We start from the raw sequence: 72,089 nt of genomic DNA on the forward strand, positions 1-72,089 counted from the left end.
TAGGAAAAACATGCTAAGGATGACATGTGTAGACGTTCAGGGGACAGTTGTATAATATTAAAGTAAGACATTCTCACATAGCAGGCGAAAGCACTTGAATTGTAGATTTAGTTGCTGAATATTTGTAATCATAAATATATATCACTCTTCGCTACTGGCACTCATGCAGCAACAGTGAAAATCGAAGTGCTGCTCTGAGGATTTTTACCATTCAGTCTAATCTAATAACCTAATGTAACCTAATTTAATAATACCTAATTTAATAATCTAATAACTTCCTCCTATTTGCTCTTCCCTTGCCTTCCTCTTTAAGTTGTTGACATTTCTCGCTGTGTACTTAGTTGCCTGTGACCCTGCTGAGTATGAGAAAAGGGACAGGGCAGGATACAAGAGATGGACAGAGACATAAAAAGAACCAGTGGCGTAACAAAACTTGAGGCCCCCCCCTGCAAAGTACATGGAGGGGGCCCCCATTCTCCGTGCCAGTCAAGAGGTCTCAGGCTAGCGACCCACCATACTGCAGGGGCTCACCCCAGCCATAAAAAAAGGAGTCTGGTTCCTCCATTGGTCAGATCTTCCCTCTCATCGGGCGATTTACATACATCAGTAAATACTGCTGCTGCGCCCTCCAGCAAAGTTACATAACACTGCCTCCAGACAGCCCACCAAACACATCTTCCTACTTGATGACCCACCTCCAAGCGAAGCCCGCTCAGTTAACCACCTCCAAACACACACCACTGCTGTCGTGCCTGCTACTAACGCATTCATTACACTCTACTCTCACCCCTACGAAACCTGCAGTTATGCTTTTCCGCCCGCCTTTAAAACCACCCCTCGGATGTCACTGCGAACCCGTGACCACCTCCCACTGCTCTCCTGTCCACCACCGACAGAAAGACTGATGGCCGGTCCCCATCTAACCACTGCCTACCAGTAAAGACAGAGCCTTTCAGCTGCTGCCCTCCCCAATGCCACTGTGGTAGTTTAACACATGTTCAACAATCTCTTCAACTGACCACCCCAAGACAGATCTTCCTGCTAGCCTCTACGGCAGGGGTACTCATAGTACGGCCCGCGGGCCGGTGGCGGCCCGGCAAGCCTTCCTGGGCGTCCCCCGGACATTGCAGACACCTGTGTTTAAAAAGAAATACATTAAATGGTGTTCGCAAATAGAGCCGCAGCAGGGCGGACTCAGACTCTGCTCTGTGGGGGCCCGGGGGATTCCAGTGATTGTCAGAGGGGAGCTGCAGGGGCCTAAGAGGTGAAATTCAACAAAGCCTAATTAACATGTAAATGGTCTTTTAAAGACCCATGAAGTACTTGGTGGGGCTGTGTGCGCGTGGCCGGGGAAGCTGTCTCAGCCCGGGCTGAGGGCTGACACACACAAACAGGTGATAGGACAGAGAGGGAGGGATGGGGACACAGAGGAAGGGAGGGGGACACAGAGGGAGGGAGATGGGAGACACAGAGAGAGGGCAGGAGGGAGACACAGATGGGAGGGAGGGAGACACAGAGGGCAGAAGGGCGACACAGAGGGAGGGAGGGAGACAGAGGGAGGGAGGGGGACACAGAGGGGGGAGGGAAACAGAGAGTGGGAGACAGGGAGGGAGACACAGAGGGAGGGAGGGACACACAGAGGGAGGGAGGGGGACACAGAGAGAGGGAGGGAAACAGAGAGTAGGAGACAGGGAGGGAGACACAGAGGGACGGAGGGAGACACAGAGGGAGGGAGGGGGACACAGAGGGAGGGAGGGACATGGAATACACAGAGAGAGGGCAGGAGGGAGACACAGAGGGAGGGAGGGGGACACAGAGGGAGGGAGGGAGACACAGAGGGAGGGAGGGAGACACAGAGGGAGGGAGGGAAACAGAGAGTGGGAGACAGGGAGGGAGACACAGAGGGAGGGAGGGAGACACAGAGGGAGGGAGGGAGGGAGACACAGAGAGTGGGAGACAGGGAGGGAGACACAGAGGGAGGGAGAGGGAGGGAGAAAGAGGGAGGGAGACACAGAGGGAGAGGGAGGGAGGGAGAGAGAGAGAGGGAGAGAGGGAGAGAGAGAGAAGGAGGGAGAGAAGGAGGGAGAGAGAGAAAGATATGTGTATGCTGGGTCTGGTGGCTCAGTGGTCGAAGGTGTCTGCTGCAGGGACCTGTGTTTAACCTCATGGTCACAATTTTTGTTTGCTTTAGCCCTGCCCCCTCCCCCTCTGACCCCGCCCCCACCGGTGCAGCCCTCAGCCACAAACCACACTGTAAATTTGGTCCAGAGAGAAAGTTTGTGAGTACCCATGCTCTACGGCATCAAAGCCGTTCCTGCTACTTTTCATCCTCTGCATGATGCACACAATAATATTAAATGTACAGAGGGGCCGATTTTTGTTTCCTCACACCAACATTCATTTACACGGTGTACCCCACTAAACTGTACCTCCTGTCAAAGGCAAACCTGTTCCCATATGTAGCACCAGTCAGCAAGTACCCCAAGGACAAACAACAGAGAGCATGCATGATTCATGTAAATAAACCTACAGTGACAACGCAGCATTTCCCCACCCACTGTCAGCCCAGCAAAGTCTGCAACCACACAGTTGCCTTCAATACCGGCAACGTCTAAAGCACATTTCCACTTCCTTTCATTGGCAGCTCCTGAGTCATATATCTATGCCTTCTGGGCGGCATCTACCACAGCATTCTTTGTCTCGCCCTAAGACTAACCGAATTCTGTCGGTGAACGCTTTTCTTCTCCCTTCCTTACTAATAACTAATAAAGGGTAACGGAAAAAATATATAGTATTTTCTTATGCAAATAGCGGATCACGCACTTGCTGCCCGCAGTCCTCACCAGATCCACACGTATCAATATTCTACAATCACACAATCCTGTCAACCCTATTATTATCTGGACATGTTTTTTATCTCTTCCGTGAACTGGGAAAGGCAATACCTTGCACAAAAACAAGTCCCTTTAAAACCTTTGCCACTTATACATGCTGGGAAAGCACTTGCTTGTCTTACTAACTGTTGTTGTAAAGCAAACAGGTAACTCATTCTAGGATTGGAATTACTGCTTAGAAGTGTGGAAGTTAATACTGAGACCTAGGATGATTTTTTGCATGTCTGCCAGACACTCGTTCTTTCCTGCATGCGCACACAATGCAACAATACAATTTAGCTTAACAAATTGTTCAGAAACACCGAAAGGTAAAGAAACAGCCCATATTATTTTTACAAAGAAAAATAGACAATCGTCAACTTTAAACCCCATGACATAAAAGTCTTAGCGTGCACAGCTTGTTCAAACCCAAGCCACCATATTCCACCTCACACAGCACATTTGAACATCTCATAATTCCATGCCACACAATTCAATGATAAATATTTTAACCCTGCAACATTCCATACCACATAATTACAATCCTAAAAATTTAGAAACACATATTTCCACTTCACTCCATACCACATAATTCCACATCACATAATAACATTCCACACAACTTAATACCACTCAAACCACATATTTACACTCCACAATTCAACTACACATAATTACACTTTAACCTATATAAATATACTTCACACAATATATTTACACTCAACTCCAAAACGCATAATTACCCTCGACAAAATGCAACCAGGCAACACGCTGCATAATTCCACTCCGCACAATTATTCACCACACCATTTCACATAATTCAACACAACACATAATTCCACAATTCATCTTCACACAATTCATCACACAACATAATTACACTCCACATAATTGCGCTATAGAAGTCCCATTTTAACATAACATAACATAACATAACATAATACCACTAAGCACCACATAAGTAGCCTCCACATAATTATGCTCTACTCCATATTGCATAAATACACTCCACATAAATCCAGGCTATGCCACATAGCAACATTCCACATAACTACACTTCACACCATACCTCATACTACTCAACATAATTTTAACTCAACAGCGCACACTTCCACGTCATACAATTCAACTCTACACATTTCCATTCCACACCACATAATTAAACAACAAAGAACATAATTCAAACCAACAACACAATTATACAACAAACCACACACATCCAATCTACACTACAAAATTCCACATCTTGCTACAGTATTTACCAGCACACCATTTATGTAAACGCCACTACATACCACCCCACAACACAAAATACCATTCCAGATAATCTCACTCCAAGACACACAATCCCACTCCACGACACACAATCCCACTCCACATAATTCCAGTACACTCAATACCACATAATTACTATCCAAATAATTACACTGCACACCATGCCGCATTATTTCCCCACACAGATCCAATCCACACAACCAATTACACAACTAATAATTCCAATCCAAACCACATATGTCCACTTGACACCACACACATTCACTCCACTCCAAACAGAAAACGCACAGGTAAAAATACATTGTCCTTTACAACGCCAATACCTCTAACTCTCACAAATGCAAGGCCAATTGCATGGCAAATGCTTATTTACCTTCCAATGTGTCCCAGCAGATCCTGTTCCTGGAGCTGCAAACCTTGTCCTGCCCCTGTCAGCTCTGTGCTGCCTCATTCCTTCTCAAAGGCTGTGTCCTGTAGAGAATGCTCTCTCTGGGGCTCCCACCCCACACCCTTGTCAGGGTCCTGAGCAGTGCCCTGAGGAGAATGTTCTCCCTGGGGCTCCCACCCTTGCCAGGGTCCTGAGCAGTGCCCAGGGGAGAAAGAACATTTTATAGCATAACAAGTGCAACTAGGAGATTATATCATCACCCAGTCTCACACACTCACTTCTTTGAGAGCCTGGCGAGCCGGTGCCGAGGCAACATAGCTGCTAAGGTTCAGATTGCTTTGTGTGACAATTTTTTGGTTCAGTGTGGTAGTGTGTGAACTTTCATAAACAAAATCTTACAAGGAGGAGTAGGGTCAAAGTGAAATTTGTAAGACCAGCCCAGTTCCACTTCCCCAAACACAATATTACAACAACGCAATAGAACCGGGGGTCTACTTGTCAACAAACTATGGGCTAAGTGAGAGTAACGCTCTCTATTAAGTAGAGTGTTATCTGTGAAAACTACCATTAAAAGTTAAGATACTCATAAGGTGACAAAAGACTATTAAACGTGATATGTGGTGGAAAACAGCTTTTCTTGATATCCGAGTAACCATCAACGATTCCAGATGATCAGTTTTCTCATTTGGTTAAACGTTTCTACTGGATAGAGTATCTCTTGATCAATAGAGTACACAGTCCCAACAGGTACTCAGCCGAATACAGCCCACATTTACTTTAATTAGTCTGGCGGGAAACTGCCCTTCGAATAGATAGAAGCAGTGCAAAACACAAAAGTGTGCAAATGGTGAATAAAATAGGGTGGTATGCCTTTCACAATAAACTTTATTAAGCACCGACACACCCCCTAACTAAAAACAGAACAGTGCAAAATCTGGTTGGAACAATAACTGTCAAAAAGAGCTGACATGTTTCAGCCAGGCGGGCTACCAGTCCCTAGGCTTTCTTCAGGGCTTCTGCTTTAATAAGTTGCTACTGCTTATATTTGTGATCTAACTCGTGAAAAATAGTGTGTGCATAAAAAATTATATTAAATATTTTGTTATTCAGCAATGCAATAACTAACATTCGGTTGAAAACCTATATAAATACAGCCAGTAAAAAACAGATCCTCCACGTCAAGGTATGCAGATGGCATCTAAAATAAATCAGAATAACATATAATCAATTTCTCTGGTCACTTCATGGGTACTATTTCAAACAAAACAAATGTTTAAATGTAATCAATAAATCTAATTATGCTCACCCAGCTTGACCGGGGACTAGACCTCACCTCACCTGGACCGTGCTCAGGATCTGGAGGCCCCTCTCTGCAGAAAGCAAGATTAAAAATAAGGAGGCTGCAGGGTATATAAACCAGGAGCTGCAAACATTTACAGTCCCTTCAAGTTACAAAACCCTTGCCCCCCTTGACTCTGATTCCTGCTAACCAGATGGCTTTCTATTCACAACCGCCAACTCTATCTCACATAACCTTATCCCATTCATATCAAGTTTGTAAATAATACTTTCATAAATATGTCTTTCCTTAATGAGGTTCACACTGAGCAGATAGCAATCCTCTAATCACTGCCTGAACTCAACCAAATGATAGGCTATCACGCACATCTTTCGAACTACAGAATGACGTCACAGAACATGGCGTCTTTAGAGTTCTATAGAATCGAAAACCATTACTCATTTGTCCTTCTCAAAAACAAGCCACATATTGGAGTTGAAAATTGAACCATGCAACTAGGCTTGTTGTTATTCTTGGTGTATCTCCGCCGAGCAATCCCGGCCGGGCGCATCTTTGAAACTACAGAATGACGTCGCTAGACATGGCGTCTGTAGTTTTCTTAAGGATCGAAAACCATTACTCATTTCCCCTCTGAAAACAAACCAAGTATCAGAAATGAACCACGTAATTAAGCTTAGGCTGGGGGCATTAACGTGCAAAGCATTCCCGCGATGATAATAACACATCGATCTCCACGGTAAAGAACTACAAAGTGACATCACGATTCAGGCGTCAGTAGGTCTTGTGCTTACGATGTAGCGCCTCATGGATCCTTAGCTGAACGCATTGGTACCAACAAAATGACTTCCCAATAGTCACGTCTGTAGTTGAAACTATCTTGGAAGCCTAAGTTAGCACTATCTTGGAGACTATCGCCCTGTTCTGCTTATTCCTAATAGGAATTAATGAGGCAAATGTTATTATCATATAAAACCATCACTGCAGTGGTAATTGCACACCGCTTATAGTAGTATAGGACCACTAAAAGATGTGAATGTTCAGGCATCTGTGGTTCATACAAAAATGCTCCCCTGCCAATTACGTCCCAAGCTAAGCACTAAAGAACTACGGAATGACATCCAGAGTGTCGCAACTGTAGTTCGCGCAGTCAAACAAACTACCACCTCTGTAATCAGGTTGAGAGGTGATTACAGGTGATACCTTGGTCGAGTATGTAGCCACATGGGGACATATTTATTCACCAACAAGTCCTTGTCTGTTAGTCCTTAGGGTTGTCTCTGTTATTATGCCTGATTGAATTTTTTGGGCATATTGGTAATACATACCATCTGTTAACGGTGACTTGTTACTGGTATCCATCATTTATCGCTACCCCAGAGTTACTAACAGCAGGTAGATACAAGTATAGGTATTACGGGGGAAGAACCACAGCATCGGTGAGGTAAGTCTGTGGCTCCTCCAGACAGAATATTCTGTAAATTAGCCTCTCTTTAACTCCGACATCTGAAAGTGTACTGAGGTGTATTTGAAAAGATATCACTTGATAATCACCTCTCAACCTGATTACAGAGGTGGTAGTTTGTTTGACTGCGTGAACTACAGTTGTGACACTCTGGACGTCATTCCGTAGTTCTTTAGTGCTTAGCTAGGGACGTAATTGACAGAGGAGCATTTTTGTATGAACCACAGATGCCTGAACAGTCACATCTTTTAATGGTGCTCTACTACTATAAGCGGTGTGCAATTACCACCACAGTGATGGTTTTTTATGATAATAACATTTGCCTCATTAATTTCTATTAGGAATAAGCAGAACAGGGTGATAGTCTCCTAGATAGTGCTAACTTAGGCTTCCAAGATAGTTTCAACTACAGACGTGACTATTGGGAGGTCATTTTATAGGTACCAATGCGCTCAGCTAAGGATCCATGAGGCGCTACATCGTAAGCACAAGAACTACTGACGCCTGAATCGTGATGTCACTTTGTAGTTCTTTACCGCGGAGATCGATGTGTTATTATAATTGCGGGAATGCTTTGCACGTTAATGCTCCCAGCCCTAAGCTTAATTACGTGGTTCATTTCTGATACTTGGCTTGTTTTTAGAGGGGAAATGAGTAATAGTTTTCAATCCTTAAGAAAACTACAGACACCATGTCTAGCGAAGTCATTCTGTAGTTTCAAAGACGCGCCCGGCCGGGATTGCTCAGCGGAGATACACCATGAATAACAACAAGCCTAGTTGTGTGGTTCATTTTTCAACTCCAATATGTGGCTTGTTTTTGAGAAGGACAAATGATTAATGGTTTTCAATTCTATAGAAAACTACAGACGCCATGTTCTGTGACATCATTCTGTAGTTTGAAAGAAGCCCCTTGCCGAGATTGTTTGGCGAAGAAACACGAAGAATAACAACAGTAGTTCTTCGTAACTACAACAGGGTAAGCGCCGCTTGTCTGTGTTCATATTTACAATCATTGGGCAGCTTGGTTCGAGCATACTGAACCATAACTAGCACCGCTTACTGATGTATTTAAGGCCGCCTCCTGTTCATGTCGGTGCCTCCCCCAAGACTCAGCAAAGTCCCGAGGCACCGACGGACAGGTAGGCAGAATCTGGCTACTGTTATGGGCTGCTTTTACTGTGCGATGATAGGCTATCATTTGGTTGAGTTCAGGCAGTGATCAGAGGATTGCTATCTGCTCAGTGTGAACCTCATTAACCCTTTCGATGCTCATGACGAGCTCAGCTCGTCATGATGCACAGTTGAGCTGTGCTGATGACGAGCTGAGCTCGTCATGAAACAACCAAAATAATCAAAAGTCAGCACAGGAGGGGAAAACGCCTAGCAGCCAAGGTGTTAAGGAAAGACACATTTACGAAAGTATTATTCACAAACTTGATATGAATGGGATAAGGTTATGTGAGATAGTTATACATATATACACATATACAGGACTCACAAGTGTTATATTACCCAAGAGGGGGAATAAACAGTCAATCCCTGCTCTATACACAGACTGAAGATCACTGTTGTGGACATGTGGAGAGTTCGCTCAGTGGATTTCTTAAGAGACTGAGAGGTGTTGAGGGGTTCCTAATGGATGGATAAGGCACCGGTGGCGGTTGTGAATAGAAAGCCATCTGGTTAGCAGGAATCAGAGTCAAGGGGGCAAGGGTTTTGTAACTTGAAGGCACTGTAAATGTTTGCAGCTCCTGGTTTATATACCCTGCAGCCTCCTTGTTTTTAATCTTGCTTTCTGCAGAGCGGGGCCTCCAGATCCTGAGCACAGTCCAGGTGAGGTGAGGTCTAGTCCCCGGTCAAGCTGGGTGAGCATAATTAGATTTATTGATTACATTTAAACATTTGTTTTGTTTGAAATAGTACCCATGAAGTGACCAGAGAAATTGATTATATGGTATTCTGATTTATTTTAGATGCCATCTGCATACCTTGACGTGGAGGATCTGTTTTTTACTGGTTGTATTTATATAGTTTTTCAACCGTATGTTAGTTATTACATTGCTGAATAACAAAATATTTAATATAATTTTATGCACACACTATTTTTCACGAGTTAGATCACAAATATAAGCAGTAGCAACTTATTAGAGCAAAAGCCCTGAAGAAAGCCTAGGGACTGGTAGCCCGCCTGGCTGAAACATGTCGGCTCTTTTTGGCAGTTATTGTTTCAAACTGCATTTTGCACTGTTCTGTTTTTCGTTAGGGGGTGTGTCGGTGCTTAATAAAGTTTATTGTGAAAGGTATACCACCCTATTTTATTCACCATTTGCACACTTTTGTGTTTTGCACTGCTTCTATCTATTCGAAGGGGAGTTTCCCGCCAGACTAATTAAAGTAAATGTGGGCAGTATTCGGCTGAGTACCTGTTGGGACTGTGTACTCTATTGATCAAGAGATACACCATCCCATTGAACCGTTTAACCAAATGAGAAAACTGATCATCTGGAATATTTGATGGTTACTCGGATATCAAGAAAAGCTGTTTTCCACCACATATCACGTTTAATAGTCTTTCTTTTGTCACCTTATGAGTATCTTAACTTTTAATGGTAGTTTTCACAGATAACACTCTACTTAATAGAGAGCGTTACTCTCATTTACCCCGTATTTTGTAGACAAGTAGAGCCCCGGTATAATTGCGTTGTTGTGAACTTTCATTGCCTTTGAGTGACACTATAGAAATCAGCAGTAATCATCACACATAATGAGTATAAACTCAGGGACATTTTAAGGATTTTGCGGGCCCTGTACCAAATGTATTTTTTGGGGGCCCTGTTCGAAACAGCTTTCATTTTATGATACAGTTTCAGCTCCTGCATGCCCCCCTTAGTCATATCCTAAATGTGTCTATGTCTGATATTTAGGGATAGTGAAGTGTGTTTTCAGTATTGTAACACAGCAGGAGCTCACTAATGTTACTGCGAATAATCTCAGTCACACCCTCCTATCTCTCATATGTGAGGTCCTGTATTGATCTAAAAGAAACATTTTATTTGGATATTGCATGAAACATAAACACATTTTTTCAGCAAAATGTCTGTGATAGACTCTCGCACAATAAAAATAAATGATAAGAAAACAAACACAGTTTGCAGCATTCTGTTTAAAAATGATTCAAGATCATCAGGTCAAGAACATAGCTGGCTTTATGAGGGGGGCCTGAAAGGCTGGGGCCTTGGGCCAGAGCCCACTTTGCCAATGCTTTAAAATGCCTCTGTATAAACTATGTAGAAATGGCAGTGCTAGAATTTGTTTGCTTGGCAATTAGGAGTTACATCACGCTGCTTAAGAAACATTTACCTTCGTTGGCAATAATAAATAACATTATCTCATGAACGTGCTGCTGAAGTACATCACTGTGTGCTTTGACTTTAGGCATTTAATACAGAAGTCCCGACTAGTACTGGCCTGGTATGATTAACAGCCAGTCTGTCAGTGAGAAAAGTACAAATACAGGCCCCAGAATGTACAGTGCTGTTGGCTGTAAAGCTAGGACTAAAGGACGTTTTTCATCTCACTGCCACAGGGCAGCTATCTGGTGGGTACATTCACACTGCGTTAAAATAAGGATTTCCATTGAATGACTTTTATTCTCAATTTACTTAAATTAACTTTTGGAGAAAAAAATATATGGACCTCCAAATATCAAATCCATTGTGCTGCCTCTGTGAAGTTTGCTTTTACTTTCATTGATATGGTTGCACCAGTCATGCCACACTTCTACCACAGTACGGAGTTGAAACATGTGACTGGTGCCTTTGCTTCAGCACCATGCCATGATATGTCAGAAAGGTGATAACCCATGTGTCATCATTATGAATTAGAACTTTTGTAATCCATGGCTTTTATAGCCAACCCCTTACTGCATTCTGGGATTTGTCGTTTGAATTTAATTTTATTTGGTATGGCCTTTTGCTTAAAAATTCATAACTTGCTGAAAGCGCATTATGTTAATCTCAGCCTACATAATAGTTACTTCAGGGTCAACAAATAGTTGAATAAATGTGTGAGGGGACTGCAGCACAACCAATAGACCTTTCAAAAACAGCCCTATAGTTACATTAGTCCATTCCTGATTTTCTATTTGATTTAATGCGCTTAAACACGCATATTTGCAACTGCATGGTTTATATTTGATGGTTTGAAAAGGGAAAACTAAAGACATGCATGGTTTTGTAAACAATACTTTCAGCCTGATTCATGAAGCGAAATAGCGCCCGCAATGGCTGCGATAACGCAATTGCGGGCGCAAAAGACGGAATCGGCATTCAAGTACGAAATAGCGAAATCGCAAAAAAATATTTGCGACTGGAATAGCGATTACGCAGTAATAGTCGCAGACTCCGGGAAGCCGAGCATTAGCGATACGGAAATAGCGACCAACCACGGAATCTGCGAAATGATTAGCGAAACGCAATATTGTCGCAATCGGCATTCATGCAAGAAATACATTAGCGAAAAAGCGCAAAATCGCACGTTTGCGCGGCGCAATTTAAGGACAGCTCAAAGCAGGTGGTAACCATACAAGCCATGATGAAGGCAAATTTGAAAAACTGTTAGCCAATCACCAACAGTTCCAGGCCTGACCAATCACACATAAGGACATTCAGCAGCAGCATTAGGCGTTCCACAATGCCTGGGATGTACATGGTGGTGAGGCGGCGAAGGCTACAGCGAGCAGCACGGAGGAGACGCATGAGGCAGGCAAGGATTTACCGGCAGCGGGTCACCTTGCTGGGCCAAACCAGAGAACAGATATATGCAAAATACAGGCTGAATGGGGAAATGATCACCTGGCTGATACAAGAACTCGACCCCATCATGCAGCACCCAACAAGGCGAAACAATTCTGTGCCCACACATGTGCAGGTATTGTGCAGCCTGCACCTCCTGGCCTCCGGCAGTTTCCAGGGCATAGTAGCCGCTGCTGGGGGGATATCCCAGCCCACCATGTCACGCTGCCTCCACACTTTTGTTGACGCCATGCTCAGCCAGCTCCACCGGCACATCACATTTCCCACGAGCCAACAGGAATTGGACCTCACTAAACTACAATTTTATAATGTTGCCCATTTTCCCCATGTCCTCGGCTGCATAGACTGTACCCACGTCGCCATCTGCCCACCAGCTGGCACGGAGTATATGTACCGCAACAGAAAGTCCTACCACTCCCTCAACATACAGATGGTCTGCAATGCCAAGAGCATCATCACTGACATTGTGGCCCAGTACCCAGGGAGTACCCATGACTCCTTCATCTTCAGGCACAGCGGACTCCACACACGACTGATGAGGGGAGAGTTTGGGGAAGGACACCTACTTGGTAAGTACACTTTGTCGACAATGTCACATTGCTATGAAGTAACTGCGCTGCACAGGCAATCAACATCTGCTCCTCTCATTCAGGTGACAGTGGCTACGCCCTACGGGAATACCTCCTGACCCCTTACCTCAACCCTGCCACACCTCAGCAACGGCGCTACAATGTTGCGCACATCCGGACAAGGAACTGTATTGAAAGGACATTTGGCCTGCTCAAGAGCAGGTTCCGTATACTGCACAAGACAGGTGGGGCCATGTATTACAGTCCTGCAGCGTGCTGCCGCATTGTGGCTGTCTGTGCAATGCTTCATAACATTGCAACCAAGCGCCGGATACCAGTTGACATCTCAGGCAGTGAATCTGAGGGGGACGACCGGCCACCAGCAAATGCGCACCATGCACGCGGGGAGAACCCAGCTGAAGGCCACAGACGTCGCAACCACATCACAGCTAACAATTTCTAGCCCACCCCCTTCCCCCACCCCACATATCACAATTGCATGCAAAATGTAATGATAACACAAGGCGAATGTATGCTTCAAAATAAATGTATTTGTTTGATTCACAACAGAAAAGGCTCATGGTGAGAACTATTTACAAAAAAATACAGTATTCCAGCATACTGCATGAAAATGTTCATGGCAGGCTTATCTTCAGCCTGCGCCTGTGTCCCTGACACAATGTCATTGGTGCTTCCTGCGCACATTTCCCAGGCGCCTTTGAGGCTCATCCTCATCCTGGGCAGATGGACCAGGCGTAGCCCTGGTGCTGCGCCTAGGTGGGGGGGCCTGCGTGGCAGAGTTGCTGCTCACGCTGGAGGCAGCCTCACTCCCATCATCTCCCCCTACGATGGCCGGTAGCACAGGTGCGAGCAGTGGGACCACGGCGGTGGTCAAGTGCTCCAGCACCCGGGTAATCTCCTCGCAGCACTGGACCAGCTGGTGCTGCTGGGTCATAGAGCGCCGCGACAGCTGGGTGGTGGCATTTGCTGCCACATAATTGGAGCGACTGTAGGTCGCCATCTGGCTCAGCAGCTGGTGGTGGCGCCTGCGTGCAACACTGCGCTGCTTCCCCAGCGCAGCAGTATTGGCCTCCATTGCCGCCGTCATGCGCTCAATGGCCGCCGTCATGCGGTCCACCCGCTGGCCGACTCCCGCCACATTGCGGCCGATCTTCTGCAGCTGGAGCTGGATGGCTCCTTGCTGCTGCGACTGCCTCTGGTGTAGACGGAGCATTCGCCGCTCCACGCTCATGCAGGCATGGAGATGCCCTTTGCCCCTCCTGCTGTTCTGCCGCTGTGTAGCGGATGTGGCTGGCCCAGAAAGGGGAGGACGAGCTGCAGGTGTTGTAGCAGCTGGTGTCGCAGGTGCGGCAGGCACTGGAGGCACATTGGTGGGGGGCCTGGCCTTGGCAGCCGGTGGGCCTGCAGATGGTGCAGCAGGTACGGTGGGGGGCCTGGCCTTGGTGACCGGTGGGCCTGCAGATGGTGCAGCAGGTAAGGTGGGGGGCCTGGCTGCTGGTGTTGGCGCAGCGGCAGGGGATGGTGGCTGGGTAGCGGGTAGGGATTCCTCCTCCTGGGCCTCCTCGACGATCACCAGCCTCTCACTGTCACTGCTATCATCTGCACCTGTGAGGGTAAGTGGATACTCATTAGGTGCATGTGACTGTCAGACGTGCAGATGTTACATGCATGCTGGGTGACATTCCCTGGATGGCTGTGGATTTGTGCGCTTAGGAACCTTTCAGGCCGCATTGTGGTACTACTACATTGTGGACATACTACGTCTCCCACAATGCCTCAGGGCATTTCCTGATGCACAACATAGGCATGATTAAGGGCCAATGAGTGAGCCTATTCGGGCAGGGACGGTCATAGGGGACAGGGGCGCAGTCGCATGCCACTTACCTTGGGTGTTGTGGGTTGGGCGGGAGGAGTCCAGAGTGGTCACGCCAACACACGCCTCCCTCTCCAAGGTGTCCTCTACCTGGTCCTCCAGGGGGGTGTTGGGTGGGACAGTCGGTCCACCACCTCCGGTGCCTGATGACTCACCGAGACGCGCCACCACCTTCTCCTTGGCACGCCCTCGGAGGTCGTACCAGCGCTTCTTAAGCTCTTCCACCGACCTGTCCGCAACGCCAACAGAGTTCACGCTGGAGGCAATCCCCACCCAGATCCTCCGCTTCTCCTGTTCTGGGACCCTCCTGGAGTTGGCACCAAAGAGCTGGGCGTGTTGGGCCACCACCCCTTCTATGAGGTTCTCCAGCTCCGACTCGGAGAACTTCAGTTTGCGCTTGCGGCTAGCGCTGTTGCTGGGGCCAGGCAGAGGTTCTTCAGACATGGCGGTCGCTATTTCTGCCGGGTCGGGAGTCGCTATCGGCGGTTTAGCGGCAGCTTTCCGTCGTGTAGAGTCGGATGATTGCGTCACTGTGGTGTTTGGGGGTGGGATTTGGCTGCTTCCTGGTTGTGATGTCATCACGGTGCTCGGAATGCGTCATCCCGTATTTCCGGATCCCGCGATAATGCGACTCGCAATCCCGATCGCACGGGATTGCGAGTCGCAATCCCGTGCGATCGGGATTGCGAGTCGCAATCCCGATCGCTGGTGCCCGGAAATTGCGATTTTTCTGCGTTTTTTGTAGGTCGCTAACGGCTTTAGCGCCCGCGTGCGAGTCGCTATTTTTTCCCCGAAAAATACATGAATGCCGTTTTGCGTTTTCTCAATAGCGAGTCGCTATTATTCGCTATTAGGGACACGCAAAACGGCATGTACATGAATCAGGCTGTTTGTCCTTTACTTTGCCTTTTGCTATTCCTGCAAACTCATCCTTAGGCTGGAGGCTTGCTATCCAGCTTCCAACAGCAACTTCTCAGGGTGATATTCTCAATTTAAGGTAGTGGTTGCAGAAATACAGTCCGTGCAGTGCCAGCCATCAAGCAGCTGAAGTACGCAGAACAGCCTATAGTAATAAGAACCTGCCTTACCTTATAATGTGCATGCCAAACTATGGCGTCTGCACAGGTCGCGCCCCAGCCTACTCAACAAATATGTGTAGGCCTCTGAAGCAGCCATCGGCCCTCCCATTGTGGAGGGGTGGGGAGGCATGGAGAGGCCCGAGCAGGTCCTATGTCGAAGTCAACAGTTTATCATGACCCCATCAAGTGCAGGCTCCCTAATCATGGTCACTGGAGCACTACCTTTGTGATTAGGATTCTAAAACGGGCCGATAATGTGGCCTGCAAACTCGTGTTCTGCTCTGCTTCCAAAATAAGCCACGAATTTGATAACCTGGCATGCAATGACTAAAATACACATCATAAGTGACAAAAAAAGATCGGAGATGTTGCCTAATAATCCTCATGCTTACGGTTTATCTGCTCCTTTCCCTTGAGCTGGGACGTCACCAGTTTTGGAAGTTTTGTGACCATCCTGGGCAGGACTGCAGAAGAAGAGCATTTCAATGTTTTTTTCGAGTGGGTGCAGAGCCGCATTCAGTTCTCCTCCAGGTGGGTATAACGCTGGAAGGGCAGGCGGCAGCGCCACTAACTGTATTTGAATATTTTAAGTGTGAACAGCAGGCAGTGCCAGGCACACTTAACATCGTCATTCCTTTTTTCGCGCTGAATGGCTTTCTGCACCAGGTAAATAAGAGACCAGAGCAGGAAGCACAGCCTCTTTCAATGCCTTTCTTAATTGAGCAGCCCCGCCCGCGCCGAAGATTCACAACTATGTCTGTTCCAGGCAGGCTGGCAGAGGGAGCAGCAGGAAAATACACAATAGATCCGTGGCTGGTTTAATTTTTCAAAGGGGGCCCCCTTCAAGTACTGAAGACTGCCCCCCCCCTCCCCTCCCCTCCCCGCGCCGCGGGGGCTGCAGGGGTGTTTGTTACGCCCCTGAAACAGCATCTTTGGAGTTACCAGGGGATCGGTATTTCCACGTCTGCTTTTTAACCACTACATGGCCCAGTTGGCATCCTTTATTCAATTCTCTGCTTTTTCTTTATTGATAGCTGCAGATGAGACACAAATTATGTCTAAGATTTCTGCCTAAACTTTGATGTTCAGTAGACTTCTCTGGGGGTGGGGGGGATTCGGGGGGGGGAGGGGGACTGGAGGTGGGAGGGGGGGGGGGAGACATAGATTATTCTCTCTTTTCAGATCGACACCTGTTTGGGAACTCCCATTCTGGCCATCGTGTTTAGGTGAGAAACTTGCTCCTGTTTCATGTGTTAAAAAAGAGGGAGCGAAATTAGATGTAAATTTGATGTGAAATTAGATCCCCTTTATTGTGATCTCTTGTTTTTTCAACTCTACTCTCTTCAGCAAATCAGAGGCTAAATTCAGATTTCAACAGCAGCGTACGGTGCAGGTAAGCGCGGTGGGGCGGTGCATTGTGGGGGAAGGATGTCGATAGACAACGGAATATGATGTATTTATTAATTTTATTTTCTCTATTCCATCGTCTGTCGAGTACTCGACCCACCACTGTGACTGGTGGCTCTCGGCAGCTCGTTGTTAGCCTGGGCGGCCACAGGGGGACCCAACGCCAGGCAGTGCCGGTAGCTGAGAGCTCAGGGCTGAGCCAGAATTGCAGTGGGGAAACATCCTTTACATCGCAGTGATTACACCGCGATGCCGTTGCAACACAGCCATTACAACGCAAGCGTTACATCAACTTGCGCTGGATGGCGTTATAACCTAAGGAATAGTAAGATTTACTATTCCAACACCTTCCCTACTGTACGTAGACTGGTGTTGGAATAGTAAATCTTACAAGTCCAGCACCCTCCAGCGCAAGTCGTTGTAACAAATTGCGTTGTAAAGACTTCTATGTAACATACTGCGATCCTTTTGATCGAGTTGTTACATCACATATTCATTGCAGTGGGAGTCAGTTGGTCCATGGAGTAAATGTGGCCACGGGACCTGCAAATAACTGTGGCTCTGGGTCGTTGCTGGCCACCAAAAGAAGTAAGTGTGCCTGACTCAGAGTCCACTATATACTAATTGCTAACTTGGTATGGCTGCAAAAATGTGCTTCATTCTGAGCTGCCTACAGTGCTCCTATATGTTTCGCATGTCTTCATTGCTTGATTTTGCTCGTAAGAAAGCATCACTGCTGGCTGTTAAAATGTCACTAATACATTTGCGGAGGCTGCATGGTATCCTTGGGGGCTCCTCAAAAATACATGAGCCAATGGTCTTGGTGTCCTTGGAAGCCTCGATGGTGTTTGACAGGGTCGAATGGAATTATCTGTTCGCAGTATTAGCAAAGCTGGGAATCCCCTGGCCAGGGTGGTCGTCAATAACTGTAGGTCGAATGATTTTACGTTGGAGAGGGGCACAAGACAGGGATGCCCGCTGTCCCTGTTGCTCTTTGCCCTTGCTATGGAGCCATTGGCGGCCTGGGTCAGATGGGATAGATCGATACAAGGCTTGCGGTAGACAACAGAATGGGAAGATAAGATCTCGCTATATGCGGATGACGTCTTGCATTATCTTACTGAACCTAGAGAGTCCTTCAGGAATTTTTTAGACGTGCTCACCATTTTTGGTAGATATTCAGGATCGCTTCAGAGGCAGCTTCTGTGGGAGGGCAGACCCTGAATAGCATTCGTTAAATTGACACTACCGTGGTACAAGGGTGGAATCGGACTCCCAGATTTGAGGAAGTACTACTGGGCTTCACAGGTGTTTGTTACGCCCCTGAAAAGAACACAATAGTAAGAGACATGAAGTAGCATAAGAAGGGGGTAGAGAAAGAGATGATGTAGAAAGATATGTGAGGTGGGTAGGAAAATAAATAAATAAAGCTGAAAAAGGCACAAGAGGAAAGATAAGGAGAGTAAGTAAGAAGATGATGTAGGTAAAGAAGGAGAGCAAGAGAAATAGGTAAGGTTTCATCATACGGTACAGAAATAGAGAAAGGGAGGTGAAAATGTAGGAGGAGGCAGGGGAGTAAGGTACTCAAAGTGATTTGACACAGCAGCAATGTATAGAAAGATGAAATAGAGAGAGGCAAAGGCAGCGAGAAGTAGACATAGACAAAAAGACTTGAGGAAAAAACTAAGAGATGCAAGGCAGATAGAGAACCAAATGAAAAGAAGTATAGAAAAAGAGATAATGTAAAGAAGGAGGTAGGAAGAACGAAGGGTTGAGAGGGATGAAGGATAGAAAGAAATGTGGTGTAGGGGAAGTTGGAAGAAATACATGAAATAGAGAAAAAAGATGAGGGTATATAGAGGTAGAGAATTATGAGCTAGAAAAGGAGGTAGAAATGGTGAGTTAGAGAGACCTATAAAGAAAGCGACTGAGTGAGACAGTTGAGGTAAAGGGGTAAGATGAAATGGAGAAGGAGGTCCAGAGAGAGATAATTGTGTGTGTGTTTGAGCACCTGTGTGTGCACATGTGTGTCAGTGAGACAGACAAACAGACAGTGATGTTCATCATAGAGAAAAGGGGGTAGAAAAATAGAGGTAGACAGAAAGTAGTAGGATATTTAGAGAGATGAAGGAAATGTAACAGATATAGAATTATAGAAAGGAGAGGTGAGGTAGTGAACTAATGGTGAGGTAAATTGAGACTTTAGGTAGTGTGAGAGAGAGATGGGGAATAACAAGGTAAGGTAGTGAAGGAGATGAGAGATAGAGAGAGAGAGTTGAGCAGTGGTGAGATAAAAGCGATGAGAAAGATAAAAAGAGGTAAGGTAGTAGACATTTATAAAGCGAGATAGAGAGGTGAGGTAAAGAAAGAGATGAGGTTGTGTGAGAAGTGAACTAGATGGAAGAGAGATACAGAGAGGTCAGATGGAAAAAGTGCAGTGAGGTACAGGAAGAGGGATGAGGTAGAAAGAGCGTTGTAGCAGAGAGAGTCGATTGAGAGTGATAGATAGAAATGTAGGCACAAGGAGTGATAAGAGTGGCCAGGTCCTGAGAAAGGTAAAAAGAGATGAAGAGGAGTGAGGAATATTGAGTATATTGAAAGAGGTGAGGTAGACAAACGTGAGAAGGAGAGATCCTAGAGTGAAAAGATGAAGGTGCATAGAGAAGTAGTGATAAAGAAGGAGGTTAAGAGAGAGAGTTAAATTGCCAATAACTGCCAAATATGACTCGTTACTACGCGAGTCATTACATCGCGTGGCATTACAACGCGGTTGTTACATCGACCGCGTTGTTACCACGCAATGCCATTACTACGCAAGCCATTACATCGACTTGCAGTAGACGGCGCGCTGACATTAGAAATGTATAATTTACTATTCCAACTCCAGCCTACGCAACAGTAGGGAAGGTGTTGGAATAGTAAACTATACTATTCCTAATGTTAGCATGCCATCTACTGCACGTCGATGTAATGACTTGCGTAGTAATGGTATTGTGTGGTAACAACGCTGTCGTTATAACGACCTCATTGAAATGGCATCGCGGTGTAAGTGTGAGGGTTACAGCTGGGCAGGCCAGGCATGCGCACTAAGGGACAGATTTATTTTCAGAGCAACAGAGCGCTTGCACAAGGGTAAGCATGTTTTTAAAATGGCCTGTTGCTGCTCACTACCTTTGCTCTGAGGCAAGACTGCCTAGAACTATAGACAACGTTTGCAGAGGTGTGTATATGCTGTCTAGCAGAGGCTTTGTACTAGAAGCATGTCATTCCAATACAAAATCCTACGCCTAGGCAAAAGAAATGTCCACATACAATTTGAAGAAGGTTTGCAGAAATTGAATAATTTCTTAATGCTCGAGCCTACTTCAGAGAGGGGCTATATTTTTTATGCAAAGCCCACTCTGAATCAAAACACTGGGTATGTGCGATAATACAACCAAGTTACCCCAAAGTACCATGACCTTAATGCAAAGTGGCGTAAAGCAGAGGAAAGCAGTGCAAAACAGCATAAAGTGCTATTTTCACTGAGAAAAGGACACCTTTCTAGCTCATAATAACTTTTTCGCAGGAACGTAAATTCCCTTGCAAGAGTTTGCATCACTTTGGGCCACTGTGCGTCACTTAGCCATGGTGCGAACAATTAATAAATGTAGTACTACATTTCTGTTAAGCATGCTCAGCTGTTAAATTAGAAAAACCTTTTCGATGAGCAACATTATTATGACAGGCATTTTGACTATCTCACTTTATCAGGGGCCCTTTGCAAATGGGGTCCAGGGCTGCTGCCTATTTTGACCATGCCTTAAAATGTCAGTGCCTAGGCTCAGCGACAACTTGTGGAAGTATTGTAGCCAGTAAGCTAGACCGCGGGGGTGGTAGGTTAGATCCTCAATCACCGTGAGGAAGATGAACAACAACACAATGTAATGCACAACACATTCAAAGGTGATTACAACTTTTTCAACTATTTTAAATGCACTGTGTTAACTACCAATGGTACTAAGATTACACTTACATACATCACACCATATTTAACATCAGCTTACCCTGTCTGGATACATTCCTCACAGTACATACCCATATTAAAGGCTACTATTACTTCCATGTTTAAGCAGGAGGGGCAGTACAAATGCAACCACCCAACAGTACATTTATACAACGGGAAGCTGGCTAAAATGTTAGCATTGGACCTCTTGCCTTTTTCTTCTGTGGAAGGAGTGGGTTTTCTAGAATTTGTAGCAGCCATCTACCCAAAATGGTGTGTTCCCAGCCGGACTTATTTTGCCAGAGTTGCTGTTCCAGCTTTCCGTTACAATGTCTTGGAATTGGTTGAACAAGCTTTGCAGCAGAGTGCTGTTCACACTATCCACCTGAGGAGAGACATGTGGACCAGTTGCCAAGCCACTGATTGCATCTGTATCACTGCACACTAGATCTCTTTGTGGGGTTTAGAAAAATTATATCTTCAGGTTTAGATGCTGACATTTTTAATGGTGTCCAGAAGCATGCAACGGTAGCCATCATCAGCATCACTGTACAGGACCTTCTTAAAAAAGAAGATCGAGTAAGCAACTTACTGTCTACCTGCAGAAGAATCTGCACTCATTTCAGCCATTCTTTTAAAGCCCGTAATCAGTCGAGGATCATTCAGCAGATAATATAATGCCAGTTAAAGCCATCATACAGGAGGTGCCGACACACTGAAACACGACCTATTACATGCTGCAATGTCTGTTTGAGAAGTACAGACCAATCAATGATTATATTGTGCAAATAGGGTATGCAACTGGGAAAGGCATGGTCATTGAAATGGACAAATGCCTGACAGAGATGCTGCTTCCATTTGAGGTTTTCACATGAGAAGTCAGCAAGGAGGGCAGTACGATAGGCCAATCTGTCTCGTTGCTGCATATGCTACAGGAACTGCTAAAGAATGTGTCTGAAAATGTACGCAGGAGTGGACGAAAAAAAAGATGTGCATGATTTGGAGGAGACCTTAATCCTTCGCTTGACTGATAATACAAGGCTGCAAAGAGACATTGTTTTGTCCAACCAGTACATCTGTTCCACAATTCTTGATCCACAGTACAAAAATGTACTGGCCACTTTAATTCCTTTTTCCGAATGGAATGTCTCACAATACAAGACGTGGATTGCTGAGCAAGCCAGCAACCCGGAATAAGAAAGTGTGGATATTAGAGGCCCACCCTCGGCCAGAAGTTCCTGAGTGCTGTTATCAACTTACAGAGAAGGCAGTCCTGTTGTTCTCACAGCAGCGACCACCAGTAACAGGAACACCTGCAACAATCACAGGAGCATAATCCCTAACCTCAGCCTTTGCCTGGTTTCAAGTGGCATGTCTTAAGTCCCATGCAGATGCAACGGAAAACGAGATTGAGCAATCTGCAGCACCAATGACCATACAGAAGATGGTCCAGGACTATCTGGATGAACCAACAGAGGTCAATATAGATCAAAACCCATTGGTATATTGGTATGGGAAGAGGCTCAATAGCCAGTCAGCAGCAGGCCAGTGTGTTTGCCAAATGTGTGTGTTAAGTGCTGGTACAGTGTTAACAGTAAGAAGGGACAGCTTCTTGCCTCAAAACGTTTAGGATGTCTGTTCAATAGGCAGCTCAGTGTAAGCTGGTGTGTTCCAGGTTGAAGTACCAGCGTGTTCTTGGTCCTGAAAAGTGTGTTCCGTAGAGTATCGCAGGCAGAAATCTTGTTCTGCAGAGGGATTGTAAAATATACGCGGCTTGCCATTCACATCGACTCAGCTGTTCTGGATAGATCATGCCGTAACGGAGGACCAGGTTCTGAAAAGTGGTACTTCCGTCCAGCCTCCTGAACCATTGCTGTTAGTCAGGGAAGATATTCAGTGTATCACCCTGCTAGCGGATTAGTCCCTTATCGCGTGCCAGGTGCAGGACTATGTCACAGTCTCTAAAGTTCAGAAGTCGGACAATTAGCGGACTCGGCGAGCAGCCAGGATTAGGCCGTACCCTCAAGGATCGGTGGGCTCTCTTCACTAAAAAGGTAGATGTGAAGGGGTCTCTACCAAAGAGGTCAACTAGTATGCTCTCTGCAAGGCCAAAATACATATATTGTTTCTTCTGCCCCTTGATTCCGGGTCTTAATTTTTTATAGCCATGGTCTTCATAACTTTCTCTAGGTATTCTAATTTTTGGGTGGTCTGCGATACTCCGTCTTCTAAATCCGAAATCCTAACCTCCCCAGCATATATCCTGTGCTCATTTCGATCTATTTGCTCACCCTTTGCATCTAGTCTCCTTTCTAGGACATCAAAGCAGCCCTCCATCACCCGAAAAGCGGATCGAAGCTCAAGCATGTGTCTAGTCCCGTGGGTTGTGATGCAGCAGTGTCTAGTTTTCCTCCCTCTTCCGCCATTGTGAGCACTTACGTAGTAGTCGAGGTTTCCGCTTTAGCAAAAGTGAGGCGGTGTTGCTTTAGGTCACAACGCACCATAGTCCAGGCTCAAACAGGCTATGTGGGGGGCATGCTTCTGAAGGTTTGCAGTGCTGCAGAGTGGTTCTTGAGTCCCTCGCCCTCCCAATCATCTGGGTGCCTCCCTGGATCTGTCTCAGTGGGGACCATGCTGTTCTTAGAGGCAGCCGGAATTGCCTTGTCTACGGCCTGATCAGAGTGGGGGGAACCGTGTTCACTTCACCAGCTGGTCAAAGCAGCAAGCAGGTTGAAGCAAGTCAGTGGGGTTGTGCCCTTATGGCCAACCTGCCAGGACATGATCTTCCATTTCCAATATGGTGAGTAGAAAGCCCATATACATGTCTATTTACTCACCCTGTGGCTAGTGGGGAGGGGGTTGGGGTGGGGGGGTCGAGGGGGGGGGCTGGGGGTCAGTGCCAGTTTGCCAGGCCCGGGCGGGAACCCCCTACCCAAGCAGAAACATGTGGTGATGTGGAGCGGCTCAGCGCAGTGCCAAAGGGAGGAAGTCGCCCAGCGGCGGCATTCCTAGCCGGCTCCCCAGGCTCGCCTGTGGCCCCTGTCACAGTGGGGCTTTTAGGGAGAGGGCGGTCTGAGCTTACCTTGCTCCTCGGCAAGGCTCCTCGAATTCCCAATCCATCTGCTCTGTCGGATGGGTCCTCACTGCTCCAGTCGCGATATATGGCCTTAGTTCAGGACAGCCACAATCTCGCCCCACTCCACAGCGCTGGTTGGGCAGGCACCACGGTTCATCCTGCACAGCTTCCTCCTCCACGTTGATCTTCAGTGGAGGTCAGACACAGCAGTCTTTGCCCTTGTCTCTCGCGGCTCAAGGCCACTTTGCGCCACCGATCTTGTGGGTCATGCCGCGCCTCCGCAGCTGGCCGCAGGCTTGCCTCTCAGACCTTGCGGGTATGTAGTAGGGCACGGGCAGGTCAATGTCACCCCTCCTGCGACCCATGAGCATAGGGTACAACTAGATAGTGGAATCTAGCCCACTGCCACTCCTGTGAGCATTCCGGGACACAGGATCGGTCAGGATTGCTGGGTATGCCGGCAAGGTGCTGCAAGCCTGCGTGGCCATCTTGGTCGGCAGCTTGACCACGCCCCATCCTCATGTTAAAATTCATCCCCTTCCTCACTCTGGGTATAAAACCGTTAAACCACACTAGAAAAGATTAAATAAAGTGGTGGGGATGACAGGAGTAGAGGTTCAGAATCCGTGAAAACCATTGGATTCGAGTACGACATCAGTGATGTCATTGAACCTCTAGCTCATGGTGTCAGTCTAGGTGCCAGGGATGGGGCTGAAACCAGCAGCGCCATGCTCAAGGGTGGTCTGACCTCTGGTGGAGATGGATCTGTAGGCCTCCAACAGCCTGCCACTGGTGGATGTTGCAAATTAATCGGTTGATGGGCCTCCAACAGGTTGCCACCATGAATCTTTGGGGCTCAAATGTGCTCCAGAGGGATCCAGAGTGGTACTAAAGGCAACTCTTGTGGCCTCCTTCAGACGACGCAGTTCATCAGCCCTGGCTGTCTACTGAGGAAAAATTAGGTCGAGCAGAAGCACTTGTTGAGTTTGCTCCATAGTGCGGCTCTGAGGTCTGTTGGTACAAAGGGTATTGTGCGACTCCAAGTGTTGGAGAGTGATGGGTGTGGCAGGACAAAGGGGAACCGTTCTTCTCTTTCTTGTGCTTTTTATTTCTTTGAGTCACCTGAAATCCTGGATCCCAATGAGGAGCGGTCTTGGGCCGGGAGTGGTGGTGCAACTGCGCCCACATCTGGGTCCAAGACTGCTGCCACAACTTCTTCTGCAGTGTGGAGACCTTGGTGACGTGGTCTAAAATGGTCTTACGGTTAATTTTAGCACAACACTAGTATGCCTTTGTGTCATGTGAGGAGCTGAGGCACCACTTGCAGACTTTATGTGCGTCTGCCATCGACATATGTCATTAGCAATTACAACACAGTTTAAACCTTGTAGTTGTGCGGTCCATATCTGCACAATGCCAGAATTTAGCTGAAGAAAAAAAACTTTTATCCTGTGAAAAATGGTTAAGAGGCAGTACTGTTAGCTCTGGGCCTTCGTCGAAAAATGGGAAAGAAAGGAACTGACATTAACACATGAAGGTGGAGGTTTTATAGTGGCCCTGATGTCACATCTGGAACCAAAGAACTGGCTGTGGAGCTGCATTATGTCACCTGTCGACGTACAAGGGCATTGATATTAAAGTTTTCAGATCCAGGTTGGCATTTGGGAAGATTTACAAGGGGAGAAATCTGAAGTTAGAAGTCTCTATCAAAAATACTTGGCTTTTAATAACTCTGGGAAACCTCACAATACTAGGGGGAATCTGCATAAATGAGGCCCATGTGCGATGGGTCCTGAGGAGCCAGCATTTGGGCTCCTGAAGGCCTGGTTCAGGTGCCTAGACAAGACAGGAGGGGCCTTCCATTTATCCCTGATGACAATAACCAGTGGGAACCCCAGGGTGATGTCTGTGACATGCGTCAGTCAGCAAGTTGACTGTGATGAGGATGAAGGCACTGACCTCAGGTGTGAACTCACTGAACACATTTATGACTGCTGGTAAGTTACCATAAAGAAGATGCCATTCATTTGCATGCCCTATGGTAATATCCTCTAATAGGATGCTAATGATAATCAAAGTTAATTTCAGATTGTGGATTGTTGAGTTTTTTCATTGTGTTTTTGAGTTTAGTATTTTGTCTGACTGTAGACTAGTATATTTTCAATATCACAAACAATGTAGATCAGACTATATGATAAGTTGTGTTTATGATTTATACTCCAAATTTTTTTAAAAATATTGAAGTAATTCCTGAGACTACACCTTTTATTCTCATGTCCATCGTACATATTCCCGACTTGATTATATTTTCATTAGCTAATCCTTAATGGGCGTCCTTCAAGAGGCGAAAATATTCCCTCTTTCAGTGTCAGATCACAGCCTACTCAGTCTGTTTGTGCTGGAGTGGTAATGCCTCGACTACACCCAGGTGGTAGTTCCCGACCTCGCTTATGCGGGACAAGGAATCCAGCACTAAGCTAAGCGAAGCCATTACTGAATTTTTTGACATTAGTAAGCCGGAGGATACTTCGGAGTATATCACCTGGGACACGTTTAAGGCAGTCTTTCGAGGGAAATGCATTGCAATTCACTCTGCGCTAAATGGGCAACGCACCAGGGAGGGGGAACTCCTGGAGAAGGAAGTGGCTTCTGTTGAACATGCCCACAAACTGAATCCCACAAGGCAGACTCTTATAAATCTGACGGCGCTTAGGGGTAAACTTCGAGCCATTTATAACAATAGGGCAGAATTCACTCTCCTCAAACTGCAACCTTTATCTTATTCTCAAGGCAACAAGATTGGTAAACACCTTGCTAGGCAGCTTAAAGATAAACGAGAGAGAGAGTACATTGGTGGCAGACAGGGACCCGATGGAGAGCTCACACATAGAAATGAGGAAAAGGCTGAGATCTTTAGCACATTTTATAAAACCCTTTATACTAGAGACCGCTTCGACTCAGACGCCCAACGGGATTATCTTCGGACACTGCCCTTCCCCCAGGTTTCCACTGAATGGAATGATTTACTCACCGCCCCCATCACCTCCGAAGACGTCACCGCTGCTATTAAAGCCCTTAAGCCCCACAAAGCTCCGGGACCGGATGGCTTCACCGCCCGGTTCTATAAAACCTTTGCCCTGACATCAGCCCACATCTCACTAGGTTCTTTAACAAGATGGTTGAAGAGGGAGAGAGCACCGGCTCCATGTCTGAAGCCATGATCTCTGTTATACCCAAACCAGGGAAGGATCCCCATGTATGCGCCTCATGGGGCGTGGCTTGGACGCCGATCGGGATGGCGGCGTGAGCTCGCAGCTCCGCGCGGAATCCCGCTAATTCTCCTGATTCCTGCACCCTGGGCGACCCGTGATCGATACTACTGCCCTACGAAGTGTAGGGGAACCACAGGGTATCGGTGGAAAGTTGCTGGGGGACCGCTGGCCCCGAGGAGACCTCGATGAACGACGGCCGAGGTGTCGCCGAGAGTGTGAAGAAAATGGTGGCGGAGCGGACCGGCGGCTCCGGACATCGACATTGAGCAGCCTTGGCACCGACTGGTGGGGGGTCCCACTGCTGTGAGATCGATGCTGTGGGGGCTGTGGCGACAGTCCTGAAGATCGGGGGACCGGGAACCCGGCACTGCTCGGGCATCGGGGACGATTGCTGGCCGCTATACCTCCTCCTTCCCTTCCTCCCCCCGACCCTGGAGGGGGCGAGTCAGACGGTGCTAGCCCATTTGGCCCTTGGAGCTGCGGGCATCGGCGATGGCACTTGATCCTGTACATTATTGGGAAGTTTGCCCCATCCCACGAGTGCCGGGACCAGGCGAGTTTCCTAGCCTGTGACGCAGTACCCTAAGATAGCGGCTACGGGGGGACCGGCGGCCATGGGGCACGGACAAGAGGACCTAGCTGCACTGTCCCAGGTGGGCGAGACCCCCCCGCCGATGTTGGACCAGGAGCAGCGGCTGAATCGGCGCTTGGATGCCATACTGAACGCTATCACCTCGACCAAGGAGGCGTTGCAGCAGGACATTGCGCAAGTCGCCACGGGGCTGGGGCTATTGCGAGCGGACCATGCGAAGCTGGCAGATAAGGTCAAGGACCATGATCAACTGCTATTGGACCTGAAACCGTCGGTGGTGACCGCGGAACATAAGATCACAGATATCCTGGCCCGGTTGGATTCGCTGGAACGGCGAGCGGAGGATGCCGAAAGCCGCAATAGGAGGAACAACGTGTGGGTCGTAGGCCTGCCGGAACGGATTGAGGGGGAGGATGCGGTGGCCTACATGGAGGACTGGTTTCGAACTGTGGTGGCACCAGAGGGGCTTACTCCTTTCTTTACCCTGGAACGAGCCCACAGGGTGCCGGCTCGCCCGCCTGGGCTTGGCCGCCCCCCCCGACCGATGGTGGTGCGGCTCCTCCATTATAAGGACCGGGACCTCCTCATCCAGAGGGCTCGGGCATCGGGCCCGTATGAGGTGGAGAACAGCAGGGTCACGATTTTCCCGGACTACACCCAGGCGGTCCAGAAGAATAGGGCATCGTTTTTGGCGGTGAAGAAGGAACTGCGAGAGGAGGGCATCCAATACTCCTTGCTCTTCCCGGCCAAGCTGCGGGTCATTCTGGATGAGACCACGCACTTCTTTCAGACCCTGGACGAAGCATGGCAGGGGCTGGAGTCTTACAGAGCGGGGATGGATAGGTCTCACAAAAATAGGCGAGATCGGCCTAAACCACCTCAGGTCAGACAATCACAACGAATCCGGTCCCGCAACAGGCGCCAGCGGGAGAAACGGGAGGCCCAAATGGCTGCGGACAAGAGAGAGGCGCTTGCGGCGACAGCGGCCATTACGAGGTCGCAGCAGGAAAGTGAACTGGCGGAGACGGACTCTGGCGGCGAAGGCAGCAGGACGGGAGAGGACCTTTCGGAGGCAGAGAGTTCGAAGGGGCCGGTGGTGACCCCTCAGACATCCGATGGGATTTTTCACGGTTGAGGCTGCATTGGGACTCGGACACGATCTTTTGGTAGGGTGGTATCCTGTTGGTGATGGGTGGGTTGCCGAGTAGGGTGCCGCGTTGGCAGGATGGGATGGGGAGCGCGGGGCGTGGGCTCCGCTAGCTGGGGTCGGCGATAACTCACCCCCCAGGGCCCTTAAGGCCTTCTGTGGTGGCGACCACAGGTTAGAAGGATGTGTGTTTGGTTTGAGGTTAGGATCGGGGCTGACACTGGGTTTGTAGGCTCTGTCCTGGGGAGTGGGGTTTGGGGTGTTTTCCTTTTCAGAGTTTGTTTCGGGGGGGGCAACTGCTATGGTGGGGATACGACCTGGCAATGTTTGACTTGGATTGTCCACTGCTGGTATGGGGACGTTACCTAACTTAAAATGCCTAACGTGGAATGTCCGGGGGCTGCGAACCATGGTCAAGCGCCACAAGGTACATGCGTATTTGGTGCGAAGGGGGGTCCAGGTTGCCATGATACAGGAGACCCATTTGACGAAAAAGGAATGTGCTGCATTGCAAAAAAGATGGCGGGGTCAGGTGTTTGGCACCACTTATTCGGCGTATGCTAGGGGGGTATTGATATGGGTGAGAGCGGGGATACCGTTCCAGGTGCTGAACCAAGCGGTGGATCCTGAGGGCAGGTTTGTGGCGGTGGAGGGACGGTTGTATGGTCGGGATGTGGTTCTCTGTTGTGTATATGCGCCAAATGCTGATCAGGCCCGATTCTTCGATGGCCTTTCCGGGTCCTTGGCCTCTTTCCTAGCGGGCCCGGTGATACTGGGGGGGGATTTTAACTCGATTACGGATGTGGTCTTGGACAGGTCTCACCCTCCCCTTGTTGATTCCCCGGTACGCAAGTTAGCCATGCACAGGAAGGATTGGCAGGACAGGTAGGGGTTGCTCGATATGTGGCGGGAACAGCACAGGGATACCAGGGATTATTCCTTTTACTCAGCCCTCCATGCACTACACGTGAGAATTGATTCGGTGCTCTGTGGCGGGTCCCTGGCCCCATTGATCTCTCACACGGAATACTTGGCCAGAACCATATCGGATCATAATCCCCTATTGGTACATGTCCAGTGGCAACGGGAGCACTCGGCGATTCCAACATGGCGGCTCCGGCCAGACACGTTGGAGGACTCAGTGTTCAGTGAAGCGGTCCAGCAGGGCATAGATCATTATTTCAGTGAGAACGAGGGTACTGCTACGTGTAGGTCCACTGAGTGGGATGCGATGAAAGTGGTGGTGAGAGGGGTATGCCTGGGTCGGTTTTCGAATGCTCGTACGACTGTGTTGAATGCACTTGCGGATGCGGAAGAGACACTGAGAGATCTGGAGCGGCGCAGGCCGGATAGACCGGACTTGCAGGCCCGGTTGCTGGAAGCGAAGGAGGTGGTCGCTACTGAAACGGAGCGGTTGAGGAGCTACGACTATAGGCAATACGCCATCAGAGCGCATGCTGAACGGGATAAGGTGGGCACGCTCCTGGCCAGACTTGCTAATCCTGAAGTTAGGGGCTGCCCGGTCCTTAGCATCAATAACGCACTGGGGGAAACGGTGTATTCTCAGGCAGCGGTGTTGGAGTGCTTCCGTATGTATTATGAGGAATTGTACCGGAGTCAGTTGGGTGTGGAGGCCCAGGAAATTGCAGAGTACCTAGAGGCGAGGCAGCTTCCGGTCCTTGACGATGAGGACGCGAAAGAGCTGGGCGGGCCGATCACGCTAGCTGAAATAAGGGCGGCCATTAAAAATATGGCGCGGAATAAAACACCCGGTGTGGATGGGTTGCCAATAGAGTTCTACCAGCAGTTTGTAGATAGCTTGGCACCCAGACTGCTGGTGGTGTACACGGAGGCTTATGAGTCAGGGGGTTTGCCCGGATCCATGAGGGAGGCATTGATAGTGCCGCTGCTGAAGCCCGGCAGGGATGCGACGGATGTGAGGTCCTATCGCCCGTTGTCCATGTTAACGGTGGACTATAAGATACTGAGCCGGATCCTGGCCACCAGGCTGGCTCCACATATGACTGGCCTGGTGCACAGGGATCAGGCGGGGTTTATCCCCACGAGGAGTACGGCGCTGAATATCCGTCGACTGGTTGGGATAATGGACGCTGTATTGGATGGGAACGGGACCCAGGCGGTCCTGTCAGTGGACATTGAGAAGGCTTTTGATAGTTTGGAGTGGGTTTTTCTAGATGGAGTGCTGGAGAGGTTTGGTATTGGTGAGGGGTTCCGCCGATGGACGAAGGTGCTGTATTCCTCGGCGACGGCGCGAGTACGTTTGGGTGGCTTGGTGTCTGCGGCTTATCCGGTAGGTAGAGGCACACGGCAGGGGTGCTCCCTTTCCCTCCTCCTGTTCGCCCTGGCGATGGAACCCTTGGCGGTCCATGCTAGGTCGGGAGACAGATATGCGGGGATAGACAGCGGTGGGCGGCTACATCACATTTCGCTGTATGCGGATGATCTGTTGCTGTATTTAGACGACACGGAGCGGGCTTTGGAAGGGGCGATGGACCTGTTGTCGGAGTTTGGCCAGTTGTCGGGCCTTAAGGTCAATTGGGCAAAGACCTGTGTGTTTCCGCTGAGAGCGGAGTCGCCCTGCCCTGCTCGTGACTTGGGGGTGGTATGGGAGCCATCTTGCTTCACTTATTTGGGAGTCCGTATCTACCACGTGACCGCGGACCTATTAGAGGGCAATATTGGACGGTGCGTTCGGGCGCTGAGAGGTAGTCTGTCTTTTTGGTCAACCCTTCCGCTGACGGTACTGGGTAGGATTGCTCTCTTGAAAATGGTGGCGCTCCCCCGGCTCCTGTACTATTTTCGGACACTGCCCATTTGGATTCCTCAGAAGATCTTTAGGGACCTGAGGACGATGGTCATCGGTTTCCTGTGGGAACATGGCCGCCGTAGAGTGGCGTTGAGCACGTTGCTACGCCCCAAGATTGAGGGGGGGATGGCCGTCCCCGACTTTGAACTGTATTACTTGGCGGCGCAACTCCAGGTTCTTACGCAGCATGTGGCTCGGGTGTTTTGGGGACCGGAGTGTGATCGAGAGTTGGGGATACAGCGTCATGTGCTGGCCTATATCGTTATGCAGCAGAAACTTGAGTTGCGGGGCCTCACTATGGAGGAACGGACGCTCAGGTTATGCTGGCAGAGGAGTCTCAGGAGGGCGAAGGCGACTCGACCATATGCGCCGGAGATACCGATTGGCATGCTGACAGCCCTACCACATGGAGGCGATTGGTCCCCATTGCTGGAATGGGAAGAGGCGGGCCTTCAAGTGGTGGGGGACCTGTATGTCGATGGGACTTTAGTGCCCTTCGGAGTACTTCAAGAACAGTTCGGGCTACCTGACGGGGGTTTCCTCTTACATGCGGCGGTGGTAGCGGCTACACAGAAGCATTGGAAGGGAGGGCTCATTGAACCGGACACGACTATGGCATGCCAGTATGTGGTAATGGCAGCGGGCACCTTTAAGGCGGTGACCTGCCTCCATAACAGGATGTTGAACGAGGGACTGGAACCGCTCCTGGGGCTCAAGGCGAAATGGGAGGAGAGTGTGGGCAGGCCCATTCCGGACACGGCATGGAGCCATATTTTACGGCGTACGTGGAAAGGCACGAGGAATGCTCGGTTCCAGCAGGTGCACTTCTTTGTGCTACATAGGGCCTATCTGACTCCGGAGAAAATAAGGCGGTACTTCCAGGTGCAGGACGCACGGTGCCCGAGGTGCTTGTCACCGGAGGCGGACATGGATCACTTGTTTTGGGGTTGCCCGCATTTGGAGGCCTATTGGGCAGAGGTGGGGGACCTTCTAAACGAAGTGACTGACAGGGAGGTGGAATTTGACATGGCGGCGTGTCTGTTGCTCTGGTTCCCGCACACCAAACACACTAAGGTGACGAGCAAATTCATTGACCTGGGATTGATCCTGGCACAAAGAGAGATTTCGTGGCATTGGAAGTCCAGGGGAGGGCCGTCAGTAAGGAGGTGGAAGAATGACTTGTTGCGGTGGTCTGAATGTGAGAGTGTGCTCCGAATGAGGCAGGCTGTCAAGCCTGGTAATGAGAAAGCCTTGGATACAGCGCGTGCGTGGGAATTGGTGGTGCAGGCCTTACGTGATTCATTAGTAGAGGATGAGGACTGAGTGGATGGGACCTGAGGACACCGCGAGGCATACTAGTTCAGAGTTATCATTGACACTGTGGCGGGACCCATACTACAATTAGGAACATGACACACACCATTAGCGGTTGCCGGGGCGGGGGTACTGGGGGTTGTTCAGAGGGCGTTCGGGGTGGGTTGGGAGCCAGGGGGTTGATGGACCGCGGTGGCGATTTTGGGACTGAGGAGGGCCTGTGGGGCGTAGGTGGCTAGTGGGAGGTAGCAGAGGGGTGCGGGACAGGTATGGTGGGCCCCACAGAGCACGGGGGGGGGGGTACGGTAGCGGCTTGTAGCACTGACCTGCATATGTAGGATGGCTGATTTTGTTATTTGTTGTGGGTGGGGGGGTAAAATGCAGATACGTAAAACGTTCTTTTCGACCATTGTCCCATAGGGACGCTCACCATGATGTCTTCCTGTTATTTAGGACACTGTGCTGCCCGGCCCCCGGGATGCGGGCTGAATGGCTGTGTATGGTACCCGCTTTTACGATTGATGCGGGGGGACACCATGAGTGGACTGGTTGAGCAATTGTAAGCTGTGGTTTCTAATTCTGCAATAAAAACAAATTTAAAAAAAAAAATGTATGCGCCTCATACCGGCCTATAGCTTTGCTTAATCTCGATGTGAAACTTTACTTCTCCATAATAGCCAAGCGACTGAACAATCTCATGCCTGATCTTATACACCCAGACAAATGGGGGTTTATTAAGGGTCGACAAACACATGATCATGCCCGCCGAATTGTGCATCTAATAAAGAAGGCCAATAGACGACAAGTCCCCGCTGTATTGGTAAGGCTTGATGCGGAGAAAGCCTTTGATAGGGTGGATTGGGCTTCCTTATTTAATACACTTACGGCCTTTGGATTTGCACCTAAATTCCTTACTATGATCAGACCTAATTATTTTCAACCCCGATCTAAAATTGTGGTTAATGGAGTGCACTCACCCTCCTTCTTCCACTCCGGAGGCACCAGATAGGGGTGTCCCCTTCCACCCCTACTCTTCGCTCTTATCAATGAGCCATTGGCGATGGGGGTTAGAACCAATCCTGCTATCCAAGGGATACCATTCAGTGGGGACTCACACAAAATATCTTTGTTTGCAGACGACGTCCTCTTGTCACTCTCCGATCCTGCTGCGTCTCTCCCACCTTTACACTCGGAACTTCAGCGGTTTGAAGCTGTAGCGGGCTTTAAAATAAACCTTGGCAAATCGTATATCCTTAATCTTACACTTCCACCCACAGAACTCTGCAGGCTCCAGTCTCTCACTTCCCTCCAATGGACTACCTCCTCTATACAATACCTGGGAGTCCAACTAACGCCTAGGGTAGAGGGGCTCTGCACTGCTAACTTCCCCCCCATTCTTACTCGTATCCAAACTGAACTCACGAAGTGGAAGCCTCTTTTTCTGTCTTGGCTGGGTCGTATACACGCTGTAAAAATGACTCTCCTTCCTAAGCTCCTTTACTTATTTCAGGCCCTACCCATTGAATTGGAAAGGGACTTCTTTCGGTGAGTTAAAACCATGATTCTGCACTTCATTTGGCAAGGGGGACATGCCTGCTTCTCTTTCTCCATACTGCGTCGCTCTCAGGCGGAGGGTGGAGTGGGACTCCCAGATATCACCCTTTATTATAAAGCTGCACAGTTGTGAGTACTGGTTGAGTGGTCACAGCGGGAATCCGCTAAACATTGGTTACATATGGATCATAGTCTGTCGGGGAGGACTATCTGGAATTTGGTATGGCACCCCAAAAAAGACAGACCCAAGAATGCATACATTAGCACCCCCACACGCACCACCTTGAAAGTTTGGGATTCAGTTGCGGGAGATGACAGATGGACCTCTTTTCCCTCCCCATTTACAGCCCATCATTTTAACCCCACATTCCTGCCAGGCTTACATGAGGGACCCTTTGAGGCTTGGAGGGAGGGAGGGTGCCTAGCTCTGATACACATTTTTTCATAATTTTGATCCCCTCACCGTTGACAACTGCAAGTGGAACTATGGTCTAGAGAATGCAGAACGATACCACTACAATCTGTTAATGCACTGGGCCCTTACACCTCGGGTACGAGAGGCGGCTAACAGTCCTCCTACAAGATTTGAGTCCTTCCTTGTCAAGACCACTTCTACGAAAGGGGTGATTTCGTTTATATATAACTTCCTGCTCCCTACCACACTCTCTCCACGGTCAAGTTATATGTATATGTGGGAGGTAATACTACAGCCGGGTAATACTCGCTCACATCAAAGATTTGTTGGGATACCCCATCCTACACACCATGGCAGGCGTCCTTTTGGGACTTCGTGACCCCATTCTGGAGCACCAGACCCGAGCAGATAAGGCAATTATGTGGCTCTGTCTGGGTGCGGCAAAGGTCCCCCTGGCAGCTGCTTGGAAGAGAAGGGAAGCTCCAGCACTTTCCCTTTGGCATTCTCAGCTATAGAAATTACTCAGCCTAGAACGAATGTCGGATATTTTTAGAGATAATTACAAGAATTTTGAATTTAGAAGGGCCCATTAGTTATCTTCCTCTCTCGTGGATTACCATTGGCTGTCTGTCCTTCTTCCGTTAGAGCCCTTCACCTCTTTCAATTCTGAGTTTCCTTCTACTACCACAAGTTGACTAAGCTGGTTTAATTTTGCCGCCACCATGATAGGGGAGGGGGGGGGGAGGGTTTTTTCTTTGTTACTCCTTGGTTGGGAGTTGTTTTTTATATTATCAGAAACTGTACCCTTCATTTAAGCAGTTCCATGAGATTGGGACAGGGTCACTATTTACCACTGTGTAACTTTGTGCAATTTTTGTCCTGTCGAAACCTGTAATATTTCCTGAGAGATGTGAAGTGATGGTGATAGCCTATGATGTACTTTGAAATATTTTCAATAAAAATATGTTTGAAAAAAAAAGATATTGAAGTAAAAAAAATGGTATAGTAGTTACAAACGTATTTATATTTCTGCTTAATCCTACCAAGGCGGTGCCATACTGTCATATACTCAGGCATTAGCAAGGTATTGGTGTAAACTTAGGAGTGTTGCACAGATAGTGGTTATCAAGAAATCTTCAGTGTAGTTACCTGACCATTGATGGGATGGTTCTGAAACAAATAGTGACACATTTTTGCTCAGTCACGGGGTGATGCCAAGATATACGAGTTTCATCAAAGGGACCTGACGTGGTGTGTGTGTGTGTCTCAAAGTCTTGAACTCGGACACGATGTAATCAGCTGTAGCCAATCCGTGGATATTTAGTATAGATTATGACTGCGTCTGTTAGGCCTGTCATCCTTGGTGTGGTCTTCCCCCAAACCTTTTGCCTTCACCCCTCCTGTTTTCTGAGTTTCATTTTTAATGGCATTAGGACTCTTCACATTTTACCAAGGTAACCCGTTCTAAAGTGCTTGAGCTCTCTCCCCTTGTAGGAAGGTGGATACCTGACTATGGTTACCCCAGATTTTTTGCCTTGTGTTTAGCTGGTTTTCGACTTAGTTGGCCTGGTTCCCTGCTAATCATGGCCCCAGGCTATCTGCTCTCTCTGTAAAATGGATTCCATGTACCCTAGGTGCATAACTAGATTGGCTTGGGTCACCTTATCAGCCCCTGTACAGAGCACTATAGGTGCCCAGGGCATAGTTGCATCCAAGGCCCACCAGGGGCTGCAGCATATCTTTTGCCACCCCTGGCTGGCTATCTAAAATTGACACAATTGGCTGATCACTCTGCTGGGGCAAGGTGGTGTAATCACCCCTTGCTTAGATATAGTATGCCTATATCTAAACCTATCTGAACACATATATACCTATAAGCCACTCCTATGGCAGGCCTTAACAATCCTGGAGGCAGAGTGCTTGGTTTTATGTGAGATGGTGCTCTAGCATGAGCTGAGCCTGTCTGCAGCTGTCGGGACCAATTCCCTAAGCTGTTCCGGGATAATGCCATACCATATACTATTAAGTGCATTATAATCCATTGCGGTTATATGTTAACTTTGGTTAGGCTTTATCAAAACATGTCGTGTGAGGTGTCATACGATTTGGAATACTATCCCCTCGTCAGTCCTGTCAACAGGGATAGCATTCCACCCCTCTAGAGGGAGAAGACATGTTACTTTGCTAAAACGCGGTTGATTTTAAAAGAGCCTCAGCATCACAAAATGGACGCTTCTGCCACAGACAGGGGTCTGACCTCCTGCTGATGACCGAAACTCAGCAGAGGAGGCCTGGACAAAGGGTTTCCTGTCGCAGGGAGGTGTCACACCACCCCAGAGAGGAGATAGTGAATTGTAGCAGGGAGGTTTGAAAGAAACCAGACACTGCCTGGGGAGCACCAGGCTTCCCCTTGCATAATCCGGTCAAACCGGTTCTGGGGCTCACCAGCCCCAGTCACAGCGCGACCCTGGACAAAGGGAAAGGGGTGTATCCACCCCCTTCCTGGGTCTCACACATAGGAGGGACCTAGCAGGTAATCGAGCCCACCAGATTGGTATAAGAGTGGGAGCAATGCCCAAGCATTCAGATTATCCTGACTGAAACTTATGAAACGAAACTCTGGACACTTCGACATCCTACTCGACGTAGAAGACTGAAGAATCTCCCTTGTGGTCAAGGAGTGACCACCCTGTGCAAACAGGCACCATCCAGCACCTCGACGTTTGCTTTGTTGCAGTTCCCGCCGGAACTCGAGCGACAGAGTTCGACAAGACCAAGCGTGCCTGCCTTCTAACAGCCCGATCCACAGTCCCTGCAGAGCTGAGACCCTTGGAGGCGACCTTAAGCGTGGGACCCGCCATCTTGGAAAGACCACAAGATGCTGACCGTGCAGCCCACGAGTGACCCTCGAAGCTGTGCATTGGGGGTTGAGAAGCCCCAGCCCTGAGCCTCTCTTGCACCGAAGCTCACCCCTCCATACTCAGCGAGTGCTGCGTGGGGCCCTTCTGCATCTTTTGGCTCAACGTGTTGGCCCGGTCACTTGCCCGTTGGCTTGTGGCCCCTGTGCCGACAAACTTTGAAAACTAACTTGTGAATCTGGTTGCTCCAGACTTGCACTCGCTCCTCTGAAAAGGAGCACACGCTCTGACCCTCCTGGTCCGAGTATTAAGCCATCTTCGAATCCTGCGTGGGTTGCGCTTGCCAAGGGTTGTTTGCTCCGATCCGGAAGCCGACACCACCAACAGCGAGAGCCTGCGTGGGACAGCTCGTGATCCACTCCTGGACATCCTCGGTGCCCCAGAGTCCACGTGGCAGCGGAGAGAAGCTTCACGACAGCGACCGGAAAGCGCCCGACATTGCCTGGTTCCTTCTGGTTTCACCGTGGTCACTGCTGAGTGACCCAGACTCTGTCCCCTCTGCTTTCAGATCATCTTTATCTTCGATCCACCCTTGGATCACACCGGACACTTCTCCTTTCGACGCCTGCAGCATCTTCAGCTCCAAGCACCATCAACCTGCGTGACGAAACCCGACACTACTTCGCACCTGTGCACCCGCCTCCTGTGGGTGAGGTAACTCAGCAACGCCGGTGTTCCCACACTGGTACACACCTCTAGTGTATGTGTCTACAGTTTCATCCTTCTAGGTTAAGTGGAAGTCTCCTTAAACAGTAACTTTATAACTTTTACGCACCATTGACCTTACATTGGTGCATGCCTGCGCTTTAAGCGCTGCACCCGATTCTCGCGGGCTTTTCCCGACTTCAGCATTGCTAGTGCCAACTGGTCCCAGCGATTCCCTAGGCCCTAGGCCTAACCACTGTTCGATTGGTATCTCTTATACCACTTTCTTAATATGTGGTTTGAGTGGCCACCCGCCCTCATCCATAATTGTGCAACTTTCATATGTTTAACTCTGCTTTTGTTTAAACGCTTGTGCCTCTGCACTCAAAAAGAGTACAGAGGATTATTCTAGTAATAAATACATATATTTTTATAATATATACTTGTGTGATGTCCTTTCATTTGATATTACAGGATTGTGATTGGTAAAACAGCTTGCTTAACACGACCTCTAGAGTGAAGCCTTTAAGGCTGCTTAGTCCATGCTACCCTTAGGATAGATTGTCTATAAGGTTGACTTACAACCAGACACCATAAGAGATTGTTTGAGCTGATACAAGGTGGTTCCAGAATTGGAAACATCATATATCAGGCCAACTTCTCACACCCCTTAACATGGTAATATTGGTTAAACCTCAATTGCCATATTTAATTGACCTATAAGCCCCTAGTAAAGTGTAATACCCAGGCATGCAGCTGAATCGTCACACTGGTACTAACTTCTCCACCCAGTCAGTCAGCAGTGTCCAGCCCTAATCTGATTACGTATTTCACTGCATCATGACAAGCCTGTATATTCTGTTGAAGGGTGGCTCTATGGTCAGCCTGGACCACTAGCAAAATGTCTTCTACCATGTCTTACAATAAATCCGAATAATTCCCCAGGAGGCAACTGGAGTTGACAGAGGGCAAGACTAGCAGACTAGAACATTTGTTTGCCACATGCTTCCAAGAGTTTCAACTCCCTATCTGGCGGGATGGTTGGGAGCACATTCGGATTTAGCTATCTGGTGGAGGCCTGAACCAACAGGCTTTCAGGTTTTGGATGCTGAAGGACAGATGCCCAAAAGTGTGTCCATTAGTGCCTCACTGACGGATTGCAGGGCTTAAAGAGAGGTCTGCCCAGGCTGTAGTACCTCAGTGAGCACATTAATTTTTAATTCCACCAAAGGAAGTTGAAGGTTGAGTACTACAGTTGTTCATCGGGGAACCATGATAAATGAGGCAGATTCTGCTGCAGAGGGGCCAGGTGTAGAATTTAGGGCATGTCTGGTGTCAAGGCCTCTAGCATCCTAAAGATCAGAAAAAGATTCTCATTGTTGTATAATTGTGAGGTATCATCATCTCCGGAATCCCGCACAGGGCTGCAGTAGGTATTTCTGCAGGCGGAAGACTTTGATGAAAGTGCAACTGTAGGCACAGCCTCATGCCGGGATCCATGTTGCATGAATTGTTTGCAACACTAATATACAAGTCCGGGTGCAAATCGTAAATTACAAGTTCACCCCCACACACCCACCTTAGTGAGTGTGCAACCACATTTTTTAAAAGGGTCATTACTGGCCTTAATAATAACACAGAAGGAGTGCCCCCTGAATGGGAGGAAAACAGCAATTTGCTCTTTCCTATTGGGTATATCTAGGTAAGCACAAAGTGCCCCAACACCGTTAGCTGGACAATAGTAGTCCTTTAAGAAGACCCCTCACTCACCAACCTGGTTGGTGACATGCTTCATCATTGGGGTCCCACCCCATAGGCCGAGTGCCTATAGGGTGTGCTACGACACCTGTCTACAGTGGAGCGGGATATTGTTTCTTTTTTATATGTGCTAATTATAAATGTGTGAAGGTATATTAAAAAGGGCCAGTACTACTCCGTTCAAGATTTTATTCTTGAGCGTCTGAACCCTAATAAAACCAATGTGACACCTTTGCCCAACTAGGAAGGCTTTGGTGTCTCGAGAAGTGTGATATATTAAAATATTTTTTAAAAATAGCCAAGTGTGCTATGTGAAAGAAATTATAAAGTAAACATAAAGTAAACATATATATATATATATATGTGGCCGGGTGAGGAACGAGTAGGTAGTACCGAGCGGTTTCGCCGATAAGGAACAATGCTTCCACGAGGTGATCCCGCCCTCGCCTGAGACCATGAAGTGCAATTAGGCACTGATACATATACAACAGTAAGATACAAATCGTATGTATAATACGCATGTTTTAAATTAACAGCGCATAGTGACACAATCCTATATATTTAAATATAGGAGTAGTATATACAGGGCTGGACCCTGTATGGTCCTGATGAAAAGCTTGGGGAGCTTGAAACATGTCGACCAGAAAACACTGATTTAGCCCAATTCAAGGTTAAATAGCAGTGTTACCCCATTTTAATATACCAAACTAGGAGCAGAATACATTGTTGAGGCCCACTAGCACGGTATTTTTAATCACACATCCACTCCACCACCACAACACTTCACACCACACATAGTCTTTCACAAATACAGTGCTCCTGCGTAGTTCCCTAGTCGCAGCACGCCCCTTTTCGTAGAGAACTGGGATGGCCCCAATGATGAAGCATGTCACCGTGGGGAAACCCCGGTGAGTGAGGGGACTCTAGAAAGAAATTTTTCTTTCTTTGGTAAACACTGACATAAATTATGCAGTAACCATACATACAAACTAGGTCTCTGGACCCATTACTGTGGGTTCTTGATTTCTCGATATATGTAACTGGAGGCCGACCTAGCTTTGTTTATCCTCCTTCTCCCCCTGTTTCTTACTTATTGTAGATGGTAGTTGGCCACTTATGTGTTCAGGGACTTAGGCTAGTGTCTCTTTAAGGATTTTGGTTGTGGGTTCCAGAATACTAGTGCTTGCCTCTCTTATGGCTTGTCTAACATTTCTCTCACTTCTATTTCTGTAACATTTCTGGGGTGGTTGTGCTCTTTTACATTAATTACAACATTTTCTTTTGTAGTGGCCCTTCCTTTGCTTGCATTCGAATAATATTTAATACATTTCCAGTTTAAAGTTTCTGTTGAGCATCCTACTTGGTGGCTGTAGGTGTAGCCCATATTACTTAATGATAGTGCTTTTCTAGAGTCTCATATTTGGGTTTCTGACCCTCTGGCACTAAGGACTCAGTCACTATGCCAACCCAAATTAGGGATCCAGTGTACTGCAACCCATATAGAAGCCACTGAGCAATGCTTGTGTGAGGTGTTTTTCAGGCAACATGCAGTCCTATGGGATATGAGCCAGGAACAAGTAGTGGCACACTTTAAAAAATGACCAACGCAGTCATGGATACAATTTTTAAAACATTTATTAATAACTAAAACCCTTTTACAATGCACACAAGATAAACTGTTACCACGATGAATACAAACATTAAGGCACAAAAGAGGTTTATTAGTCATGTAAACAAGCAACAACAACAAAAATACTCCAAACATTCTTGCTAAAGAAGCTACAGTATTTACACCCTCATTAAACTACTTATAAACACTATCCTAGTTCTAAAACTTTTGTAGCCCAATAATATACAAAATCAAGCCTTTCATTGGCTTTTAAAGATAGTTTGCACCTGCATCCCTTATTTCCAGAACAATCAGTTCTATTTGCAGTTTACAAAAGCAGCTGTGTGTACTTGTGATAGGGCACATTCTGAGTTCAAAAGCAATGATTAAGTACAACAACTATATCCATGTAAGCTTGATTATCATGCACAAGAAGAAGAACCTTATGAAAAAGGTTGTGCATTTGATTTGATCACACACATTCACTTTTAAATAATTAATTTGCACGCCCAAGTATTTTTTTGAAGGGGAATTCAAAAAAGGGGAATTCAGACCCTGAAAGAGGAAGACTAAGCATATTTACACACCATCTTCTGCTGTCTTGGTTCCAGAAATATCTGCAGGTGCCAGCTCCATGGAAAGCAAAACAATGTTGCACACAGCACCACCTGTCACCATCCCACCTTGACACTCAGACCCACTCAGGATACTTTATGAAGGATTGTCCATCTGGCCCAGTTAGGGACCACACCAAAGAACCTACAACCAAGAGACCAAAAATATGATGTCTATTGTGAACTTCTGCACCATTATCCACCCGGGGCAAAATTCCCTAAGGGTTTGCATTGCCTTTAGTGGGATTTACTAGGCAACACAAAGCCACCTTGTGTGGCTGTCTGTGGTTTTGTAAATCCAACATAATGGAAGGCAGTACTTTTTAAGTGCCTCAACGGATGCCTCTGGAGCACCTTTGGGCTCCTTGGATCCAAGGAGGCCTCCAGTTGGAGTACCACAGGAATATCCATCTCTTATGCATACTGTGCCTTTAGATCCCTCTGTGGCGTCTGCCCTGATTCTGGGCCAACAGCGGACTTTCTGTACTATGTCGAGACCTGCACCGAGGCCCCACACGTCTATTCTGGCAGCGACACTCATGACGCTGGAGGAAAAGCCCATGGTCCTATCAGACTTGCAAACTAATCTGACAGGACCTTGGACAAAGGTGCTTTCACCTCTGCCTATTTATTCCACAGGCCAATCTGATTCAGAAATGCTTACTCTACATTATTGCTTTTCTGACCAGAAGCTACAAGAGGATGAAGGTGATGACACACTGAGAAGCCGAGCTGCTCACCCTTCTCCGCTAAAGACGTGTAACAAACAAGAACAAGCTGGATACCATGTCATACAGCCTAAATCAGGTGTTCATTCAATAGTCTTGCGGAAAGAAACATTAGGTTTTTAAAAGAACCCTCGCCCATCAACCTATTTGGTGGCATGCTTCATCATCTGGGTCCCACCTAGGGTGCCAAATGCATCCTAGGTTGGCTACAACGCCTGATTCTAGCGGAGCGTTTTTGTTGTTGTTGTGAAAATGTGAATTATTGAGTGTGATTTTAAAACTGCCTCCAGGATCCCCTTCCTAGTCAGGATGAGTTTAATAGTGGGTTCCTGGGTAGGATTAAAAACAATAGTGGCCGTGAGAAGAGAGATAAGTAGTCTCGCAAATCCAAACGAGGCCTACATGTTTAAGCCAATCAATATATGCTGGGTGGCTTTCTTCAGAACAAGTCGTGTGAAGGCCAGTAATGAGTATTTAACAGGAGAGAGAGTAAGGGAATTTACATATAAAAATGTGTGGTGGGAACTCCTGGTCCCCGGAGCTAATAGTAATAACACAGAAGGAGTGCCCCCTGAATGGGAGGAAAACAGCAATTTGCTCTTTCCTATTGGGTATATCTAGGTAAGCACAAAGTGCCCCAACACCGTTAGCTGGACAGTAGTAGTCCTTTAAGAAGACCCCTCACTCACCAACCTGGTTGGTGACATGCTTCATCATTGGGGTCCCACCCCATAGGCCGAGTGCCTATAGGGTGTGCTACGACACCTGACTACAGTGGAGCGGGATATTGTTTCTTTTTTATATGTGCTAATTATAAAAGTACCGAGCGGTTTCGCCGATAAGGAACAATGCTTCCACGAGGTGATCCCGCCCTCGCCTGAGACCATGAAGTGCAATTAGGCACGATACATATACAACAGTAAGATACAAATTGTATGTATAATACGCATGTTTTAAATTAACAGCGCATAGTGAAAGAATCCTATTTATTTAAATATAGGAGTGGTATATACAGGGCTGGACCCTGTATGGTCCTGATGAAAAGCTTGGGGAGCTTGAAACATGTCTACCAGAAAACACTGATTTAGCCCAATTCAAGGTTAAATAGCAGTGTTACCCCATTTTAATATACCAAACTAGGAGCAGAATAAATTGTTGAGGCCCACTAGCACGGTATTTTTAATCACACATCCACTCCACCACCACAACACTTCACACCACACTTTGGGCCCGATGTAGGTGGCCAATACCGGTAGGAAACGGCCGAATTCGGCCGTTTCCGACCGGTATTTGGCCCTTTGAGATGTAGGGGACCTTTTTTCGTCCGAATCGGTATTTTACCAATTCGGTAAAATTACCGAATTTGAAAAATACCAAATCGGTAAGTTTACCGAGTTTTAAAATTCGGGATGTAGGTGGGACTACTTTCAGTCCCACAGGCCCTTCAGATTCGGTATTTTAACACCCAATCCAATTGGGTGTTAAAATACCGAATCCAGGTGTGCATGCACATGTGTGCATGCACACCTATGTCATGTGACAGACAGACATGCCCTTAGGGCATGTCTGTGTGCCACATGGCACACAAGTCAGCATTGGGGGTGCTAGAGGGTGTCAAAGTGACACCCCCTGCACCCTTGCAGAAATCGGTAATTACCGAATCGGTAAATACCGATTCGGTAATGCACATTGATTCCTATGGGCTTCAAGGCCCATAGGAATCAATGGGGGATACCGATTCGGTATTTACAGAATCGGTAAATACCGAATCTTACAGATTCGGTATTTACCGATTCTGAAATACCCACATCTCCCCCCCTCCAATTTACCACTTCTTAAATACCGATTCGGCATGATTCGGTATTTAAGAAGTGGTAAATTGCAGTTTACCTACATAGGGCCCATAGTCTTTCACAAATACAGTGCTCCTGCGTAGTTCGCTAGTCGCAGCACGCCCCTTTTCGTAGAGAACTGGGATGGCCCCAATGATGAAGCATGTCACCGTGGGGAAACCCCAGTGAGTGAGGGGACTCTAGAAAGAAATGTTTCTTTCTTTGGTAAACACTGACATAAATTATGCAGTAACCATACATACAAACTAGGACTCTGGACCCATTACTGTGGGTTCTTGATTTCTCAACTACCATCTACACCACTTCAAAACAACTAATTACACACACTAAAAAAAGACACCTTCAACACCCCGCCTGCTCCAAGATGATGCCAGGAACTAGACATACCAGACCATTTAACAATTACAAATAAAGAGGAACCTTTCCTTTTGCATGACAATAAAAATAATGCAAAACAAGTATAGAATATGCCACTACCAGCCAATTCGCCTTGGAAGTCAAAAAAAGTATCACACTAGCCTACGTCCTCGAGGTAGTCAACCACTATAAATGACTAATAGAAAGCGCTTTCTACCAACAAAATGAAGACAAAGGGCTGATTATGATATTCGACGGTCAGACCACTGACTGCAGTCGGCAGTCCGACCACCAAATCACAAGCCACAGTGGAAAAAAGCACTTTGTGCACATGCATGCATCGTGTGCCAGGCACCACACATTGCATGGATGTGGGGGGGGGGCACTACGGGCCAGATTCACAGAACTAACAAGACAAAATCCTAAACTTACTACTTTTGGTATTCACAGAAGTTAGGATTTTGTCTTAAGTTTGTCTTCAGACAGACTTAAGACAGACTTAAGTTAGGATTTTGTCTTAAGTCTGTCTTAAGTTTGTCTTAAGACAAACTTAAGGCAAAATCCTAACTTCTGTGAATACCAAAAGTAGTAAGTTTAGGATTTTGTCTTAAGTTAGTTCTGTGAATCGGGCCCTACATGTGCCCCAAGGGCTACTTACTAGTGGCCCACGGAGGGCAGGGGCCCTGTAGTGGGTGCACCCAAAGTTCGTTTCCCTCTGCCTTTTCATGGCAAATCGGACCGCCATGAAAATGCAGTGTGAAAGGGACATCGAAATCCCTGTGGTGTTGCCTGCGTAGGCACCACCGCAATGGTAGGCAAACGATCCGACCGCCACCCAACGGGATCTCAGCCAGATTCATGAAGCTAATTTGCGATCGCAATTGCTGCGAATTAGCAATTGCGATCGCAAATTGATTAAAAGCTATTCATGACATTGAAAATCGCAAAAGTGCGTAATCGCTAAGTAAAAATAGCGATTTCGCAAATAAAAGCGCAGAATCCTGAAACCTGTACATTTGCGAATCGGAAATAGCGAGAAACCAAGGATTCTGCGAATTCATTTGCGAAGTCGCTAAATAATCGCTATTGCCATTCATGAAAAATCGCAGATTGCGAAAAACACGAAAATCGCTATTAGCGACATCCAATTTAAGGAAAACTCAAACCAGGTGGTAACCAGCAAAAAAAAAAAATACATTGAATAAAGTTAACTGCATACAGGTGCTGGCCTAACCAAACACACTACAGGACATGGAGCTGGAGACTGAGGACTCTCACAATGCCAGGACTCTACATGGTGGTCAGGCGGCGTAGGCTGCAGCGAGCAGCACAGAACAGGCATAGGATCCAGGAGCGGATATTTCGGCAGTGGGTCACCCTCCTGGGCCAAACCAGGGAATAAATCTATGCCAAGTACCGCCTAAGTGGTCCAATGATTATTAAGCTTATCCAGGACCTAGACCCCCTGCTGCAGCATCCAACAAGGAGAACCAATGCCGTCCCCACCCATGTACAGGGATTGTGCAGACTGCACCTACTGGCCTCCGGAAGCTTCCAGGGGATAGTTGCTGTCGCTGGGGGCATATCCCAGCCCACCATGTCCCGCTGCCTTAGTAGTTTTCTGGATGCAATGCTGACCCGGCTACACCACTACATTTCATTCCCAACCACCCAACAGGACTTTAATGACACCAAGCTGAAATTCTACAACATTGCACATTTTCCGCATGTTATTGGATGCATTGACTGTACCCATATCCACATCTGCCCACCAGCACAAACGGAATACATGTACCGCAACCGCATGTCCTACCACTACCTCAATATCCAGATGGTATGCAACGCAAAGAATTAGATCACGGACATAGTGGAAACCTACTGGGTAAGTACACATGTCCCCAAATACTACACTTTGATCATGTATCTGCGCAGAATAGGGACTCACCCTGTGCTCATTACCCGCAGGTGACCTCGCCTACAGTCTACGTGAGTACCTCCTCACCCCATACCTCAACCCAGCCACACCACAGCAACGGCGTTACAATGCTGCACACATACGGACAAGAAATTGCATAGAGAGGACATTTGGCCTATTGAAGAGCCGTTTCCGCATACTGCACAAGACTGGTGGGGCCATCAAATACACACCGGAGGTCTGCTGCCGCATTGTGGCCGTGTGTGCAATACTCCACAACATTGCTACCAAGCGCAGGATACCAGTTGAGATATCTGGCAGTGAGTCTGAAGGTGACAACCGGCCACCTCCACATGTACGTCATGCACGCGGAGAAGATCCTGCTGAAGGACACAGGCGCCGCAACCACATCACTACAAACTGTTTCTAGTGCACACATTCCCCTATCACAACACTGCACCCATGCATGACAAATGTAATAATGACATGAGTGTGTATCAAGTTTGACCATTAATCTTTATTGTTAATTCACAATAAATTGGCCTTTAAGTATTCAATTGTCGGATCGAGAGAGTATTGCTCCATACCTCCCCATGCTGGGGTAGGGGGTTTGCAGGGGTTGACTTCATGGCCTCCCTCTGAGTGTCAGAGTCCTCACGGACGGTGACGACGAGACGCCCCAAGTCGTCTCTCCGCATCCTGAGGGACGGTGTTGGCCCTACTTGCTGATGTTGGCCTGCTGCTGCGGCGACGTGCAGGCATCGGTGGCAAGGATGCGCTGCTGTTGGTTGACGCAGCCTCACTTGCGTCGTCAGCCCCCTCTGCTTCTTCATGGGCAGTGGCCTGTCTGCCGAGCAATGCTGCGGTGAGTAGGTCTAGTGACCTGGCCACATCCTGGCAACACTGCACCATCTGGGCCTGCATGGCGAGTGACCTTCGTGCCAGCTGAGATGTAGCATTACCAACTACATGATTGACCTAGTGTAGGCCGATAGGCGGGCCAGTAGTTGGCGGTGGCATCGACGGGTCATGTCCTGCTGGGCTACAAGCAGCTGGTTGTTTTCACAGACTGCAATGGTCATCTGGGCTATGTGTTGGCCGCTTGCCTGCATCTCTGTCAGCATTGCTGCCATGTGACGCGCCTGTGTGCGATGCACCGCCAGCATGTGGCGTTTGATGGCCAGGCCTGGATCGGGTGTTTCAAGTGCCCTGGAGGTGCCTGCTGGGCCCTGGCGCTGCTGGCGCCTCAGTGCGCTGGTGTGTGACCTGGCACCAGCTGTGCGCCTCGTCTGCCTCCGAGGCGCTGGTGGTGGAGCCTGTACCACTGCTGTGGCTGTTTGCTGGGGGGTTGGCTGCACGGCTGTGGCTGCAGGGGTGGCCCTGTCCGCACGGGTGGTGGTGGTGTTGGGTGCACTGCTGGTGGCTTTGATGGGCCGGGTCGTTGAGAGGACTGGCCCTCACCCTCAGTGTCCTCCTGGCTCTCGGCGATGTGCAGCGCCTCGCTGTCTGTGCTGGCTTGCTCACCTGCACCTGTAATGTGAAAGGGTGCATGATTAAAGTTATGTATCTTGCGCAGGCAATGTTGATACATGCATGCAGCCTTGCTTTCCCTGACTGGCTTTTGGATTTACTTTGCATTGAGTGCTCTGGCAGTGTTGGGCTAACTGCGGGTACATGATTACACTACAACTTCCACAATGCAATGGGGCTTTTTTGGTGAGCATGGACTGCATTGTTGGGGATGTCATGTTGCTAGCTCAGGACTTAAGGGCATTGTTAGGGGATTGGGTCGAAGTCGCATGGCACTTACCTTCAGGTTGTTGGCTGGGTCGAGATGAGTCCAGCTGAATGACCCCCACGCAGGCTTCTGGCGCAATGGTGTCCTCAATCAGGTCCTCCAATGGGGTGTTCGGTGTGGCTACAGGTTCCCCTCCACCGGTGGCCAGTCGCTCCTCAAGCCTCTCAGCAATCCGCTCCTTAGAACGACCTCTCAGGTCGTACCAGCGCTTTTTTATGTTGTCAATGGAGCGCTGGGTCACACCAACAGAATTGACCTTTGCGCGGATGCGCTGCCAGATCCTGCGCTTCTCTGCCTCTGGCACCCTCCAGGAGTCTTTTCCAAAGAGCCTGGCATGATCCTTGCAGACCCCCTCAATTAGGTGCTCCAATTCGGATTCTGAAAACTTTATTTTCCTCTTTCTCTCCTGCCCACTGCTCCCTGCTGCATCCTGGGACATCTTTGAATACTTTTTTTCTGACTGGGGTGCTGCACAGTGTTGGTTTTGGTGCTCCTCAGTTTCCTGCTGCCACTCCCTGGCTCTGTGTTCTGTTTGTGGGTGTGGTGAGCCTACTTCCTGGTTGTGATGTCATCAGTGGGCTCGAAATGCAACTTCCCGTTTTTGCGATCTCGCAGTTAGCGAGATCGCAATTAGCGATATCGCAATTTGCAATATCACAACTTCTGCTTAGGAAATTGCCGATTCTGCGATAATTTTGCGATTGCGGCAAGATTGCAATCGCCGATTGCGATCTATTGCGAATCACATTTTTTTCTCGCATTTGTACATGAATTCCATTCTGCCATTCTCAAATTGCGATTCGCAAATTTTCGCAATTTGCTAATCGCAGAATGGTAGCTTCATGAATCTGGTGCTAGATCCTGTCGGAGGTGGCAGTCTTTCCCCCCGACCTCTGCGGTCTGACAGCCTACATCATAATGCAGTCAGACCAATGACCTGTATGTTGGTGGAACTGCCACGACGGCCTGTCGGTGGCGGTCCCACCATCATCGTAATCAGGCCCAAATGTAGGGCCACATGCATCAACCTATTTTACACTCACAAACAGCAACTACAAATAAGGAACTAACATTAGCGATTCTCTAAGCACATGTACCAAGCGTTTTCTAAATGAAAACTGTGCATTTAGGAAATGCTATTACCATTGATTCCAGAGTTGATGATAACTATGTGCAATTTTTGAAAAGGCACCAAAATGCAATTTTCAAAGTGCCATGTAGCGCACACATGCCCTAACATGTGCACACTGTTTTGGGGAGCTTTAGGGTAGCCTTAGGTACACGGATTCCCTTGGTTTTGCATTACCTACTTTGCAATTACGAATTAGGTAAATGCCATTTAGGTAAAGCAAAACTATTCGCATCTGGCCCATAGAAATGAATGGAGTACTATTACCTAATAGCGATTACCTAGTTGCGATTGTGACTCTGTAGGATTCGCTATTAGGTATATCGCTATTTTCCTATATACGATTTTGCATTTCTTAAATGGCGATTACCTAAAATTCGCTACTTGGTGAATCCGAAAAGGAGTTTTGATACATGTGGCCCTTAGTCCCCTAATGGACTACTTTGAAGATACATGAGTTGACAGACTGCATCGGTCAGGACATAAACATCAAGCTAAATTCCAGATACCATGGTGGAATGTCTATGACAGCACCCTGGCACAGGAAGCCAAAACAAACCACACTAGGCAGAACTCAACCTACGTTATATATAAATTCATCAGAGCATTATAAAAAGAACAAAGCTACCAAGAACTGACTATAAAACAATCTTTTACCAAAATTGGCCCTAAACCTAACAAAAAATGTTACAACATGCTACAAAGTAAAGTCAACATTTTCATAAATAACAAAGGACTAGACAACTTAGAATAGCCAAATCTAGCCTCTAAAATAAATATTAACCTACAAAAAAACTCAAAAACTACAATATACTCTAACATGACAAACCAAATATATATTATTTAGTATAATAATAATATAAATATTTTATTATATAATTGAAAACACTAAATAAAACAGAACGTTTATAAGCCACTGATATAAATAAATATTAATAATAAAAAACTAATGCAAACAATAACACATATAAAAACATGAACATAACATAAACAATGCATAATAACATTTCCCAATCACAACAAATAATGAATATAAAACAAACTGTTCTGTAGCTACAGATCTCTCACCAAATCCACATAGCAAAAAATAGCAATCCACCATAAAATGAAGAAAACAAATACAAAAAGCCCTCGAAAAAATGCAAAAATATTAACAATCTAATTGAAATCCCTCAAAGTAATCCAAAGACTGTGGGTTCCATAAAAACAAAAAATGTTTTTTTTTTTTAAATGGACGAATAAGTAAATCTAAGTAAAAACTATTGGTTTAGAATAAACCAAAACAGATTTCTCTCGTAAACATGAACCTGTAAAAGAAATGTTTAACACCCACCCATAAAATACATTACAGTCCTAAAAAATACATACGTATCACTTGGGGCCCGATTTTGATCTTGGCAGTTTTAACGCCGAGCTGAAGGCCTTCCAGAGCGCCGTTTTTAGGTGTTGCGGGTGGAGACAGAATCCCTCTGCCGGGCAGTCTTTTGAACTGGCTGACAGCACTCCGCTGCTGTTGAGCTGGCAGCATAATACTGAGTAGATTAAGATGTTCCCGATAGGCTGGTGGTCTCGTAGCAGCGGAGTGCTGATGGAGTGGCATTTCACTGCTGTAAAGACAGGTAAGTACCACATGTTATTACCAGAAAATACATATAAATGTTGTGTATATGTCATAATGTATATGTAGGTCATTTGTACAGTCTGTTTTGTTGGCATGTTAAATAACACAAGCCAAAAGTAACTGTTACCATACACTACATAGGAGAAGTGAAAGTGCAGCCTTTCCAAAAACTGAAAAATGGTGCCACACATTACCACCTTGCCCATGTGATGGTAAAACCTTACAATGAACTTTGCACTTCATACTTTTTTGTCCTTTTTATATGTGTATCCGGAAATCAGTTTTATAACCCATTTTTTCAAGAAACAGACTTTTTAATTATAAAAATGCTTTTAATGTTGTTTGGATAATGGTGAAAATTATAAGCTCTTTCATTCGTTTTGTGCAACTCTCTATTAGGAAGAAAAAAGAATACGCACATTTGGATGTACTGTTATACGAAAGACAAGACGAACAACTGTAATTCCTTCACATATGTTTCCATATAATTTTATGCATTTATAAACACTAGCACTTTATTGTATATACAGCGGCAATTGTATTTCTGTTCCATGATATATTCATGTTTTGAGGGGCGTGGCTTGGATGCCGAGGAGGTAGGCAGCGTGAGCCCGGAGCTCCGCGCCCGATCCCGAATATCATCCTGACTATCCGCGCGAATTCCAGTAAAAATTGGATAATCTGTAATCTGAAGACGTCACGGAGGCTGCGGCGTTCAGAGTGGACGACCTGGAGCTGTTCCTCGTCCTGAAAATCGACTTTGAAGGCCAGCACCGGGTGTGATGCCGTCGATCTAAGATGGCGCCCTGAGGCCTGGACAGAGCAGCGACGGGGGTACGAGGCCTGACTCTCCTGCTGATCCATCACTGGCAGTGATTACTAGACTGGAGGGCCACTCCTGACCTTCTCGGCAGGCACAGGTGAACTTTCCTCGTTCTGGTGCGAGCTATTGGGACACGCGACTACAATTACGTTCGCAGACGAAGTCCTAAAATGGCGGCGGCTTTGTGACGACGGTCCCGATTATCCGAGCACAATCTGGCACCTTGAGACACCGCAGCAGCAGAGGACTCCCGGGAACTGAACAAACTAGTGCGATCAGAACAGAGCCCAGGGCCCTACGGGTATCCTAGATCTCTGATCCAATTGCCCGAGGGGTTATCCAGTGGCGGGGCTCTGCAGTGCGGAGACAGCGAGGGGGACAAAGGGGCCCTAGGGGCCGGTGCCGGCCGCAGCCAAGATGGTGAAACCGAAAGGGAAGGGGGACGGAGCGGCTGAAACAGAGGTGGTGGATGGAGCGGATTGCGACCAATCTGCTCTCCAGCGCATGCAGGACCGTATACCTGAGGCCATCGCGACCACAAAAGATGCCCTGCAGCAGGACATAGCCCAGGTGGCGACGGGCTTGGGTCTCCTGAAAGCGGATCATGACAAACTTAAAGACAGAGTCAAGTCTATGGAGATCACTGTTCAGGAATTGGCCCCGGACCACGCAGCAGTGAAAGCTCAGATGGCGGATGCTCTAGACAGGCTGAAGGTGTTGGAGAGGAGGGCCGAGGATGCGGAAAATAGGAGTAGGTGCAATAATGTTCGCCTCGTGGGCCTACCGGAAAAGATTGAGGGCGATGACATGGTGGGCTACCTCGATTATTGGCTACACACTGAGGTGGCGCCAGAGGGCCTATCTCCTTTCTTTTCCCTGGAACGGGCCCACAGGGTTTCGGCTCGACCTCCGGCCCCGGGCCTGCCGCCTCGCCCGGTGGTGATCAAGCTGCTCCACTACAGGGATCGGGACTGGCTACTACAGAGGGCCAGGGAAGCGGGACCCTTTCAAGTTGACAACAACAGAGTCACCATGTTCCCGGACTACACTTTTGAGACCCAAAGACTCAGGGCCAACTTCTTGTCCCTCAAGCGTGAGCTCCGTGGAGAGGGCATAAAATACTCCCTTCTCTTCCCAGCGAAGCTGAGAGTTGTGGTGGACGATAAGTCGCTTTTTTTCACTACCTCGGCGGACGCTTGGGCCTGGTGGGACACATACAAAGCTGGAACGGACGGAGCTAAGGCCAGGGCGGAGGAGGCTAGAGAGACACAGCCGATCAGGAAGTCGCAACGGATTCGTAAAAATCGCCGGAGAACTGGAAAACCATCCGTGTCACAGACGGAGACAGGCGGTTGTGGACCTCTCTGGCACGACCAGAAGCCAGTCCGGGAAGGGCACGGACTCGGAAGAGCAGGGCACGGGGTCGGAGACGGGACTCTCGGAATATGGTGGAGCCAAGGGCCCTATAGTAACGCCTCAGACGTCTGGGGAGATAGTCGAAGCATGAACCACTGGACTTGAGGAGCGGCCTGCTGGTCAGACACTGGGGCGCTGTGCCCGTGTGCGCAGTTTACGACTGTGTGGGACTTCGTGAGTCTGTTATGGGGGGATCATGGGGCGGGATATGCGGGATTGATTTGTTTTAACGTACTCTCTCGGCATCGGTCCGCGCCCTACTGGCCCTTACGGTCATCGCAGTGGAGACTGCGAATAATAGTGCCTTTCTTTGAGGGGATAGTTGGTTGTGATAGTTTGGATGGGTTCACTTCCAATTGCGGGGGGGCCTATCCTGGGGGGGTGGGAACCGAGAGTAGTTGGGGACGCTCAGGTTGTTTTTGGGGGGTTTACTTGTTTGGAGTGGGAGGGGGGGCAGCGCGTTGTTGGCAACAGCGCATGGTCGGTGGCTCTTATTGTTCTATCTGTGTGTGCAAGAGGATATGGCTAGTACGGGGGCTTTGAAATGTGTGACCTGGAATGTGCGGGGTCTCCATACTATGGTGCGTAGACACAAGGTTCACGCGTATCTAAAGCGTAGGGGTGTGCATATAGCTTTTCTGCAAGAGACGCACCTCACCAAGCAGGAGGGAATAGCGCTACAAAGGAGGTGGAGGGGGCAGCTCTTTAACACAACATATTCGGCCTTCGCGAGGGGGGCATTGATTTGGATACGGGCAGGGGTTCCTTTCCAGGTCACTAAAACGGTGGTGGACCCAGAGGGCAGATTTGTGGCTGTAGAGGGGAGGCTCAGGGGCCGGGTGGTATCTCTCTGCAGTATATATGCCCCAAATGTAGATTTGCCCGCTTTCCTAACAGCACTTTCGGGCAAACTGGCGAGTTATTTGGCAGGGCCGATGCTCATGGGGGGAATTTTAACTCGGTGGTGGATACTGATTTGGATAGATCTCATCCCCCACTGCACGACTCCCCAGTACACAGGGTAGCGAAGCGCCGATTGGATTGGAGGAGAGCTGGGACCTGGGGGACGCCTGGAGAGCACTGCACCCCACCACGAGGGATTACTCCTTTCATTCAACTTTACATGACCTGCATGTTAGATTGGATGCGTTTCTGTGCTCGTCGCATATGCTCTCAACAGTGGGTAGCGCGGAGTATTTGGCCCGCACGCTGTCGGAACACAACCCTTTGTTGTTGTCCCTGAACTGGATGGTGGAAATCAACTGTGTACCAACATGGCGGCTGCAACCTGATACATTGGATGATTTGCTCTTTAGGGAGGCCTTGGGGGAGCGAGTAGCACGTTACTTTGAGGAGAATAGTGGCTCCGCCTCTACTAGAGCTGTGGAGTGGGACGCGTTTAAGGTGGTGGTCAGGGGTCACTGTATTGGGAACACTGCAGGGGCTCGTAAAACTTTGATGGATGATCTCGAGAGAGCGGAGAGACGATTGAGGGAGAAGGAGAGGGAACGCCCGAATCACCCTGAGCTCCAGGAGGGGGTTAGTGGCGCCAGGGAAGCGCTAGCGGTGGAGTTAGAGCGGTTGCGTAGCTTCGACCACAAGGCGTATATGACGAAGGCGCATGCGGAGGGTGATAAGGCGGGGTCGATGCTGGCGTGGCTTGCCAACCCGACCAGGCGGGGCGCTCCGATCATGGCGATTCATGCGGAAGGGGGGGTGGGGGCTTTGCCACACCCAAGCCGGGATAGGTTTAGGGCGTACTATGAGGGTTTGTATGAGAGCGGGCTGACGGGCGGGGCGGAAGAATTGGACACCTTTCTCGAAGGGTTGCAGCTACCACAATTAGAGGAATCGGAAGCAGAGGAGCTGGGTCGGCCTATAACGATCGGAGAGATAGGGAGTGCAGTGAAGCAGATGGCTAGAAATAAAACTCCAGGGCTTGACTGTCTCCCGATAGAGTTTTATAGCAAATACTTGGAGTATCTGGATCCACAACTGCAATTGGTCTATAATGAGGCGCAATCACGAGGTAGACTACCGAGCTCCATGTGCGAGGCCCTTATGATCCCGTTGCTAAAACCTGGCAGAGTGAGCGATGCCCTTTCGTCCTATCGTCCATTATCTATGCTCACGACGGATTACAAGATCCTGAGCAAAATCCTAGCAAATAGATTGTTGACTCACATGACGGGTCTGATTCATAAGGATCAATGCGGCTTTATCCCGACACGTAACACTACCCACAATATCCGCAGGCTGACGAGGCTGATGGGGGCTCGGTTGTCGGAAGACACTACTCCATTTGTGCTCTCTATAGATATCGAGAAGGCCTTCGATAGTCTTGAATGGGACTATCTGTATGAGGTGATGAGGCGTTTCGGGCTAGGGGACGGTTATATCAACTGGACCAAAGTCCTATATACGGAAGCCACAGCTAGAGTCAGAGTGGGTTCATTGATCTCGAAGCAATATCCGGTACGTCGTGGCACTAGGCAGGGGTGCTCCCTTTCTCCCCTCTTGTTTGCTTTGGCAATGGAGCCTTTTGCAGCGGAAGCCAGGTCTGGCCGCCATTATAAGGGGTTGGTATACAGGGCCAGGCCGCATGTCATCTCATTATATGCGGACGACCTACTGATGTTCCTGGCCGATGCGGAAGCAGAGTTGCTGGGGGCGAGACTTTGCTGGAGTTGTTCGGGCGACTGTCGTGCCCTCTCACGGCGCAGGAACTCCGATGGGAACCGCATTGTCTGCACTATCTCGGCGTTTATATCTACCATACGCCAGCGGATATGCTGGATGGCAATATCAATCGCTGTATTACTACCCTGAGAGGGTGTATGGCCTTCTGGGCCACTCTCCACTCTCACTAGCTGGTCGGGTCTCCCTGCTTAAGATGGTGGCTCTGCCTAGGCTATTATATTACTTTAGGACTCTTCCGATATGGGTTCCGGGCTCAGTCTTTCGGCGCCTGAGATCGTTGACCATAGCGTTTTTATGGGGCATGGGCAGGCGACGAATCGCGCTGGATACCCTCCTACGGCCCAAGGATGAGGGAGGCATGGCGGTGCCCGATTTCGAAGGCTATTATCTGGCGGCTCAACTGCAGACTTTCACTCAGGAGGTCGCAAGGGTGTATCGAGGCCCGGAGCATTCTAGAGATGAGGGCACCCCGCGGCATGTGTTGGCATACATCACGCTGCATCAGAAGCTATTGCTTAGAGATTTGACAGTGGAGGAACAGACGTTCCGACTTTGCTGGAACCGGGCGCGCAAACGAGCGGGTGTCCGCCGCATGTATGCCCCGGAAATTCCGCTGGGAATGATCACAGCCCTGCCTCATGGTGGGGACTGGTCGAGATTACTAGGCTGGGAAGAGGCTGGGGTTCAAATGCTGGGCGACTTGTATGAGGATGGTGCATTGCTACCATTTCAGGAGTTGCAGGAGCGGTTCGACCTCCCGCGAGGAGATTACTTGTTACATGCGGCGATAACGGGCGCCATGCAAGACCACTGGGGAGAGGGATTGCAGGAACCAGCGACCTCCATGGCGTGCCAATATACGATGATGGCGGCCGGGACCTTTAAGGCTAAGTGGGAACTGGACCTCCAAATGGAGATCCCTGACGCAACTTGGGGTCAATTATTGCGGAGGGCGCGGAAGAGCTCAAGGAACGCTAGGTTCCAACTCATACACTTTTATATTATTCATCGGGCATACCTCACACCAGGGAAAATACGGCAGTACTTTGGGGTGAAACAGGCGGCCTGTCCCAGGTGCAACACAATTGGGGCGGATCTGGGACACATGCTGTGGGATTGCCCTACCTTGGGGGAATACTGGCAGGAGGTTGGGAGGGCCCTGAATAATGCTACAGATAGGGAAATACAGTACACCAAAGCAGTGGGGGTACTACATTGGTTTCCACACACGTCCAAAAATAAGAATACCAGCCGATTCATAGATCTGGGGCTGATCCTGGCAAAGAGGGAAATAACAAGGAATTGGAAATCGAAAGTGGGACCCACGTATAAACGATGGTATGGTGAATGTCTGAGGTGGGCAGCCTGTGAAAGCACTTTGAGGTACCAGATGGCTAGGAGGACTGATGATGAGAAAGCCATGGAGAGGGCGACAGCGTGGGAAATGATGGTACAGGCGCTCCGGAATGATAATGATGAGGAGGAAGGGGAGGATGAGGACTCGGTAGCAGCTGACCCCACTAGCGCACCTAGGAGCACACCTTAGTGAATGTATAGGTCCTCCTTGCACACACCAGACCTTAATCTTACTGGGATTCTCAAACAGCGCTGCCACGGGGGGGGGGGGAGTTCGGAACTGTGGGAAGTTGGGGGGGGGGGGGTGGTTGATGGGGGTGGGGGAGGGGCGAAAATTTCAAAAGCAGTCCACGTCTTCCTGTGAATGTAGCTATGGACATTGAACTATGAAGCGGGGAATGGACTCAGTGCGATGGTTGCTTAGTCTTCTACCTGGAGACGTGCTTGGCATGGTGGGGGGAAAGAATTGATAATGTGCCTTCCTGCTATATTTCATGGATGTATCAGAAAGATATTGTCTGTACAATTATTTTGGCGCTGCAATAAAAACGATGTTACAAAAAAAAAAAATGATATATTCATGTTTTAATACCCTATTAATTCTATACTTAGTTATTCCCCATGAAAAGCTAAATGTGTAAACCTGATTTTAACTCTGATTATGGATCATGATATTGTATATACAGCGGCAATTGTATTTCTGTCCATTAATACCCTATTGATTTTATACTGAGTTAATCCCCATGAAAAGCTAAATGTGTGAATCTGATTTTAACTTTGATTATGGATTATGATGTAATATGTGAATGTTTTCTTCTTAATGTATTAGCATGCTTTTATGGTGTTTGTTTTATTTACACCGAATAAAGCTATTTTGATTTGATTTGAAAGTGCAGCCAGCGCTGAGATGCTCCCTGGAGTGCAAACTGCGCTATACAAAAACCCATTACATTTACATTACATTACATTACATGGTGACAATGGGGTTGCTTAGCATCATAGTTAGGAGCAGCAGCACAGGAAGAACCTGGACAAAGGCGTCTGACACAGTCCGAATTGAGACACCCAAAAAAGGCGAGTTTACACATCTTTTCCTACATTTCTGCCAAATTGCGTATGGCAGTGTCCCCGCCAAGAAAAGCTTTACGGAAAGGTAAACTGTAATCTAGATTGCGGTAAGCTTTGCAGGACTCCCTCTAAGCCCAGCCTCTGGCTTTCCCGCTGTCGATGCGGGAGCAGAAGTCTCGGCAGAGGTGGAGGGACTGGGGCGGTCTTGTTGCCAAGTTCCTGCCAAAATCTTGAAGGCAGTCGGACCGCAAAGGCACCGAGTGGGAAGACTGCTGACAAAGCGACAGCGGGAGCCATTCCAAAAAAATCGCAATCAGGCCCTTAATCATCAAAACATAAGTAACATTACATATTTTAGCTATTACATAATTATACATTAATAATACATTAAAAAAATGCAACACAACAACACAGTGGAAACCAGTACTAAAACCTAAACATACCAAAAACTCCTATTAACCCTATAACCGTTACACATCCAAAACTTTCAAGCACTCTCAGAGGACCTTTTCGTCAAACTAGCCCACAGTATCACCTCGGGCTCCCCCCGGGATCCGCTCCCGCATAGAATCTGGAAAGTTTCTGGAAAGGAAACCCTTCCCTGGCTGTGATTAATTTGCAACCAATCCCTGGAAGAAGGAGTGGTTCAGGAGGCTTGGAAGCAGGCAGTAGTCACCCCTTTGCTTAAAAAACCCTCCCTAGATCCCTTGATCCCAACTTCAGACCTATATCCCTTCTACCATACCCGGTCAAAAGCCTTGAGAAAATAGTTAGCAAAACTCTGTCAGGCTATCTAGAGGACTATCAGCTACTAGATAGAGATCAATTTGGCTTTCGCCCGGGCCACAGTACTGAGACTGCCTTGGTCACCGTAATGGATAATCCACGGATGTGTGCCGACAAGGGAGATTTCTCTGCTCTAGTATTACTAGACATGTTGGCCGCATTTGATACGGTGATTCATACAGTACTGATGGAAAGACTAAAAAACTTGGGGATAAAAGGTTGAGCCTTGCAGTGGCTACAATCTTATCTTTCAGGGAGACAACAGACTGTGACCATGCCACCGTTTGAGTCCGGTCACCTGTACTTCACGGGGTTCCGCAAGGGTCTGCGATAAGTCCCATCCCTTTTAATATTTACCTGCGTCCTCTACTCCTGTTAATCAAGTCTTATGGATCGACTTGGTTAACTACGCGGACGACACCCAATTGGTGTTTTCCCTGGAAGGGAAACAGGCGGTGTCCATGGACAAGGTCCAGGAGTGTATGCTCCAGACAGTAGGCTGGCTCAGGCAAAATTCCCTGCATTTAATGGTGGAAAAACAGAGGTGATATTCTGCCCGCCCAAAAGACTGCACCAACATCCAATGCTGGAGTTTAAGCATATCTCAGAGTAAGATCCCCTTGCTCCTGCCAAAACGGTGCGCAATTTGGGGGTACTAGTGGATGGTAGTCTCCAAATGGAGTCCCAGCCAAACAAAAACGGCTAACGTTTGTTTCTCTCTGTTGCGGGTGTTATGACAGATTCTCCCGCTTTTGTCGATAGATACTCGCTCGCTTGTAGTAAGGAGCGTAATCCTTAGCAGATTGGACTACTGCAATGCTCTGTATTTGGGAGCATCGCAGTACATCCTACAGAGACTGCAGAGAATCCAGTCTATGGCAGCAAAGCTGGCATTGAATAGGCAGCTTAGGGCCTCTACGATCAGAGCCCTGAGAGACCTACACTGGTTGCCTGTTAAAGAGAGAATCTGTTTCAAATCTCTCTGTTTTGTGAATAGAGCGGCGCATGACTTGGGCTCCATCCCACTACAGGAAAGATTTACCAGGCATAATCCGAAAAGGCAGCTCCGCTCCTCTAAAGCAAACCTGATAAGGACGACCAGATTTAAGAAAACCACGATCGGGGGCAGACCTTTGGCGTGGCAGCCACACGACTTTGGAATGATCTGCTCCAGACCATCAGACAGGCCGATTCGTTGACCTGTTTCAGATAGATTCTGAAAACCTGGTTATTTCCAAGGGAGGAAAACTAGATCTTTTACTGCCAGCTTAGGTTTACCAACGTGCTGACTACTCTGAAGTCTAAGCGCCCGGATACCCGCAGGGTGACAGTTTTTTGCGCTATATAAATTCTCTATACAATACAATACAATCCTACATCCTCCTAACCTCACTCAAACATGTGGCACGACAGAAGCCGACAGCCCCTTGGTTCACGGAAGAATTGAGACTCCTCAGGCAAAAATGTAGAAGGAAGGAGCGATGTTGGCGCAAGTCTTGGGATCCCAGAGATCGAGAAGTCTACAAGGACCTGTTACGAGTTTACAAAAATAGGGTCATCAAGGAGAAACAGGATTATTTTACCAACCTAACCTGTTCTCTCACGTCCTATAAAGAGCTTTTCAAGATCGTTGACTCCTTATGCACGCTCCAGGTACCCGACCCCGTGGTTGCTTCACAGGAGCTATGTAATAACATCTCTGATTTCTTCTATAAAAAAATAGATGACATCTATGTGGCTCTTCAATCACAGAGGAACACTCTCAGTGAGGAAGACCTCTCCCGAGTTAAACATCTGGAATCCTGGGATGCGGGCTTCTCCCCAAGTCTTGAACCAATTTCCCTTGCTCTCATTGGAGGGTCTCAACCTCCTATTAGACAAAACGAAATCTGCTTCCCCTTTGGACCCAGTTCCTTTGAGAATACTAAAGGACTGTAGGGACATCATTCTTCCTCCATTGTTGGAAATCATGAATGGAGCTCTGGAGCAAGGTATCTTCCCGGTGGCATGGAAGAGGGCTATTGTAAAACCTCTCCTTAAAAAGCCTACCCTTGACCCTGGTCTATTGAAGAACTTCAGGCCTATATCCCTTTTGCCGGCCCCTGCCAAGATGTTGGAGGCCCATCTGAACTACCATCTTTCCAACTTTCTGGATGCTTCAGGATTCTTGGACGGGTCCCAACATGGCTTTAGAAAGCTACACAGCACAGAGTCTGCATTGACGAAGGTCGCGGATAATATCCGTCGGAAAGTCGATCTGGGACAGACTACCAAGCTAGTTCTGCTGGATCTTACAGCAGCATTTGATACCCTGTCTCCCGGTACTTTAACATCTAGGTTAAGGGAGGCAGGGGTAGCAGGACCGGCCTTGAGTCTCCTGAACTCCTTTCTTCATCAGCGAGAGCAGCGAGTGATGCTTGGGGATCACCTCTCCCCTGTCAAGTCGTTGCAATGTGGGGTGCCACAGGGGTCGGCATTGAGTCCGACCCTGTTCAACATCTACGTGGCCCCCCTTGCAAGACTGGTAAGATCTCAGAGGATGGAGGTAGTGTCGTATGCCGACGACACGCAGATTATGGTGTCCCTGACCCACTCCGTGAATGTCACCGCGTCCAACTTCAAGTCCTGTATGCAACTTGTTGCAGACTGGATGATTCTCAACTCATTGAAGTTGAACGGTGACAAAACGGAGGTCCTGGTCTTCGGCAAAGACCAGGAAATGTGGTCAGGTGAGTGGTGGCCCTCATCTTTAGGCATCTGCCCCACACCCACACAATCTGCCAGGAACCTAGGCGTCATCTTCGACACTCGGCTCTCCATGGAATTGCAGGTGAATAGGACGGTGGCCACCTGTTGGGGTGTCATCAGGATTCGGAAAAGAATCGCGTACTATCTTTCCCCACAGGCACGAAAACAGGTTGTGATCGCCCTCGTTGGCTCAAGGCTGGATTATTGCAATTCACTCTACGCCGGGGCCAACAAGGGCATTCTCCAACGCCTGCAGGTTGTGCAAAATGCCGCGGCGCGCTTCGTTCTGGCCTTGCCGTGGATGTCCTCTGCGACCTCGGCAAGGAAGAATCTCCATTGGCTGCCTATCCCTTTCAGAGTCTCTTTTAAACTTCTTTGTCTGACTTATAATGCCCTGAAGGCAGGCCCGACTGATGCCCTGGGCTCTTTGCTATCTAGGTATGTTCCAATCAGATGCCTTTGCTCGTTAGAGCTTAATCAACTGGTAGTCCCACGCGCTAGGACGGCAAGATGGGGGAACAAGGCCTTCTCCATTCTTGCACCTCAACTCTGGAACACTCTTCCCTTGGAGATCAAACTACAGCCCTCACTTGATCTTTTCAAGAAAGCTCTGAAAACTTGGTGTTTTACCAAAGCCTATCAGTGAGCTCCTGTCTCTGTTTGCCCGCAGCTAATTTTGAGTTAGGCGCCTTGACGCCCACTGGGCATAGTAGCGCGTTTACAAATCATATTTCATTCATTCAACCTCAAAACACAACCCCACTAGCCTGCAAAATAGAAGCTAACGGTTACAAAAATGGCCTGCAGATGAAACTAAAAGAAAGACTATCTACCCAGAGAAATCAATGGAAAATATAGTAAGAATGTTTAAGAAATGTTAAAAAAAACATTACAAATGTCAAACAATGTTGTCAAAATATTACAAAAATTGTGAAGAATAATTAAAATAGTATGATATATATATACAATTATTTAATATATACAAATTATAAATATGTTAGACAATGTTTAAAATATGTATGTAAAAAAGTTTTAAAAATGTGTAACAAGGATATTGACTGTTAAAGAATATGTGAAAATGTACATTATACAAATATGTATAAAATCTGATTTATTTTGGTTTATTTACAATTAAACATTTTTTATTTACTTCACTTTAAAATTGGTATTATTTTTATTTTAAAAAGGTATTTGACAAAATTTAAAATATACAATAAATTAAAATTGTCAAAAAACAATTGAAAAAATATGTGACGTATCTGTATTATATTAAATTTGAGGAAAATCAAACACTAAAGGGGTGACATTTACTATTCCCACTCCAATCTAAACTAATTTGGGAAAGGTGTTGGATACTACTAAATGGGTGACATTTACTATTCCCAATCAAATCTAAACCAACTCAGAGAATGCCCGGCAGTGGCATCTCTGTGGGGGGAGGTTTATGAGGTCCTGAGGGAAGCTTCTAGTCGTTCAGGTGTGTGCACAGTGGAGGGAGCCCTTGTGGGAATCTTTAAACGTCCTAAGGAGGCAAAAGTGAGTGCCAAATTAATTGATTTAGCTCTGCTGATGATTTGCCGAAGACACCGCCATTGCCAGGAATGTTGGACTGGTGTAGGCTGACTCTCAAGTGGGGGCACGCAGGTGTAAAGCGGTTCAGGTACAGCATAAATACCCAGTCGCATTAGACTGTGAAACGCTGCTGGCTGATTTACACACTTACAGAGAAGGACTAGTTGCCTAGTGCTTTACTGTTTGCTACCTGTTGAGTACTTTACCGGTCCTGCACTGTTTGAGGGTATACCCCCATCCGCACCAGGCTCTAGCTCCTCGCATTGAAACCCCCTGCTGGCCTGACATTGCCATCAATATATACATTTGCTGTGCCAATACTACATTCTCTTAGACGTAAATTTGTAAATATTGAATAGCCTTACAGAACCCGTATAGACCATCCGCTGAGATTACCTGGGGACTCATTGCTCTACTATGTGTCAAGGCTATAAGTGATAAGCAATCAAGATACGAACCTGTCGTTATCGACAGACCCTAATTGGAGATGTATTCAGCGTACTATCGCGATAACGACTGCTGATGTTTGACAGAATGGGAAAGTGCCCTTTAACCCCTTGGTGGCACGTAGGGCCATAAGAATCTGCTCATGGAACATCAATGGCTTAGTTAATAAAAAGAACGATCCGGAGCTCTTACAATATTTAACCTCATTTGATCTCTTGTTAATACAAGAAACTTGGGAAGATAAGGTATTTGATCTTCAGGGGTTTACGTCACACTGTACGCCAGCAACCAAAACTTCAACCTTCGGTCGCGGTTCAGGAGGACTGATGGTATTCGCCTCTATAACGACAATAGGCGAAATTAGGGCTCTGGACTTTCATATAACCCCCCCAAGTGTCATACAGGTGGCAAAGCTCTCACTACCTCTAACAAAGCAGCACTAGGAAGTCATTATTATAAATACATATATTCACCCCAAATGGAAACAAAAATCGGTGGTAGAGCTGGGGCACATTTTACAAAAAATAAGGGACTCCGGGGAGTCTGACACCTTCATCCTGGCTGGTGATTTTAACATGCTTCTCATCAACAATGAGCAAGGCACTGACCTCTCTTATGAATTAAACGCAGCATGGGGCGTGCCGCCGCGAGGTCGAACAAAAAATAACAACTTAACGAAACATTCAAAAAACCTTCTTTGGCAATTGAATATCCATAACTTAAAGGCCCTAAATGGACGTTATGCCGAAGACGATCCACCGGCAGCCACTTTCCACTCTAGCACACAATCCTCCCATTTGGATTACATGTTCATGTCCTTAGACATGTTCAGCTGGATAACTTCATTCAAAATAGATGTGAATGATTTCAGCGACCACCTGCCCTTGGTGGCTGAGATAAAATCCAATTTGGCAGAGGAAAAAGAACGCTACATTGGCCCAGAAACAGAAGTCAGTGCAAACTTAAAACGGATACGGTGCAATCTTGACAACATAGACCTTATTGGTTCAATTGCGAAAACCCTCTTCCACCAAATTCATTGCTCATCTAAGTTGGCGAATGTCTGGCATGACTTCATCACCACCATCGGGGAACAACTGGGCAGTACCAGGCCTACCAATTCTCGCCTTGTGAGGGGACCCTCAAGCACGATACAGATGCGGTTGGAAATGAAAGCACAAAAACGTTTGATTAACCAAACTCTGAGGCGGATACGAAAGGATCAGGGAAACCCTAGTTTGCAAGTAGCGCTGAGAGAAGCAAAAAAGCAACTCAAACGGCTGAAATGGGTAAGCCAAAAACAAAGGAACGAAGAACTTTGGGGGAAACTTGTCCACGAAGGAAAGCAGAAAAACAGCTCTAGGTTCTGGCAAATGGTGAAAAGAATCCAGAACCCTGACCATCTGGAGCAAAATTCGCACATAGCAGAGGAAGTATGGACCAAATACTTATTGTCACACTTCAATAATGACAATAAAGCAGACACCACAACAAAGTCTCCCTGCATGGAAATCACAAAGTTTGGTCGTGATGGTAACCCCAGCAATCAAAGGGGGACAAGCATGCATGGATTGGGATACACCCCAGCAGACATCGGGCGGTGAATCACCAAGGGACGACCGAATGGGGCCCCGGGACCGAATGGAATCCCCCCCATGTTTTACAAATCTGACGTAGCCTTTTGGAGTGTATCCTTGGGCCAGGTCTTTAACGGGGCCAGACTTACATTATCCCTTCCGGACTCCTGGCATGGGTCCGTCATTAGTCCGATATATAAACATGGGAGCAAGAGTAATCCGAACAGCTACCGTCTCATTGCTTTGCTTGACATAGAAGCAAAATATTTCAGCGGGCTCATTCTGGAAGAACTATCGGCGTGGGCGTCCAAAAAAGCCATCATCCCTCCCAACCAAACAGGTTTCCGTAAAGGCCAAGGGACAACAACCAACATCATGGCCCTGTCCCTACTGATGGGGGAAGCTAAAACCATCAAGCTACCGCTATTCCTTTCATTTATCGATTATACGGCGGCCTCCGACCATGTGGACCGAAACAAACTTTGGGAAAAACTATTCAATTGGGGCATTCCGAAATATCTCATAGACGTCCTAATACTGCTTCACTCTAACACCTGGGTTAAAATTAAAATTGGAACGGGCCAGCACCTCTCGAAGCAGATTAGGACAACTAAAGGTCTAAAGCAGGGGTGCTTATTAGCGCCAATTCTATTCAATCTGTTTATTTCGGACTTACCGGAAGAACATGACTAATGCTGCAATCATGCGCCCAAGCTAGGAAAAGTCACCCTCCCTAGTCTGTTATATGCGGATGATTTAGTGCTGATAAGCCGGTCGCCAATAGGCCTTCAGCATCTTTTGAATTGTACCCACGCCTTCTCGGTAAATAATGCACTAGAAATAAACCTCAATAAATCTAAGGTCATGACGGTGAACTACAGGAAGAAAAGGATCCCTTGTTGGTACCTGAATGGAGTAAAGCTCAAACGGGTAGCCACATACAAGTACCTTGGCGTCGTGCTGGATTCTAAGAACACGTCTAGGCCTCAGCTCCAGTCTATCCGAGGGGAAGGCAACAATGACTCACCTCGTACTGAAATCACTAAAGACCAAACTCCTTGACCTCACCCTTAAACCCTTCCTTGAAATCCTCCGAGCGAAACTTCAACCAACGCTCACCTATGGGAGTGAATCGCTGCATGGGAAGGATGCTGCATTGTTAGACACCGTCATAGCCAATTGCTACAGGGCAATTTTCAATCTTCCCAAATACGCGTCTCCGGCCCAAATTCGTTTAGAATTTGGGGTGGTCAAACAAACACTAGAAAGACGGAGCGCATATGTAACTAACTGGCGCAAGATCCGCGATGCAGACCCTGACTTCTTAAATGCCAGAGTTTGGGAAGAGCTACTTAGATGTCGCACTTCACTGCCTAGCGACTACCTATTTGGATCTCTTGATGTGCTAGGCTTATCCGATATTTGGGAAACCGCCATAGACCACCAGGCCTTCAAAAAGTTGGCATAAAAATCTGCCCGATTAAGCTCGGCAATAGAAGATAAGAAAAGACCTAGCCAACAGGGCGCATGGACGGATAACGGTGGGAGATTACGGCAAAATACAGCCACAACCATATCTTAATATCGGGATGAAAATAAAAATCAAAGAAAAGTTCCTGAAACTGCGCCTTGGAGCTATCCCGATATTACCGCACCTGCCACCATGGGAGAGAACTCACGCCTTGGCCCTTTGTCGCCTGTGTGATTCTGGCAAGGAGGACATCATTCATGTGATATGTACTTGCCCGAGACTAATGGACCTGAGGCATAAGCTGTTGCTACCTTTTTTTAGATCACATGCCGTTCAGACCTGTAGGCAGGCAGTTAAACTGTGTTTTTCCTCCAGCAATATTAAACCGAATTGTCAGGTTGTGAAGTTCTTTGATTTAATGAAAGAAAGATTCAAGCAAACTTGAAAGACTCATCAGGACTTAATGACAACCTTGAATTGACAATAGTAACTGCTGTATTTTAAATCATTTGTACTGTCACATGGCGTTTTATATTTTTGTAAAGATTTTAATTAATCATATACAAATAAAAATATTACCTTACCTATAAGTGAACTCTTACCACAAACTTGCACAGGAACAGAAGTTGCTAATTTCCCGACTCCTTCTGAAGGATGCCCCAGAGTCCGTTATTGTAAGTAGACCCTCAAAGACCCCAAAGGGGGAAAGGAGAGTGGATAAAGTAACAAACAACAGAAGAGACTGCTCTGGAACTGTTCTCTCAGCTTCTCTTGGCTTCGTCCGTTCCGCAGACTGAAACTCCGACAAAATCCTGATTGACACTAAAGAGAGAGATTAATGTACTTCCTATTCTACTGAATATGTCTAATGCGTATTCTAACTTACTTCTTACCTAACATTCCAGAAAAACTGCTTGTCTCCTTTTCTTTCTTTCTTATATCTTTTGGTTATAGCTCCCTGGAGATATTAATATCTAAATATATATGCAAGGGGCGTGGCCAAGATGGCGGGCTGAGTGGTCGCACTCGCTGTGAGCTCCGCCGGCCCTGGGCCCTTAACCTACTAATCTAGCGCTGATCTCCCCCCCGGGACGCTGCACTTGGCGAGATATAAGTGCCGGACATCGGAGTGGCGGCTGTGAGGGCAGAGACCGCCGGAACCGGAGGCTGAGCGGTCCCGGAGTCCCCGCCGGGAACGAGGAGGGCCCTAGGCCCGGCGCGGAGGTGGAGCCGGAGCTTGGTTTTGGCGGCCGTCTACCTTGGTGACTGCGGAGGGGACGCAGTTTTTTCCCACCTGACCCCGACCACCATCACCGCAACCCACCCTGTGGCGAACCCCGAGGAGCTGCGCCGCTTGGCGCCCGGAGGCGGGGCATCGGCGGAGTAGGTGCGGGGCCGGACACTACGCGAGGCCGTGGCTTTGGCCTATGCCCCCGGACTGCGGAGGCACTAGAGGTCACGAGGTGTGGCGCTCACCCAACGGCCCATCGGAAGGACCCCTTGGGTGCGGGACTGCACCCCCAGATTCGCAAGTGCTGAGAAGTGGGTCGAGAGATTTGGTGTTGCTGCCCAGGAAGATCCCGCACGTGGCGCCGGGACTGCGGCCTGCCTTTCCTGGAGCTCCAGAGGTGCAGTGGTGGGTGTTCTAATGGCTGGCTGTGGCAGGGCTCGGCTGCCTGTGTCCTCCCGGGGTCGGCTCCTCGCCCGACGCCGACGCATCGCCTTGGAGGGGCTGGAAGGGAGGCGTTTGGTGTGATATGACCTGCACAGACTTGGCGGTGAGGCGGTAGCACGCTGGAAAGTTGGCGCGGTACCTCCTGCTGACGTACCTGAGAAGGATATACCGGACCGGTTCGAGGTGGGCCATCTGAGGAGCGAGAGAGCCGGGGATCGCGCCTGGGGTGTCGGCCGTGGTGGACGAGAGAACAGGACTAGGCCAGTCGGGCCTGGAGACTCGGGTGGGACGCCGGTCCCCGGGTTGAACGGATCGCGGGCCGCTCCATTGCACATCGGAGGAGGCCTGCTGGCAATACGGACCGGCCCCCTTGGTTGTTGGTGGTGAGGTGCGGGGCAGTAGCGGCCTGGCCTGAGCGTCGACCAGTGGCTTGGACAGGGCCCCACCGAACGTTCCGAAAGGTGCCCTAGCAGACGCAATGGCGAACAACAAAGGGTCCAAGAAAGGGGATCGCACCCTGCCGGACATGTTAGGCAGGAACACCGCGAGACAGGATAGGGGACAGCCGTCTCCGAGTCTCTCGGGTGGCTCCCAGGGAGCGAATGGAGGGGAGCCCCCGGTCACAAGATCCTTCCTTGAGTCCCTCTTCGGTACATTGCTGGACGATTTCCAAACACTCAAGCAGGAGGTGGCGGGTGAGGTCCGGGAGATACGACGGGAGGTTGATGGCCTGGGAGAGAGAGTGGCAACGGTGGAAAGTGCTGGCCATGCCAGGGACGAAGAGATCATGCAGTTGCAGCAGGAGGTTATACGGCTCCAGGACCAGCATCTTGATCTTCAGTCACATGCCGAAGACCTTGAAAACCGTTCCCGGAGGAACAACATCCGAGTCCGGGGAGTTCCTTCCCGAGAAGAGGGGGAGGACGTGGCTGCGTACCTAGGGGACTTATTCAGAGAGGTGCTGGGTGAATCGGCCGACTTCCCTATTCGGATCGATAGAGCGCACAGAGTGGGCTTACAGCTCCGGGCCTCGGCACCCCCCCCTGACATTTTGGCCTTCCTGCCGGATTATCCCCTGAAGGAACGAATACTTCGCGAGGCACGGAGGAGATCGTCCTTGGAATTTAGGGGTCACCGGGTAGCACTCTACCAGGATCTCGCAGCATCCACCCTGCAGAAACGCAAGGCCTTTAAAATTGCAACTGATTTTCTTCAGGAGCATGGTACTCAATACTCCTGGGGGCACCCTTTCCGCCTTATTTTCCGGTGGAATGGGACTCTACATCAGCTGCGTTCCCTTCAGGATACATGTGGGGTGCTGGGTATCACTGCTACGGACGACGGAACATACACACCTCGCTGGCGCCGTATCACTAGGGATGGCTGGCAGACGATCCCTGGCCGGCGGTCCTCCGCCTCCTCAACGGGACCGGGTTCGCCTGCTGCAGCTGCGGACCTGGACGATGCAGCGCGAGATGGAGCCACCGTCACGGCGACAAGTGAAGTCGCGTTGACAGCCTGAATGAACTCCGGGGGGAGATCGACATCGCCATAACTGTAATGCAGGTTTGGGGGTTTGGGGGGGGGGGTTCGTGGGGCGGGGAAGTGCGTAGTGGCTGGACGTCCACTTTTCTGACTCTCCACAGGCTTGTCCGCTACGGACCGGACTGGGACAATGGTTTTTGGTGGGTTGTTGGGGGACCGGGGGGTGGGGTCAGGGTTGTTGTGACAGTCCCAGTTGTGGGTGGGGACTGGGGTCAGTTGGGCAGTTGGAGGGGAGGGAAGCAGTTCTTGGGGGATCGGGAAGGGGGTGGGACAGGCAAGGGGGGGGATCCGGGAGTTTGTGGGGAAGGGGGAGGGTCGTCCAGTGCACAATGGGGTTCCTTGTTATTCAGGCAATGTATGTGCTTTTTGGTTTTCTCAGAATTGACTGCTGCAATTACAGCTTTGACTTTCTTTTTGATTTGCTGGAGAGTAAGGGAGGGAAAGGGAGGGCTGTCCAGTACACGTGGTGGTCTCTAGCTTTCCGGACATTGATTGGGCCTCTTGCTTTGATCGGACATATTTGCCCCACACATGTTAGCGCTTTGTTCATTATTGTGTCACCTCTACTACATTGCAGCATTTGTGCCCTTATTGCCCTGTTGCTATGGGGCCCCATCACTTTCTGCTACACCCTTTCACATGCCTCCTGACACTTGCAAGGTTGTGACCCTGAATGTCCGGGGACTAAATAATCCGGTCAAGAGAAGGGCTGTGC

This window comes from Lissotriton vulgaris, chromosome 5, assembly GCF_964263255.1.
Source record: "Lissotriton vulgaris chromosome 5, aLisVul1.2, whole genome shotgun sequence".
Classification (NCBI taxonomy): Eukaryota; Metazoa; Chordata; class Amphibia; order Caudata; family Salamandridae; genus Lissotriton; species Lissotriton vulgaris.